Here is a 62,323-nt window from a genome sequence, read left to right on the forward strand (position 1 = left end):
GGGTTCACTTTCAGTTTAGCATTATGTATTTGCACCAAACAAAAATATTTTAAAGGCAAACATTTAACATTTTTATTTGATACTTTGATTTTTTTTTGTTTTTTAAAAATACATTTTCTTTGCAATTGAGGACATTTTCATCACAAACTGAAATTTTTGCTCCCAATGTGGTGACACAAAATATTATTATAATTTTTGAGCTTTCTAAAGTGACCAAATAAAATACGTACAATTAATTAAAAAAGATTAACATATGCTGAGGAAACCAATTTCTGCAAGAATCGACAGAAATTTTCATCTCAAGCTGTGACAATGTGGTGGCAAAAATATCACTTTGTAAAAAATATTAGTCTCAATATAGTTTGAGTTAATCAGAGTTAAGTTGTTTTCTTGAGCTGAAAATTTTTGCTTGCAAACAAAAAAGAGTGAATTCATGACCTAAAGTGACGTAGATCAGCACCTAACCGTTAAACAATTGCAAGATTTGCTCAATCATTTGTATAAAAAAAAAAAAAAAAAAAAGAACCTCTCTGATCTCTGGTCAACATGTGTGATAGAAATTGTGCAACAAAGTGAGTTTAAACTTTATCAAAATGAACAAAACTATAACTACCTATTATTACATAACTTCATTATTTTGTTAAGTCATTGTGCCCTCACAGGGAGCACCGTCATCGCACCACACTGTAAATTAATAACTCTATTATAAAATCTTCTAGATATGGTGAGAAAGTTCATGAAAAAGGTCACACAGCATGCACGTACCTTGTTCTGCAGCATCAGCTAACAACTAGAATCTCTAACTTATCAGGCTGTGTTTATAGTGAGCAGTAATCCAATTTTGTGTCCCACATTCTTGCACAAGGCCGTGTTTCACATGCCCTTAACACCACTATCCAATTTGACTTTTTTCTTTCAAACTCGTTTCATAGTCTATTCTTAACTCCAACATAAAAAAGGATTTTAATATTCCACCGTGTAAAATACAAAATGCTACTTTTTAGAAGTATGGCCTCTCATCATAACATTTTTTTTATCACAAATTATGTCAGATTGCCTCAATATAGATTGATTTTGACATAAGAATCAGAAAATTAGGAGTTTTCCTATCAAATTTTGCTTAAATGTCGTTCTTTTCTTTATTTATTTCCTCTCAGATGCTAAAGTAAATATGTGCATTGTAAAACAGAAAAAAATAACCTTAGCATTTATTTTAATGTACTTTTTTTGGTTAATCTATGTCAGAAGTTTACAGCCTGAGGCTCTGGAGCCCCTCTGCTGTGGCTTTTTGGTTAAAGAAAAAGACAAAAGTTTTAACTTTAAAAAGTAATTGTGAAGTATATAGAATGCAGTAAAAGAAAAAAAGAAAAAAGGAAACAAATTTAAACTTTATTCATCTCATTCAGACAGTTTGCATTTGAGATTTCTGACTACGGCGTAATTCTCTAACAATCCAACAAGTGGTGTGGCTTCATAGTTTACCAAAGTCACACTAAAACACTTTGACACATTTTTAGGTACATGTGCCACATAAAATCAACTGGAGGTCAGTCAGCACCAGAATTCCTACTTCCCACTCTGGCGTTCCAGATTATTAAAGTGGATTTAATATTTTTGAACAAATTCTAGGATTCTAATTCGTTCATGTGACAGGGATAATGTGCAAAAATATTAAAGATGCCTTACATCTGATTATAGCCCAAACTATTTATATCTGTCATTCCCAAACAACTGAATATACAATATAAATATAAATAGTCATTCACATACCCACTCTCACATTAAACATTTCCACAAACTACTGAATACATAATAAAAACTCAAACCAGATCACTGCTTACAGACCACAAATAGTCATTCAAATACACACTCACACACTAAACTTTACAAATGAGGCAAATGTCCAATGAGGCAATAGTTTTGTGATATTAGTATATATAAATAAAATTGAATTAAATTGAAGTGAAATGACTACTGGTTCCACAAAATAAAATTAAACAATTAATTTCACTCAGACGATAACAAGCTATTTACAAGAATTAATGTTGACATTGTTGCGTTTTCCAATAGTAATTGCTTAAGATTATGGTAAATGGTAAATGGTAAATGGCGTATACTTGTATAGCGCTTTCTACCCTCCTTCAAGGGCCCAAAGCGCTTCACAGTCACAGACCCATTCACCCATTCACACACACATTCACACACTGGTGGTGTGTGAATGTGTTATACGGGAAATGCTGCATTTCTGATGAAAGTTTCAGACTCTCTGGGAGTTTGTTCTATTCTTTGATGTCTTTGTAAATAAAGGCTGTCTACCCAAAGGCCGAGCTACATTTAGGCTCTCATTGTGACTAGTGGACCCAAAAGTCCTGGTTGTCAGGACAGAGCTGGACATGGAGTGCCTTCTGGTTTGAAAAAGTTACTTATTTCACTCTGGTTTAATTTAAGTTTGTCAGATCAATGAATTTCTAGCTTTTACAAACTGTAAAAATATTTTTGCTATCTCACTACTTACAATATACTGTGTTCAGATGGTCGTACATGGTAAAGACTGTCTTTTATTTTGAAAGGGAGCCATCTGTCAAAAGTTATACTATTTTATATTTAGAAAAAAAATATTTTATCTTTATATTTATCCATTGTTCATGCAAAAAAAAGTTTATTCAGATTTAACATAATATTAATAACATAAATACAAATCAGTGTCTCACTTTTCTAAAGGGTGGAATAAGACTTTTGGCTCCTTCTTGGTTGAGAAATCAACTGGAGTGACTCTTTAAGGTTTGAAGGTTGCAGACCTGATCTTTGTGCACAAACTTTGCATCAATCTTTGCACTGTCTGCTTTAAATAAACAATGTTTAAAGACCTAAGAGTTTTTGTGACATCCATCTCTATATTTTATAACATCTAAAACCAGAATCAAAGTCAATCTGACCGTGCTTTGACCTCGTTTACAGCTGTCTTTCTTAATCTTATCTATCACTCTTTCATGCAATGTTACCCAACGATCGATGTCCTGCATTGCCTATGTGATGAGTCTTCAACAAGTTTTACCAGAACGATTTTGCAAGTCAGGACACAAACAGACAGTTTATGTTTTTTTTTCCTTCTGGGTCTGTAAATGTCTGCAGGGTAAAATCCACTCCTCCTGTTTTGCTAATTGCTTTAATTTGACTGTCAGATTTCATTAAAGTGAAGATGTTTTTCTTCTATGAACAGTGAGGGTCTTTGAGTTTATCAAGCTGTGTTTTTGTGAACTTTTCAGAAACAGTCTGGACCGCGTCCAACTCCCCCGGCCAACCCCTTCCCTTTTTTGTCTTTTTCACTTCTTCTCCCCGGGAAGAAAAGAAGAAACAGAATTGCAAAATCTTCTGCTGCATTCCTTTTAATCAACATGCACCTAAAAACACCAAAAAATGTCCAACAAACAAGAAAAACAAAAGCTTCCACTTTCTCAAGAGCAGAAAGTCTTTTATTCTCTTAAAAAAAGTTGTCATGTTTTCTTGTTAGAATCTCCACTGACAATGCTTCCCTTTGTCCTGCCAGAGAGCGGATTTAATGCACTGTGACTTTCCTGACCTAAAAAAGTGTGGACATCAGCACACAGGCGGGTGTGAACTTTGTGCTCCGTCCATGCAGGACAACAACAGGCAGAGTATAAAAGGGGGGAGGCGGAGGAAGAGGCTTGTTTTTGTTCAAGGAGCTGCATCGAAGCAGAGCTGCAACAAGAGAGGGAAACTTTTTAAGCGAACGGTAAGTTTTCTAAATCCTTTTAATTATTCAAAGCTACAGAAAGTTTGTTCACTACTATTATGTGCAAACTGGTAAACAACAAAATAAATGGTTGCTGTTCAAGCTGAGAAATCTTTGTAAATGAAACTGTTTGTAGCTTGATCATCTTGCTATTATTCTGAAATATTACAATACAGTCAAAAAATAAGATTTTTTGGATAACATATTTTCTTTAAAATACATCTATTCAAACGATTTATTTTAAAAGTCTAAACTGTCACCAGCAGTTAGACTAGCAACAAGTTTATTTTTATTTTTTTGGCAATCCCTCCACTCCCATTACCTCTAGCTCTCCTTTTCTCCCTGTAAGGAGCGAGGAGGTGCCCCAGAAATGTGGGCGGGCCTCAGTCTGCTCCTCGCCCTCTGCCTGCTCCATGGGGGCCGTGCAGAGAGCGAGGGTGGCGGACCTCGCTGCCAGCCGGCGGCGGCCTGGAAGATAGGGGAGGTGGACCCGATGAAGGAGTCGACGGGTCGGGTGACTGTGGTGGCTCTCCTGCAGGCCAGCTGACTGTTCTGCCTGGTGCAGGCCTCCAAGTAATTAGAAGTTTGCTTCATCATTTGCAAAGAAAGATCTTTTAAATGCGGCATATTTATTGATTTATTGATTTGATTGCAGATTGGATGGTCTGCACAAGAAGCTGCAGGGTCAGGGGCTGACGGATGTGGTGTTCATGGTGGTCAACCACCAGGGGGAGCAAGCACAGCGTCTGCACCCTTTGCTGCAAGAGCGACTTTCCCAGGACATTGCATTGTACAAACAGCACAAACATCAACCGGATGTCTGGCAAATTCTGAACGGAGAGAAAGACGACTTTTTCATCTATGACAGGTTTGTTATCGGCTTTTTTAAATTGAGTTTGTAGAAATTTTTCTTCATCTTTCACATGGACGCTGTTCCTCTTCATCCTCAGATGTGGCAGACTCACTCACCACCTTTCACTTCCATACAACATCATTGGACACGGCCACGTCGAGCGAGCAATCAGAGAGGCCTACTGCAATCGCATGTGTGGAGAGTGCGCTTTTGAGGTACACAACACACTCTCTTATTTGTTAAAAAAACAACTTTTTTTTCACAAGTGTTTTCTGTTTCTCTGCAGAGTGCTGACGTTCCACCTGAGTGTCAAAGAAAAGAGGAGACACAACCTGAAACAGATGTTGCTGAAGCTGGCGGGGAGGAGCATCAACATCAGCATCCTCATCACGGCCATCGTGGTCACCACGGCGATAACCATGGTCTTCGTCCTCGTGGCTTCGGCCACGACCACGACCGCAGACATGGTCATCACCATAGACACCACCACCACCATGGTGGAGGTCAAACCCAGCAGGACATCAGCCTGCAGGAACACCAGCATCACTTGCAGCAACCGGTGCAGTTAGAGCAGATTGGACAGGAGGTCGTTGGGGCGCCGGTCAGACCCTGAGTCCAAGAAACGGCCAGGTGAAAATCAAAGTTCAGCTGACAGGTGACCTCTGAAAACGAGGCCAGCTGATGCTGACACTGACGCAAGCTGTTTGGCGACACAGGAAGCGAGCAGTCGCTCGGTCTCTGACACTGTAACGAGGCGCTGCCCGCCTCCTGACAGTGACAGGGACTGACAGGCGAGCCGGCCAATATTGTCATTGAGAGCTGACAGTGACGCTCGCCTCCCGCTGCCTGACAGCCAGCCCCATGAGCCTGAGCCCCCGGAGCTGCGAGCTGAGGGTGAGAGCTGTAAGCTGGGACTCACATCAGCAGCAGCGCCGAGGCTCACAGCTCTCTTTACCAACAAGTATTACCCGGGAGACAGGCGGCGTTCCTGACAGACAAACCAGAACGGGAGGAGTCTGACCATCTTTTCAACCTTTTGATGGTTTGTCTGCAGGTTGCTCTGCTTCTCTCAGGAGTGGATATGATCATCATGTTCAGAAATGACCTTCTCCGCTCCAATCTCTTCCTTCCTTTATGAAACCAGATGCAGAAACTATGCAGTAGTGGCGTCTGTATGATGTCAGGCAGGAGAGACAGGAGGAGGTCATTTGGGAACATGAGGACATTTTTTCTTTAAATTGAGAGTGAAACACCTTTAACTTCTCAAAAAAAATGAAAGAAAAAGTAAATGCTTTTTTATTGTAACATCAATTTTTGGCGAAAACCTAAAAACACCAGAACATCACTGAGAAAACAAACACTTTATGTTTTTATCTTTAAGCTGTTCTTTTTTTTTTATTATTTTAGTTCTTAAAAACTTTTTTTTTACATCACCAGCTTTGAAATGTATCAGCTTCATTTTTCCACATGCAAAATCTTTCTAGGTTGCAATAAAAACCACTTTTAATCAGATTTTGTTTTATAAAAGGGTTGAAATGCTGTGAAGGAATGGAGAGAAAAGCTGAAGTGCTGGAATGGATTCTGTACTTTATGATGGTTTCTGTGGAAAGATGATCCCGCCCTGAAAACCTGATGTTTGTACGGAATATTGTATTGAGGACGAAGGTCATGGAAAGTGGAATAAAGACGGATTCATTTCTCTTAATTTGTGTGTGAGCTCACATGTCATCACATGTTTAGTCAGGTTGTGTGAGAGGATTAATATTTGGGTTTGTCACAAAATAACTGAATCACTTTAGTAGAAACTGGAGTTGCTCAAACACCACATAAGTTCAGGTTTATTTAACAGTTTCACAATTTGATTTGATTTAAATAAACATCGTTATTGCTCAATTTTTCTAAAAACCTCACATATTAAAAAAACAGAACTACTTGATATCTCAATAAAACAATATTCATATTTCTAAAAACCAAATGATATGAACTAGTGACTCCAACTGAAGTAAGTGGAGTTTTTATTAATACATTTATGAATTTGTACTTAATAAAACTTAAGAAGAAATATGTTTTTTCTGCCTAAAAAAAAAAAAAAAATGTCTTTAGCTGATTTTGTACTTTAAAAAATAATTACAAAAATTTTCATTTTTTAGCAAAATAATAAATTGTTTTCACTTTTTACTAAAAATAATAGTTTTCATAAAGCTAGGGACTCCAATAGAGCAAAATGGGTTTTAATTAAGTAATTAATTAATTTTTACTGAAAGAAACTAGCACTTGCAAGTGATTTTTGTGGCCAAAAAGTGCACAATATTACTTTAGCCGATTTCGTATTTTTATATAATGATCAAAATCAATATTTCTATGTGAAATAATGTATATTTTTTCAAATATTTATCTATGAAACTAGTGACTCCAATTGAACAAAGCAGGGCTTTAATTAATGCAATTATATATTTTTATTTATTAAAACTAACAAAACTGTTCTTTTTTTTAGCTAAAAATGTAAAATATTACATCAGCTGATATTATATATTTTTTAATAATAATTCAAATTTCTCACTAGAATAATATACTTTTTTCTCATTTTAATTTAAAAACAACAGTTTTCATGAAAGTAGTGACTCCAAATAAATAAAGTGGAGCTTTAATTAATACTTTTATTAATTTATACGTAATAAAACTAACAAGTTTTTGCTCAAGAAATGCAAAAATAATACTTTAGCGGATTTTGTACTCTTTATATAATAATCAATAATATATTATGTATTTTTCCACATTTTTTTTTTTTAAAAAACAACAGTTTTAATGAAACTAGTGACTCCAATTGAACAAAGTGGAGCTTTGAATAAGACTTTTATGAGGTTTTTACTGAATAAAAATAGCAAAAAGTGATTTTTTTAATGGCTGAAAACATGCAAAATCTTCCTTTAGCTGATATTGTGCTTTTATATAAAGATAAAAATAAAAAAATTCTCAGTAGTACAATACATATTTATATTATATTACATTTCTTTTAACTTAGCCCTAATGGAAACTACACATTGACTGTAAAAACATACTATATACAGTCAATAAAACTACACTGCATCTTGAAATAACATGATTTAAACAAAACAGCACCTATGGACCGTCAGCAGATGGCATCAAAGATCTACACATCAGACCTCCATCATCTAACTTTTCTGGTTACAATTCTCAAAAAATGAAATACATTATTTTTTAATGAATATACTAAAATATTTATTTTAACAATATATATTTGTATTTTAATGGATGTGCACTTTTTAAAATCTTAATTTTTAATTGCAAACATCCTAAGTTCAGCTTGTAGGATTACCAGCAGTATGATCGGAATAAAAATGTTATTTTTTTATGAATTAAATATTAATAAAAATAAATTAAAATTATTTTAAAAAGGTATTTTACATTTATGCTGCTAATGCTAAGTTAATAAATCTTTAAGCTGTTAACTTTCACACTAGTAACAGTGTCTTCAGCTCTGAGTGTCTTTAAATCTCAAGGTGCAACATTTTCTCCCCGGCGTTCTACAGCCGGCACACTCGATGCTCTGTGTCTGAAAAGGTCAACAAGCAGCCAGAGTTAATAAATGAGGCCGAAGTGGACAGCTTGTGTGGGCGTAATTGGACTGAAGATCCAATACAGGGGAACAGAGACTTATGGGTAATTACCAGCAATGTCCTGAAACAAAGAGCTGTGAGTGGATGTCTCTCTGATTCAATCAGCCCCACACAGTGCAGCTCAGTACACAGCCTGTGTCTTAATTGTCCAATACGCTTTCCTCTCGATGCACAACTGTTTCTGCAGCCGGATCCCTCGCTCCTCTTCCTCCAGCAGCTGAGGGGGAGAATCACCAGCCTGTGAACTCATTCACACAAAGTTCCTCTGTGCTGCTCGCAAACAAGTGTGCATTCTCCGTCCGGCAATCACGGCACACACATGGACGCAACCCGTGCTTTCCGTCCACACGCACAAAACCTGCACTTATCTGTTTGCATTCGGGCACTCAGGCCGCAGCAGACTGTCGGTTTTCACGACAAACATCATTTTCTGATGCTGTGGGCAGATTTGTGCCGACCTTTGAGCCGTGCGTGCGCACGTGCACGTGTGTGCTTACAGGCTTCCATAAACTGCACCTTCCAATTGATTAAGCTGTCAATAATCAGTAAAAAGCTCTTGATAAATACTTAGATCTTATTTATTTCTGCTTGTGTTTGCATTCCCAACACTAACATTAGATTAGGTAAAAATTTTTTAAGAAGTGAGTGTTCAGATAGGAAAAATCTGTGTTTTTTTCACTGATGAGACACAAGACACAAACAATATGCTGGATATTTATTGTGTAACTTGTCGAGAGCTTATCGATCGCACATATAACAACAGAAAGGCTTAATGCTAAGAGAACAATAACAAATCATCAGGGATCAACCATATTTTTGGCCAGAGTAAAGAAGCAGCCATGAGACTTGCAAGGGCAGTGGCTCTGAGGATAAGAGTGAGAGTACCAAAAAAAAGCCATATTTACGACTGAAGCCGATAAAAGCAGATAAATTATGGTATATTCTACACTTGAGGCTGCACTGCAGATGCTTCCCAATCCGGCTTGTGGGATATTTTACAGTTTTATGAGCCTGGATGACATACGGCAGCGAACACATCGCACTCAGGAAGAAAGATAGCAAAGATCATCAGCAAAAAAAAAAAAATCACAAGCTGTTTACAGCTGTACTTGAGTCGAGAATTAAACAATTTCCCAAACAAGCTCAAATATGTGTGGTTTTGACTTCTTCCTTCGATAAACAGCAATAAGCAGCACAAATTCCAGCAAGATCATTCCCAAAAAAACATTTAAAAAACACAGCTGCGTGCCAAAACACATTGTGACAAGACACTCCATCAAGATGCAAATTCCTATAAAGAAACACAAAAGTCACACATAGTGGAAAGCAATAACTACATTGAGTGTAAACACAACTATTTTATACCTTAATTAGACTTCATAAATGATCTATTTGCGCTAAAATATCCATAAATCCAATAGAAACATAAAATACTCTATTACAGTACAACATTTTAGCATTTGGTTAGTGAAAAATATGAACTATAAACATAAACTGTTTATCTTGAAGCTTATTCAGGTTGAAAAATCCTCACGATTACTGTGCAGACTACAAATATAATGTTTCATAGTAACTTGTATCACATACTTGATTTAGCCAAAGATATAAAATAAAATCTGACGTCAGACATATACTGGATGAGTACAAAGTGCTTCCTCTAAAGTGACTTTAAGCTTCAAACACTTGCAGTTTTTGACACTACATTATACATGAGCACAAAACAGTATAAATGAGGCAAGAAAAAATATAGTAAACATTTGTGTATTAAGCTAAAAAAGAAAAAGCACCTGTCGGTCTTACTGCCTTCATTTGAACACTGTTAGAAGGTTTGATTACAGTGGCCGAGACCCGCCATCGCAGAAAACAAAAGTGTCAGAGCAAATACAAAAAATGTTGTAAACGCTGGTGCAAATATAAAGAAATTATGCTGCAAAAAAAAAAAATAAAAAAAAATAATAAAAGCTGCAAATAAAATAAATGATACACATAAAAAAGCTGCTGCAAATAAAAAATAAAAACTGCAAATAACAAGAAATACTGTTGAAAATAAAAATAAAAAATGCTGCAAAAATATAAAGATGCCGCAAAAAAGGCTACAAAAGTAAAAAATTATGCTGCATATAAAAGAAATGCTACACATAAAAATAAATGCTGCTACCAATTACAAAAAAAGCTTAAAATAAAAGAAACGCTGCTGCAAGTAAAAAATAAAAGCTGAAAATAAAAAGAAACACTGCAGCTAATAAAAAGAGAATAATAAAATAAAAAATAGAAATAGAAAATAAAAGAAACTTTACCACAAATAAAATATAAACGCTACAAATAACAGTCATAACCGAAGTGGATTATAGGAAACTGTTTTTGCCGATTCACTACTAGGACAAGCAGAAAAAGAACAGGAAACAAACAAGAAACTTCTTCCTCACTGAGTCTTTGTGAAGGCATTTTTTTTGTCATAAATGACGTGTTTCTGTACTTTCAAAGTTATACTTTAAAGTTTTATCCGTGGTGTTAACGTGCATTATCACGTGGGCACATCACCTTAAAAATAAAACTACATTTTTACTTTGAAAGTACAAAGAAAGCTTTTATTTTGAAACTGTTTCATGTTTCTCTGGCTTTTTGCAGCAACACTGACAGATTAACGGACTGGAAATAGAACTCTTTTGCCTGTACTTTTGAATATTTTATCCCCGATAATCCACTTCTGTTATAGCTTTTTATTTGCAGCAGTGTTTCTTGTTATTTGCAGCATTTCTTTTTATTTAAAGAGTTTGTTTTATATCTTGCGTAGTTACTTTTTTTTTTTGCTGTGATGGCGGGTCAGGGCCACCGTATTTGCTTGTGTAGTTATATTCCAGTTAGCCAGTTCATCCTCCATTCTTCTGATTTCCTTTATAAACAAATCTTTGGATGGATGTGAAGTCTCACTCTGAGATAAATCTTCCCTTCTAATCAAAACTATAAACTTTTCTCGTATTTAAGTCACTTTTTAGATCATTTGCATCCTTTTTATACAAAACCAACACTAACACAATACAGTTATCGTTCAAAAAAAAGTTTTTCCCATCAAACTTTGCCTTGATTTACAGAAAAAAACGGCACAAACCAAGCAGCAAAACATCATGATTTGTAACACTGAAAATATATACTTGTATCTTTACATCTGTGAATATATTAAGACATTTATGCAACAGCATTAACTTGCTGGTTTCATCCTGATTAGGCAGCAGCAACAGAGCAGAGGATTTTTTTTCCTTTTGTCCTTTCAGTAAAAAGAGAGAAATGGCACATATTTATCAGGTTCACATTACATAGCTGTCTTGTTATAGCTCTTCCTTTGTGTCTTTATTTTCATGAGATTATCTACTTAAAAAAACAACAAGTCACCATAATGATTCCAAAAATTCACAGGATGGATCAGTTTGCATTTAGTGTGTTTTGTTCACATGAGAATGAACCAGCTGTTTGGAAACATGCCTCTGAAGTAAAAACGTTTTTGTGGTTGAATTACTAGAAATGGATATAACACAAACGCCACTGGCTCAACATACAAAACATGCCACGCTGCCCTCTTTGTGACAGACATATTGTCAACACTAATTTCTTTTTTTTCTTTTTTTCCTTAAAAATATTACAGAAACACTTCATAAATGACCCAAAACAAGATTTTTTTTCAAGGCAAAAAATTGATCAGGCAACTGATTTTGCATAACATGTCCTAAATTTGTTAATAAAAATCTTCCACACTAGAAGTGAACATTTTACTACTAACAAGTGCTAACACTAACTTAAAAACACTTTTGTTTCATTTTCCAAATATCTAGCTAGCAATATTTTCCAAAAGGCGATGTTTAGCATGTTTAAGGCATTTCTGATGTGTCCATGCAAGTTTCCGTTTTTGGATTTGTGCAGATTTTAAGTGTTGATTTGTCCACAGGGAGCTTTAAAACCGGTTGATCTATACAAAGCAGCAGCACTTGCATGAAAGTTATTCAGTAACGGAAAAATGCACCAAACAAAACGACTGTAAGCATAGTATCATTATGCGAGCCTGTAGCATCATAATAGGCACATGTTTTTAAATGCAAATGTGGCAAAAGTAGAGTTGTGTAATTACATCTATTGTACACTTTCACAGTCATTCATCTTGTTCCAGTTGACATTCCTGTAATGAAGGAGAAAAAAAACTCTTAACTATTGACTTTATATGAAAAATGGACGAGTAGCCCCTCCCCCCCTAAACAGGATGTACTTGCAGGTTTCAAGAAGCCAAAATCCCATAGGCTTCTGTCAGAATAACTTTTCCTACCTTTTTCTTAAAAATTTTTTCTTGCAAATCCAATTTCTTCATATTTTCTGTAGCAAGAGTTATTCAACTTGTAAAGTGACCAACTAGACGCCTCCATAAACGCATGTGGTCGCACGTCGATTGCCTGATTCTCTTGAGACCACTTTCAAATGGTAGGGGTGTGGACTCTAGACTAGAATCGATGACTCAGACCACCTTGGACCAATCACTGCTTACTGACAAATGCTACGGTCACAAATACAATTGCCACTGCAGATCTTCAAGATTTCATGCTGCTTTTTTGAGGATGGTTGGCGTGGTCATGAATGTAGACCACGACAGTCAGGCAGCTGTCAGGCGTGCGGAATAGTCCACTTTTTATATACTGTTTTGGGTGTCCGTAACTCGTGGTTTTTTGACGTGCTGGCTGTTCCCGTTAAATCACGGGTCCCCAACTCTTGGGATGCAGTAGCGGACGTGGAACCGGTACTGGGTTAGGGTACTGGTCCGCATCCCAGTACTGGAGAGATTGGAATGCATCCTGAGGGTTGGTGACCCCTGATTAGTGTATGCACTTTTTTAATGTCTATTGCCAAGTTGCACTTGGACTCTTACCGGTTTGTGATCTGGCGGTTAATGGGAACAGCCAGCACAGCACAAAACGACGAGTTGGCGACATCCAAAACGTCAAAAATTGACCCAAACCACACGTCCATATATGACAAGTTTGGCGACATTTACTCATCATCCCAGCAGAGCTGCTGCCTGCCTGCAATTCCACGGACCTGTTGCTGCCCAGCTGTCACTGGACTGCTACTACCATCTCAAAATGTGCCCGGGTGGCCACTGACTGATGTCAACTTTTAGAGAAAAATCGTTCTGTCAAATTTGAACTTTTTCTTAAAATCTCTGGATGTCAAAATGTATCTATCTACAAATGCTAACAAGCAACCACCTATCGAATTTGCTGAATGACTTGCATTTAGTTCACCATGTGGTGGTATTTTTGGATATGTGACCGTAGCCAAAGTCTGGTTCCAACATGGCGGCACCCCTTTCACAAAAACATTGACTCCAAAAGTTGGAACCGAAAATAGGTCATTGTCTATGGGTGACGTCACACTCACTCGGTCCCATTCTCATATACAGTCAATGCTTCCAAACTGGGAGTTTCACCAATACGGTTGCAGTTTAAAGTATAAATGAGCAGGTACGTTTGATTTATCTATCCCTTCACCCAACCATGAAGGCACCACGCTCGATCAAGAGCAAGCCTGTTGGTGGCGCTACATGTTGTCCAGCACAGCTTACATTACCCTGCATGAAGCCTCCCTCATATGGAGGAGCTTCACCACAGTGGCATACATTCAGATGGTGTGACAATAAAAATGAAATCTCACAATGAGAAATGTAAAAACTGATTGTGGTATTTAACTGATTCCAGGGATTTGCTGATAAAAGTGTTTTTTCTTATCTTTCTGTTCTGGAGACAGACAATAAACATCCCTAAGAAGACAAAAAAATTGATTTGTCTGTTGTTTTGCTGGTATTTTTCTCAAATACTTGTTTATAAGTTGTTCACATATTTTGTTGCTTTTGATTTTCTAGTTACTGATTAACAGCTTTGAGAAAATAAAGCTGGAAATATGAGCCTGCATAGGTGTCAACCTAGAACTACCTCCCTGTTTGTCTTGTTCTGGGTTGCACTGAAAACAATGATTTTTCAATGAAGTATAATTGAATTGAATTACAGTGTTTTGTTTACATGTTTTTTTAATATAAAAATATATAGCTCTCATGAGGTACTTTTATGATGACATCAAACTAGAAAACTAAAATGTGAGTGGCTAAACGTCTCCACGGGACAAACTCTCACAATGTCAGTTTATTTTCTATGCACTATTGGTATCTGTACTATTAAGACTTCACCAAAGTCATTGCTTTTGATTAACTACCATCATGCATCGATGAAAAGCGTAACCTTTCTATTTGGTTTGTGGCTGTTCCTGTAAGAGTTGAGGGAATAGTGTGCAGCTTTTCCAGTCCTCCTCTGACTATGAAAGCGGACGGCTCCTCCACGTGCACGCTCCTTCAGGTTCTTTTGGTATCCAGCAGAGGTCAGTGACAGCGGAGGTCTCAAAGCGGTGTCATTTCACGGTAGGAGGTTTCCCAGCAGGTCTGGTGTTATGTACTCCACAGGTATTTGGGGTTTGAGGGGCAGCTGGGATGGGCAGGGAGGGGGGGACTGGATGGGAGTGGGGTCTAGGAGTAAGCTGTGATGGGTGTCCAACTCCTGAACTACTGTGTAGTCTGCGACAGGAGCAACCAACTGAGGAGAGTCAGGAAGAATGTAGGGTAACTGATTAGCATCTGCCGAAGCTGCTGGTTTAGTCTCCACCGGTGGAGGGGGGATGGTTTGGTACCCCGCCCCGGGGTTGGCAGAGTTGGAGGGAGTGCTGATTTGCCAGCGATTGCTCTCGGTGGTGTAGCCACTTCCTTCTGGATCCACCACCAGCAGCTGAAACTGAGGCTCTTTTTGCCTTTGTCCATTTGCGTCCTCGCTCTCGTCCCTCTGCTTTCCCTTTGTTTGTGCTTCAAGTTCAGAGTCTGACGGGCTCTCCTGGGATCTGAGCTGCTGGCCAGGGGACAGCACGACTCCCCCCGAAGGCATAACATTGCTGACCTGCGCGTAGAAGTCTGTGTTCACCCACGTTTGGGGAGTTCCAGTTTGGGTTTGGACAGGAGGAGCTTGACCTCTGTCGAAGGCTGGGGCTCTCTCGGGGAAATCCGCAGAGGATTCCTTGTCCCCTGTATGGCCCGGCAGAGGAGCGTCCATCGGCACTTTTGTGTCAGGCAGATCTGCATCGTAACAGCCGGCACGACTGAAGTCGTCATTAGGGTGGCTGGATGATACAAAAAATGGACAATATTTAGTCAAGTACAACAAAACGGTGGGCTGGGTTGATAAAATCAATGAATCAATTTGAATTGATTTAAGCTTAACAGATCAATAATTGATTCATTAAAATATAAATCGATTTAGCACATAAAGCTAAAGTCCACTAGCTTGATGCTAATGCTAACGCTTGCTCGACCAACCTAAACATACATTTTTATAGACTCACAGGTATGAACTTTCCAAATTCTATTAAGGAAATATTTTTAAAGACAGATTTTTGCACATACTGTCTTCTTCTGGAATAAGATAATTCTATAGCACGATCGCCAACTAGTGGCCAAACTGAAACGTCCTCCAGGAGAGGCAGAACAATGTTTACAATATTAATGATCTGAACATTTTTGTTAGAACTTCTCCTTTAGAGAATCTATGTAACACTTTATGATATTAACAAACTCACTATTTCACTAATAAATTTTACAGTATGTGAACTCTATCAGATTAATATAAATATATTCAAAACATGTAGTAGATTATTAATGTATTTCTAAGAAAATGTGTCTAAATGTGTAAGCTCAAAACTGAATTGAATTGAAGAATAAAAGAAAATCAGAATCAAATCGATCCAGGCTTTTCTCTAACTTTCCGAGTTCCTGTTGCCTACCGGACAGTTTCGGAGCTTCTGATTGTCCTGTGGTCGCTGATGGGCTGGGGGGGGCCGAGCAGCTTCTGTGTGTCTGAGGCTTGGTCGTCCTCCTTCTCTCCACTATCTGCATCCTCTTCATCCACTTCGATGAACTCCACCCACGGCTCATCTTGGAAAAAATCTGAAGAAAACGTTTGGAGGCCACCAATACTTCCACCATTTAGGATGAAATTCAGCTCCTCCAGTTTCCCCTTCTGTATTTGCACAAAACATGAAGATGAGCTTCAAAACATGATTAAATATTATCAATCAGATTTAGATGTCTCAGCACTCAGTCTTTCCTCGTAGAGACCCACTCCGATCATCCCAGTGTTCTTTTAATTATGATCATGGTGTTTTTAGACAAAATTTGGTGCAAATCGAAACTATATCCCCACGTCTTTGCAATTACATGCTCTCCTGCTAGCTTACATCCCCTCACAACATTACGGGTGCAACAAAAATGGGCAAAAATATTGGCGCTTTCTAGCCGTACAGTTCTGATCCAGATTCCAGCTCAGACAAGTAAAACAAAGACACACATGGATCTAGTCGTCTAATAGGCGATGTATCAGAATAGAGTGGAGCAGGGAACTTATGACTTGACCAGCAAATTTCAGAAAAACAGAAATTCAAAACTCCAGCTGCATGTTTGCTTCTGATTCACAACAATTCGATTATAGAAATAATCAGAAATGCCATTTTAAGATGAATTTTCTTCATATATGTCCAGCATAATCAGAAAAACACCTCAAGAACATGCTAAAAACACCAAATCTTAACCTTAATTTGAAAGTATGTGTGTTGAGCAGCCACATACATTAACCAGATTGCCATAAATTATAATTATAGAAGCAAGATTATGCTTCATTTCAAAGAGGCACACCATAGTTTTTTTTTATTTTTTTGTTAATACCTCAATTTTGGCCCCATGACATGAAAGGGATTAAGTGGGTTTGGAAAACAGATAAATGGATGGATTTAAATATTGGCAGGAATCTTGAGATGACAGTGAGATTATCCTTTCGATTGATGGACTCTGTAGATGCTGTTGGCCTGCATAACGCAGTTTAATGGAGAGCTATATAAAAGGAACATCCAATATAGCAAAATGATGACCTGGCACAGACCTTTTCCACATTAGATCTGGATTTGGGAAGCAGGCACCAGTGTCTTCTGGCACAACTGGCCAGGGTTGGCACAGCTCTGTTTTTCTCAAATGTAGTGGAGACACTGGATCTGATGCTGACTCCTTAATAATAACTCAAGAGTTCAAATTTGGTTCTGCTTTGTTTGCTTGTGAAAAAAATCAGCTGAAAATAGAACGTGTGGGTATTTGATTTGTCCTGTGGGATTTACAGAAATCTATTTGACTTGTGAGGCTTCGGTTATTTAATAAACATCCCTCCAGTTTGTTTGATACCTTTTACATAATACCTGGAATCTTAATTTCTATGATTATCCTGAGAACGTCCAGGTCTCCCTTAAAAAAAAATTTAATCTCAATGGGATTTCCTGTTAAAATGAAGGTTAAATAAAATAAAATGAAATAAATGTTTATTGCAGACTGTAATTTAACAGACCTTTTGTGGGTTAAGTACATATTTACCATCATATTTCTTCCCATTAAAAATGTTCTGCTCATTTTTATAATATAATGCAATTATTTAATTTTTTTTAATTTATAAAATTCTTGGAAAATGATGGCTAAGAACATATGACTTTGTAGAAAAGCTGCAGATATACTGTAGTAAGCAATCTTTGATTTAATAAGATGACATACGTGAAATAATTAATCAAGAAATACATTAGTATTTGCAGCACCTACAGTTTAATACCAAAGCACTATTTGTAAGTTTGGAAATTAAGCCATTATTAAAAAAAAGAATGTACTCTCTGTAGGGTTAATAAAGGCATCTTTCTTTTGGCAGTATAGACTTTGAGAAGTTTAAAGGTGATATTTACTAGTTTTCACAAAGAAAGTGAGGTAATGATTAAAAAAAATAATCTTACTGGGTATATTCTGACAACTGTCTGGCTTTTTGTCCAACTTGTTTCCTAGTGAAGAAGATATAATGGCAGGATGAATTTTTATTTAAATTGCCACATAAAGTGTCCATTTTCTGTTTCCATCAATCCCAAACAAGATCGCTGTCATTTTAGACATTAACACTACAGTTTTTTGTATCTCTTATATGTGTTTCTTTTTAATAACAAACACAAAAACTGCAATATTTACTGATGAAGTATTATAATTGGAGCAGAGAGCCAAGCTGCCACATTCTCACTGTTCTCAAATACATCAAAAATGTAAAGAACATCTTTGGTATCTTCATTACTGCACAGCCTTACCCTGTAATAGATATGTGTACATAAGTGTGATGAGCAGTTTAAAGTGTACGTATGTAAAATCCCTGCTGGGGTCTATAAAAAGTAAAACATTAACCAAACATATCATCTATACTTTCATTTACCTTTAACAAGTCAGAATCGATGCCTTTGATTTTGGGTGCAGGAACTGGTGGCAACAGAATCATCATCAATCTGCAATAAGAGGAGAATTTTTGTCATTTTCAAAGGGAAAAAATAAAAAATACAAACAGATTTTTTAACTTTTCAAAGTTTTATCCTTTTCGGGACTATGAGTTAAGAAGTATTTCAGGTTGCAGTGGCTGAGAATGATACCTTCACATAACTCACACGTCATACTTCAATATTACCTTACAAACTCATCCTGATTTGTAACCAGTTGTTAAACGTTTTGGATGGGTTACATTTCTTGTTGTAGTTAATGTTTTTCCTTTTTGAGACACCTCTCTTTTATGGTAAACAACATTTTTAACAATGTGAATTCTACTCTCACTTTGCCAATCGTAAAAAAAAAAAAGGATCACATCTGAAACTGTCACAGCAAAATCAAGGCCCACGGGAAATACTATAAGTCAAAAATCCTAACATTTTCTTTAAAATATGCAAAAAAAATGATGGCACGATGGGAAGAAATAAAGTCTAATTAAGATTTTTTTTTTTAACAAAAATAATTCCAGTCACGCAGACTATAGTCAGATATCCCAAAATGCCACAGCGCAGCGACCTAAATACAGATTTTTCAGCAAATTGATGTCAGCATTTGCATTTTTACACACCTTGCCGAGGTTGCAGAGGTTTTAAAAAAAGTAACAATTTTACAGCGACCAGACGATCTAGATGTCGACATCAATCAGTGGACATTACAAAATCTGTTACAAAATCGGGCAACAGCTGGGCGGCCACAGGGCAGTAACAGACAGAATTGCCGGCCGGCAGCAGTTCTGACTGGACGAAGGGTGAATGTCTCCGGATGGCGGCCGTCCATTTCAAGTGAAACCGGCCGCCAGTTGCACATAAGGCCGCCTGACGGCCGCCATCTACATTCATGACCACGTCAATGATCCTCAAATTAATCTGGCAGCAGCGTTAAACCTTGAAGATTCTGACGATACATCGCGTGGTTGTATGTTTGACCATAGCATATGAACGGTTTTGTCTATAGAAGAACATTTTTTCTTGAAACAAGGGTCTTTTTACCTTCTAAAGATTCAGTTTCTGCAGTGCTAAGCAAGCTTTTCCTCACAAACTGCATTATAAGTGAAATGACAAAGTTTTTACCTCTGTTGCTGAGAAATCACTATCAGCATGATGACAATGAGAATTCCCACAGTTCCAAAAACGAGAATCAGAGTCAGAGGGACGGTAGACTCTAGAAAAAAAACAAAAAAAAAAACCAATCATGTTGATTGAAACTGCAGTCCTTCAAGGGGCAATAGATCTGTCACACAACGACGTCCTTTAAAGTCAAACCAGCTTAAATATCTTACCTTTGCTGGGAATCTCTGTCACCTGCATAAAGATGGAGTCACTGAACTCGCCAAACTTGGTGAAGGCTTGCATCCTGCAGCGGATGTGTACTTCGTATTCTTTTCCGATTTGCAAGCCGTAGATCGTCTGCTGAGTGTGCGGCTGCATCTCCAGCTGAAAATAGATTCAGATCAAAGTAAATACCAAAAAGGAAGGCATTTTACAGATTTTACATGTAACAGAAGCAACTACAAATAAAGAGCTCCATTTTTACTTCCAAAGTAGTTTTGGTTCCCTGTGAGTGCATGTCCCTTCCAAATGTACTAAAGTCTGCATACACACAAGATATGGGACACAGTGTTGCACAGAGAGATCCAAATTAGCTCACAAGGCTGCATCTGTCCAGCTGGCTGACTAGTAATGAATATAAGTCTGTATGAGGTCCCGTGACCTCTGACCTACAGATCCCTCCCCTCTCTTGCTTCTGTGAGGCTCTGTTTCTGAGTGTTCTGGCCCCAGAGCTCCACTGATTTCAGACACACGTTCAGGGAGAAATATGAAACTTCAGGGCTGTACTTTCCTACTACTTTTGTGTGTAGGAGGTTTGTATTTGTGCAACATAACATATGTTATGGAGATTAAAAGCCCTTTTTTATGGCGAGGAGAGAGTATTGCAGGACGGACTCACGGCTTCCCAGTTCGTGGCGTTTCTCTCTCTGTACTGGACTTCATACTCGATGCGCATCCAGCCTGCTTGGACATCTGCAGAGGGCGGGGGCTCCCAGCTGACCATGACATCGTAACTCAGCCCAGAGGGACTTACATTCAGCAGGGTCCAGTTTAGAGACACTGGTGGGTCAGGGCGCACTGCGAGCAAAAGGGCAGGAGTTCAGAAATGCAGCTATTTGCACACTTTGACTCAGTCCAGTTCTTCACAAAGTACAATGGTTTTCCAGCAGGAAACATTTGACCAACTTCCTGCAGCTAACATTTAAATATTTAGTAAATCAAATAAAAAAGCATTAATAAATATAATAGGTATTGTCACAAACATTGGAAGAAAAAAAGGCAAGTAGACTTTAGCACAATCAACTTATTTGAGTTGCCGGAATGTTTGAAATGAGGAAGTTAGACAATCAGAGTACAGTTTATGTTGGAGTTCTATAGGTGTCCTATGGGCACTTACGTATCACCAGCACACCCTATTAGTGCATCTCATTAAGAACTACCATTCAGCACCCTTGTTAGGAACCTATAGTGTAGTTCACACAAGATGCAAAGCATCATGGTCCTTTGTGGACAGCTCAGGCTGGCTGGTTTCGACATCTGGTCTATTTTTTGCGTGAGCCATAAGTGATCTGCGTCAATTCGGGCAGGAAATCACTCCAAGACACACGAAAAAAATCAGGTCAAATTTCAAAATATAACCAATTTTTCACAATAAAATACCACGATTGACATATGCAGTTATATTTTTGTATCTAAACATCAGATTATGGTAAAAAAAAGGATCTAAATTGCCTGTTGATCGTCACGGAAAACTGGTGTGAAGTGGAGGTTAAGCGCATGAACCTCGAGGAAACTGCAAGACGCACCTTTGTCATATGACAGCATCTCGTGCTTTTCCACCGTTAGACGAGGTCAAAACAACATGTCGAAGTTCAAACAAGCATAAGGAAAAGAAAGGTAAACGAAGTGACCCCTAATGCATGGCTGATATTACATAACAGGATGCATTTAGGCTCAGAGCAGCTCCTCTGGCACTAACGCTGAAACTCCTCCCCTTTCACACTTGACTGGCTGTGACAGTGAAAAAAAGTTGTAAAATATTTGCTTCAGGTCTTCTACCTGGCCATCCGTTCATGATCTGCTAAAAAAATTGTACTGACTTTGCAAAAAAACGATAAACAAAACACTCAACTGGAACAAGAAGTAAAAAACAAGATAGAGGGAAAATGTATTTTAGACAAACTAAAGGACAAAGATTAACCGTTATCTGTCAGCTGTCATTTTTAGTGCATGTTATTAAGATTCTTCTGCTATTTCAGAGTCAAAATCCACTCAGAAATGGCCTGATCAGTTTGGATTAAACTGAATATATTCATGTAAAAGTAAAAAGACTCCAAACTTATGATGTGGTTTGTTATTCTAACTACTTAGACTTGGTTAACTTTATTTTTTTCCCAATAAAAGAACATTTTTTGCATTCATTTTCAATTTTCGCTAACCCAGTAATGCAGTTTTTAAAATTCAACAGATACGGCTGCTCTTCTCCTCCTCTACAGTTTGTGTTTTGTCTAATTGAAAGTTTAAGTGCATGTTTATCTTAAAACATGTAATAAAGTTTCTCTAATTTTTCAAAGCTATGTCTAAATGCATCATAAAAAACTTTTTTATGAGTAGATAAGTAATAAGGGGCTTGGAAAACAAGCCCACTACATTGTTAACATTTTCTGGGGAATAAAGATTTAGGATAATTTCATAATTACATGTAGTTTTGGTGATCAACCCCAAATGGTTTTATGTATTTGTCCTTTTGTCCTTCCATTTATGGCGAACATTCTCTGACATTAAAACTGGAAAATGTTTTTAAGGGTCGGGAGCCTGATTGGCAGCAGCAACAGTAACAACAATCCACACATTGGGCGCTTAAAATTTTACATATAACTTTTTGTATTATGTTTGTTTAGACTATGAGGGCTAAAAAACACCACAATGCCTTATTTTCCCAGAATTATTGAGATTTTAAAAAAGCAGTGTCTTACCTTTTTGGAAAAGCTTTTAACTAGAGTTTACATTTTAATTATTATTATAGAATTTTACAGTCTTAATACTAAATATATTAAATCCTGATATTGTCTAATGTATTATATTTCAAAGTTCTATTCTATTCTTTTTTTATGCGTTCATTAGAAATATTGTTTTTTCAAATTCACCTCTGTTTTTAGGATTTTTCTTTTTTTATAAATTAATTAATTAATTTAATGTATATTCTTTTTTTTTAATCTCAGGTGTTCCCTGGAACATGAAACATTTTCCTGGTTCTTTTTTTAGTCCCCTTGTAACAGCAAAATGTTGTCAAGCACAACAAACACAAACTAAAACACAATGCTAAAGTGTCCAAAAATACAAGATAAATTTATAAAATACAACAGCAAACACAAACTCCCATAATGCACCTCACTCACTGATTGGCTCATAGTGGGTTAGGGCAGGGGTGGGCAGCCTTTTTTATATCATATTAATGAAAAAAAGTACTGTTTTTTAGTATAAAAGTCAATATAAATTCCTGGTCCTGACAGCCTAGGGAAGTGGTTCCAAGACTGATCCCTGAGGAACACTTTCAATAACTGAAAACAGCTTAAACGTGTTGCATTTTCATTCAGCATCTCTCAGAGTGATAACTGACAGCATATGAGCTGCTTTTTAAACACAAGCTGAAACCCGTTACTCACCAATATTCTCCACTGTGAAACAGTCTTCCTCGTTGAAATAGGTGATGTTGTTTTGGCTCCGAAGCTGCACGCAGTAGGGAAGCCAAACTGATGTGTGGTTTGCGTCAAAGAAGCACTCCCTGTTTAAATGGTTATACTCAGGACATTCCTTCCATTCACTTAAGGGAGGGCTGAAAAGATATACAGAGAAACCGTCAGAAGGAAGCACCTCAGCATTGGAATCACGCAGGCCTGGGTCGACTCTCACTCTTTCTTAAGGTAGAAGACTCTCAGGGCTCCAGGTGAGGACAGGTTGTGGAACGAACCCGGACTCCACCAACATCGGAATGTCTCCAGGTCCCTCGATACACATTCAGTAAAATGAGGCTCAAGGGGCGCTGGGAGAAAAAGAGGGGAAAAAATTACACGACCAGAAAAAGTGCAAGGAGATAATTACTGTCACTCTTAGTGATTTCTACAAACTCCCTAAAGAGTTTTTTTTAATTATCAATAGGAATTAACTCATCCAATTTACAAGATAGTTGAACTCGTTGAGTCTACAGAGCAAATTTATCTTTACAAATACGTCACAATATCCTTAAAACAGGCACAACAATGGTACGTTTCATTTTCCAACATCCCCTTAAGGTGGTCAAACAAGCCACAAGGGGGACACACCTGCACTCCCTTTATGATGCAGTCAAAAACGCCATAACCATAATTAAAACACTGGGAACACTTTTAAAATAGCTTAAAGAGTAACACAGCAGGACAGTTGGAGACTGACTCAACTCAGCCCAGATTTTAAAAATACAAAAAAAGGGGCAGGCTAGGAGGGGTAGGTGTGGTTTGGATCTGTGATTGATAGGCTAGCTCAGGGGTCTGCAAGCTGCGGCATCAGAGCCACATGTGGCTCTTTTATCCCTCCTTGGTGGCTCTCTGGCTGAAGAAAAATGAAATAGTAATTTTAAAAATTTTGGAAATAAGCAATTATTTCAGGAACATGCTAACATTTTTGGCTAATTTGTTATCCACTGGTGTTTTTAAAATTTTGCTTCTATTTTAGCAGCAGGCTAACTTTTCTGACAAGTTTAGTTTACAGAGGAATTTTAGGCCATTTAGGAGTTCAGCTAGTAATTAATCAACAAGCTAGCCTTGTTTTATTTTAGCTACTTTGGCCTCTAATTAAATTTTTTATACTAATTTAGAGCTTAGCTTTTATTTTAGCAACATGCTAACATTTTTGGCTGATTTAATTTACTGAGGAATTTTATGCTAATTTTGAGTTCTGCTAGTAATTAGGAAACAAGCTAGCTTTTTCGCTAATTTGGCCTCTACTAAAGGTAAATGGTAAAAATGTTTAAAAAATCAAACTTTGAGAAGTGCTAGGTTTTAATATATATATATTTGTTTTTTTTGTTTTTTTGTCCCAAAAAATAGATATAATTCGTATATATATTAACAAAAAAGAAAAGATGGTCATGAATGCAAATCCAAATTTCTTAAAGGCTAAAGTAAGACTATGCGGCTCCTTTTAGGTTTTGATCAGTAGAAAAAGAGCCCAAATGGCTCTTTTACTGTTAAAGGTTGCCGGCCCCTGGGCTAGCTAGTACTCACTGTGGGTCTTCAACATGGAGAGTGGTACAGAGCAAAGTGATGCCAGTATCTCTACAGAACTTTCTGTAGAGGTTGAGGATTTTTCTCCTTCACCTTCACTCGAGACAGGCACTCAGGGACCCGTAAAATGAAGCTTGCATCATCGCTAATAAAGGCTAACGTTCAAGCAGACAATCCCGAGTGAGATGTTCATTGAAAATCCATCACCAGGATTGAATTTTCTTTATACTGGAGCTGCAGAGCATGATGACGTGGAACTTACACCAGTTGACCAATCACAAAATTCAACTGTAATACCTCGTTTCAACCTGTAGGGGGCAGCACACAGACTTTAATTTCAGGAATTACGTTTATTTTAAATCATCAAAAATGTGGCAATGACCAACAGACAGCACTTTTAAAGCCCCATCTATAGAGATAAACAGCCAAAAATTTGACTTAGTGTTTTGTAACTCTTAATAATAATGAAGATATATAATTAAGCAATAATTTTTATTAAACTTGTTTACACATCTCATGGGTTATGGAATCAGTGAAAACGGTTTATGATGAATGGCACAAATAGGCACCCACAGTGCTAAAATGAAATAAAGTTGCCTAATATGCTAATTTGTTCTTAAACAAAAAGAAAGATGAATAATTTGCTGATTTATGTGTTGCATTAAATATCTGCCATCAACTTTGATCTATAAATATAGACCTTGAGGTCCTGAGTCAGCCCTTTGCACTGCTCTCCTGGCACACTATCATTTCTCATCAACAATTTCCCACCCGAAGTCCTGTAACAGACCTGTTCCTCATCCAAAATGCTGTTCCAGAGTTTGTTGCAGCCATACATAATCAACTAAGGGGTGTCATTGATTTAAGCTGCATTCGCACTCCCCTTGCTGTTTCATTTTCTTTCTGCCTGTGGGATAAATTCTAAGACAGATTGCTGCAGAGCTTTAGCTTAAAATTGTCTTTGTTTTATTTACACAAAAAACATTTTTACAGATTCAATGAATGGTAAATCTCACTTTAAAACAAAAAAAATTACCACATTCACACACACCTGCTCAGTATAAACACCTTTGTAAAACACTTGTTTCCACAGCTACTTCAACCAAATGCTGTTATCTACTGTCCACACTCACGAATTATTCACACAGAATATACACCATCACTTTGATTACTTTTCGCCCTTTAAACTTGACGTCAATGTAACCTCATTATTCACCCAACATCTACACAGTTGTGCTTTTCCCACCTTGCCTCCCCTGCACACTGTCATGGTTCCCAGAGAGTTGCTATTTCAACTCAGCCCTTCACCCTCCTGCCAGAAAATTCCAGTTGGCACTATCAAAGGATTCTGAAGGCAGTGCAAGCAAAGAGGAGCTTAGAGCTACAGCAGGACAGGTCACATTGAAAAAAAGGGTCAGTTTTGTGTTTACATGGCTCAGGGTTGTGTTACCTGGTGACCAAAAGACACGTTTTTCAGCAACTCTAGTATGAATTGTAATAAAAAGATCTAATCCGATGAAAATGTGTTTTTTTGTGTGTTTTTAACATGTTTTTGTGGCATCTTCCTGATAATGGAGTACATAATAAGAAATAAAACTAACCTTAAAGTTGCATTTCTGAGTGTTTCTTTATTTACATAATTGAGAATCAGAAGCAGATGAAAAATAGCAATTTGAAAAAGATTTTATGTATTAAATAGAAAATACGATGGTCGACTACAAGCTCCCACCACTGCAGCAACTTGTAGATGACTAAATCCATCGACGTCTTCATTTTACTCATCCAAGCTGACATTAAGCTCAAAATTGTTCAACTGGATAACTCTAATATTGCTTGCCATGTTTGTTGCGCCCGTATTGTTAGGTTGGGGCTGTTAGGGGAAGTAAACTAGAGAGAGAGAGTTGTATAGGAGGGGAAGAGGGGGTGGGGTTGCTCCATGTCAATGGTTTTACTACAATTCAGAGGAAAATTTCTCATGAACTACTGCCACTCTGCAGAAACTATGTCCTAGAAAATGAGACAGGGTTTATAATTTTGGCTAAAAAAGGGCATAATCGTATAATAATCAAAAGATGATCAAAGTGGGACAGAAACAGAAACAGAAGAAGCCTAAAATGATTACTTTATGACCTGAATCAAGCTAATTTTTTTGTTTTTTAGATGACCTTCAACCCGGAAGTCAGAAAATTCCCCCCTTAGTAGAACCTACACTTTGAACCTTTACAAAAATACTCAAAACGTTTTAAATGTTAGCTCAAAAGCTGCCAAATAGACGCAAAAAAACTTTGGAAATCAGTGAGGCTCTGACAGAAACCCATTTTTAAATGTCTTTGACAGCAAAATAACTGGTTCAGGTTGAATCCAACTCATAAGACTTATGTTTGGCAGATACAAATAAACTGTGAAACTGTTAATTCTGCCAGCCTTTATTTTATCTTAGGGGGAAAAAATAAGAATGTTTTTGCGGTTTGAAGGTGGAAAATGATGCTTCATCCTGTCAGCTACCACTTAAAAAAATATACACCACATTGCCTACAACCAGAGTTGGAAAACTAATCTTGTGCATTAGTAAGCATCTGCGTCATTCTGGCTGTTTATATGTACCTAGCCTGTTCTAGTGGAAAGCGTGTCGCCGTGCATCTGCACTGGTGTCAGCTTTAGGCCGTAATGTTCAAAACCCACTAAATAAAGCTCCAGCCTTTGCACCAGCTGGCTATCAGCGCTAAAAAGATGTTGAGAAAGGGGTGACTGGGGCTTATCAGCTCCCTGTTGTGAAATGCTTAACTGTAATGAGGAGAGGAAACAAGGCTATGACATTTTGAATTAACTGCTTTTCCAGCTCATTTGCAGAATGGAGTTAATGTTGATGGTTTGTCACGCTTCGAGAAGCTGCTAAGAGGAAGAAGAGAGATCAGAGAGAAAACCAATGAGGAAGACATGGGGAGGAAATCTGGGGACAGGCAAAAAATAAATAAATTAAATTCAAGATACTATTCAAAGCACCGAGGCAATTATTTTAACAAGTAATGAATAGAATTGTAATCTACTGATGGTGAAAAGGGGGGTCAAAAGATCACAACCTGAACATAAAAAATTCGCATTTCATACTTAAATACAATTTTTAAAATGTTATCAGTTTCAACTTTAGTCATTCAAGGTAATTTATTTTCATTATTTGCACCTCAAGGTTGAGGTTTCATTTATTTCCTCTTTTATGGAAAATGGCTAAAAAACTTAAATGTGTGAGTCTTGAGCACAATGAAACAAAAATTCTGGAGATTTTTGGAAGCCCTCCACAACAAAACAAAGAAAAAAGCTATGAAAACAAATGACTAGTGTGGGTTGTTATTAAGAGCTGTGATTTCAAGTGTTTTTCCAGTCCTTTTCTGGGCAGGAAGATGTCAATAGATTTCCTAATATCTGAATTCAGTGTTTTGGGCCAGCACGTGTTAGCATATCATGAATTCAGCTGTTGTTTAGTGTCCAGTCTTTCGAAAAGACACCAGATCCTGCAAGCAAACACTGAAAAAAAGAATTATATATCATGCAAAATTAACTTTTTTTTTATAATGTTCATTCCTAAAAAAAAAATACCCAAAAGCAGTATTGTGATCCATTCACGCATCTCTGAGCATTCCTCTAAAACGCTGCTCTCTGAGCTCCAGCCCTTCCCAAACCACAAAACAAGAGTGTCCTCCTACTGTAATGTACAAAAGTGGGGAACAGCCCCTTCTAGGAAGAGTCTGTGCTGCCAGCACCGCCCCTGGGCAACACAAACACCCAATTTATCCGCGGAGCTAGCGGTGATCAGCAAATCGCTTTCATTTTATAAACAATATACACATCTATCTTTGCAGAAGTTCAGATGTTCTTTGTTTTTGTGGGTGACACGCTGACATGAAAGTGAGGCCGGCTCTTGGTTGATGTCATGAAATGAACGGCACCTACAAGGAGCGAAAGGTGGTGTCTCAGAGACTGAAAATAACTAATATTTCATAAATAATTTGTTCTTTGGTGTGCTAAAGGTAATATACAATTATACAAATGGATATAGTTTACTCTGAAAGGCTCAAAATAGCACGATATGGTCCTTTAAGACTAACACAGTGCTAACGGCTATGGGAAATGTCTGAAATTATCAAAAGACTAACTTCCGTACAAACATTCCTGCCTGCTGCACCTAGATCTGTTATCCCTTCTGCTACAGAGTTTTGGAATGTTTATAACAATAAAAACCTGTTGAAATGTTAATAAAGTGAAAATGTTATGATAAATAAAAAGTTTACTTAAAAACAACTTGGACAGACGTAAAGAAGGCAGAGCTGTCGGAAAATGCTAATAGGAGCAGATCTTTTAGAAATATTTATATTTAAACTTTTTGATAATTAGTTACAAGGTTTGTAGACTTGAAACAACAAACGTACAAAAAATATACAAGTCACAGGAGTAAATAAAATCAAATCACTTAACTGTCGCACTGTTGGCCACAAAGAGAAAGTGACGTAATACTGATTGGGTAGCGGTTACAGATCGGGCTGCAACACCACCCACAACTTTTAATGAGCTGCTCTACAGAAAATATATCTTTAAAAAAAGGACACAGGCTTTTTGTTTTTTTGCTAAAAACTGCAAAATCATAATTTAAAGACCATTGTGAATGATTTTACAGAAGAAAAAAAAGCTACAAGCTGATAGGTTAGCATACAACGGTAAAAATGACGCTAGCTAGCATTATAGCTTTGGATTTGGCAGCAAGTTTGTGTTTTTTGTCCTTCATTGCTTCATATCCAACAATTTAATTGCTTCATTTGTCCATGAAGCAGGCACAGATTCAAACTATTATGTAAACGTGGAGCTTTAGTTCAGTAGTTTGGCCTGCCACATCACCATCCCCAGATATTTGCATACTGCTGCAACCTCAGTGTTTGTTTGTGTGTCTTTTTGTACGTCTATTTAGTTAACCAGTCTTGCAACACAAACTGAGCCTGACACTTGTGTCTGCCATGTCCTACATAGTGCTCCTGCACCGCAGACATGCTCAAAATTCCCACACGTGCTTTTCTCTGTGAAATACATGCGAAGAAATGCAAAGTGTGTGGAGCAAATGGCATAATTTGCATCCCACTTATTTGTAGATGCACTGAAAGTTAGTTAGTTTATTTAACTGTATTGTGTTTTTTAACTAAAGTGTGGGAAAAAAAAGAAAAAGCAAGAGAAAACATAGAGCGGGTCACAGATGATTGCAGGAGAAAGGTGAGATTCTGCAACATGACACAAACAACGGAACATAAACAGGTGTTATAAATAACTGCCTCATGCACACGGAGCTTTACACGATTGCTCGGACCCAGCCATCCACTCCAGATATAGTAAACATGCACCTTTCAAAACAAAAACAGAGCCTGAAAGCCCTATTGTTCAGCTCCATGAATGCATCCTGCCTTCTAGTGCCAGTGAGACCAGAGAACAAGACGTTTGGATGAAGAGACGTGGCTACATCTGCTCCTCCTGACTCCATGCAGAGCTCACGGCTTTGAAGTCACGCTCGGTCCAGCAAACAATGACCCAGAAGGCTCGTTCTGCTCCCAGGAACTTTTCAGCTCCAACTAATGATACTAATCGCTCATGATCCAGGGAGAGTCAACAGAATCGGAAACTCGGTTATATTAGACCCAAATAGCAATAAATTTATGAATGGAGCTGCTTGTCTTAATGAACAGAGCTTTTTTTTTCATCTTTTTCTTCTTCATGAAAATAGTTAATTGAGTTATCAATTGTAATAAAAATTAAATGGGTGTTAAAAGCCTTTCTACCTTTTTTCTTAATTCAGTTGAATTAAAAAATAATGTATTACGTTCTAAGCTGACTCATATTAAACGACTCATCAACTCTAACCTCATTTTAAACAAGACAGTGATGAGAGCGAAAGAGCTGCAACTGACTGTGGGAAAGGACATGTGTAATATAGAAAAATATCATTCAACCAACCATAAAAGTGAAAGTGGAAAACTTTAAACTGAAAGAGTGAAACTTCAAATAAAATTTGCATTAACTGCATACACACCTGTGTTTAGTTAAATAAAAAATGCTTTAACAAAGTATTTGTCTCCATGTGTAGATTTATTATGTAGTGACAAAAAAAATGGATCCAGTGCTCATGTTGTAATGATCGCTATTTGCAAAGCTGGTGGGTTCAGTCTTGTCCTTGGACAGCATATCAGTCATGTCATGTCGGGCATTCTAGATCTGATTGATTGACTATTTCTATGGACAGCTGTCTTTTATACAGGGATGCAAGATAGCTCCTACTGTAAGATGACTCGTAAATGAGTCGTAAATATTGCTGATTGATAAAGGATCCAAATGAAAATAAAATAATAAAATGTAAATCGATAAAATGTTCTTGTGGAATATATTTTTGGTCTGTTTTTGTTGATAATCTGTCTCTTAATGTTAAAATAATCCAATCAATAAAATAATACTAACAAAGTTCAATCAGAGCTAAAGAACTGGCTTAGAACAGTCTCAGCATTAGCTAATGGGTCACTTCAGACCTGAAAGGTGGAGAATCCAACACAAAATGATATTTGAATATGAATACAATTGTCACAAACAGGCAGACAGCTGGTTCCACGTGCAGGTTTATTAGTTCAGACAGGAAATAAGCACAGCTAAAAGACCACAAAGCTTAATCAGGGTCAGACAGGCAGAGGTCAATCACGGAAGAGGAGAGTAGAGGTGTCAGTGTCCAGGCTAGGGTCAGGGCAAGCGGCAAGCAATCAGAGATGAAGCAGGGTCAGAAATAGAATATCAGGTCCAGATAGAAACGCTCAGTAATGCAGGCAGGATGGCACAAACAATACTTCGCAATGAGTGTCAGCTGATAGCCACGGACTGTGCGCTGGGGCAGCTGGGAAATGTAGTATGTTAATATTATGGAGATGGCTCCTGCCGGGGACCAGAACGGGAGGCAGAGCTCTGACTGGAAAACAATACGTTTATGGAGTTTTAATTTAATAACCATGAAACTCTTTAAAGCTAAACTTTGGCAAAGTTACAACCAGTTTAGTTTTGATAGCTAAGTCTTGAAATAAATGACTTTAGACTTTTTCATGACTCAATATTTCCCAATATTCTCCCTGTTGGTCAGGTGTTTTACATGATAACCAATGGACACTTTGAGATTCTGAAAGCATTGATTTTTCTAATCTTAATTTTAAAGTCATCAAAGATGATAGTGTTCAACATGCTCAACATGGCTGTCAAAAACATAAAACAGAAACAAAACAATAGCTGTGTTGCACTATGAAATTGTGATAGTAAATTTGCTTAATGGAAACACAACATTTTCGGGGGAAAACGACTAGAATAAGACGCGGACGTTTCCTTTGATAGAAGATGATGATGAGCTCCAGTGCCGAGGTAGAAATTTGAATGTATCTGTTTTTGAATGACTTATCACGTGAGTTGCTTTGTGTTTATTCACATAATTATGTTTTAATTAAACAGTGTAATCTCAAAATTGGATTCTTTTTTCAACATTTCTAGAATTTTGATCAAGTTTGCGCATATGTCTACAGGAAAAGCAGCAAATGATAGACAAGACACAAAATGGTTGTTATGATTTCTTTTAGAAGGGAAATGGAGAGAAGTGTCTAGGATTTCCTGTGAGTGTTCTGCTCTAAGGACAATGGTTGAAACAGAAACAGCTTTGCAGAATTTCAACAAAAAAACAACATGAACAAAGACAATCAACGCAATGTGTATGTATTCCTTCCCTAAGGCTGTTTATTCAACAGAAAAACCAGATCAGTTATGGTCAGATAAATGGAAAAGAAAGCTCATCTAGAGAAATACCTTCTCTCTTCTACTCTGTCCATCACCTTCTATCAACACCAAACATATCTGTCCACTGCTTTGAAAGATTCCAACTTTGTTTTCAACTTCAGAAACCAAAACCCGCACAAGGCCCCAACTTTGCTGCACACACCCACAGCTCTTCTTTGAAGTCTGTGTAATTGCAGATTGTATGTACAAGCTAGACACACCAAATCTCTGCACAGCTACCACAGGTTACCCTGTCTGTGGCCATGAATACAGTCTGTCTCTGCAGGATCAGTGCAAGAACTTCACGAGAGAATAGACAGTGAATGTGTATGGGTGAATGGGACTAAATGGAAGTAGTATGTAAGTATACACCATTTACCATAGATCTAAACACTGCCAAACCTTTAACTATACAGAAGCGTTTCCAAACATTCACATTTGACCTGTTGTTTCAAAAGGAGAATTCCAGGAAATATCTTCTAGGTTAAACACATTGTTTTTTTGTTTGGTTTTCCAAAATTAAAATCTCAGATGCACAATATTTTAAGTAGGAAGGAGAGCAAGGCAACGTCAAGGTTGGAGCTTGTACGGCGTTGGATCATCACCTTCTGCTATGTGTTTACACAGCTTTAACAGTTGCTGACGAAGAGCAGGGCCGCCTCACCACAGTCTTCACAGGAAACCATTTGGAGATTGGAAGGAGAGAGACCAGTCAAAATGTTTAATGACTTGACCTCACCCAGTTGTCTCTGGTTTGCCACAGAGCTTTTCAGAGGGACAAGAGGGATTTGCAGGGATGAGGAGGTTTTTCTCTATCATGTTATTTCAAATTAGTGGAAATATTTGCTTTTTTTTCTCTTTGCTTTTTAGTTGGAAATGCCAACAGCAACTTTGTTTTTATGCATCCTGCTTACAGAGATTAGAATTGAAGTTTTAGAACAATTATTGTAATATGTCAGCACAAGTGACGTAAAAACCAGAACTGCAAAGTAAGGTAAGGAAAGGAACAGCAGCCAAAAGATACAAAACGCAAGATATTACAACACAATATTATCTTTTCAGCACAACTAAGCAGAAAAATAGATTCTGCTATTGAAACTCTAATGCCACATTCACACAAAAACACTAAATGCATATTCTTGAACACACTTTCAGCATATGGTGTTCACATTGGACTGTTGTTACGCAATACTAGCACATGCACCTGCTTGTGAAAGTGGTGCAAATCTCACAAATCTTGCTCCAGACTTTTTCTTCCACAGCTCTATCCCGATATATGAAAGAGTTGGTGTCATATGATTCAGTCCTTTCTCTTTCATGATCAATTGTCAAACAGTTGGCACTTCTGTGAATTAAAAGGGATGACATCCATACATCACCAGCAAATCTGAGTACCTGATAGGTCAAAGTTCAACAGGTTTCACTTTCAAAATGTGTTCAATGTTTTGTACCGAAAACAGACTTTAAAATTTGGGAGCACGAGTGTTTTAAACGCGGAAACCAGAAATGTGTTTTTCACGCACTGCCAAAGTCAGTTACAATACTACAATTATGAAGCATCCACTCGCAGAAAAATAGATCAGTTCACATCTTTCTTTTCTGAGCTGCCATCTGGGTCAGAACTGTACAGCTGGAAAGCTCTGATATTGTTTTTTAGCTACGCTAATATTAGCATGGGCTTGTGAGGTGCTATAAGCTAAGTGTAAACAAAGAGCTGATGGGAAATTAGCGGCGCTAGCTTCTGCCTCAACAGTCCCACCTTCAACCCAGAGGCCAATTTCTAATGAACCTCTGCTGCTCTGCAGAAAATATGTCTTAAATAACTACACAGCTAAAAACGACAATCATATTTAAGACCATTTGGAACGATTTTACAAAAGAATATAGTTGGTGTGTTTTATTTATTTATTTATACTAAATACCCTGAGTCACACTTAAGCATTCTCATCCTAAAGCAAAATCAGCAAACCAGAGGTGAAACTTGGGAGTCCTTCAAACAGATCATAGATCACTTTATCTCACAAAAGCAGATGTTGCACTGCTCACTCCTTAGAAGCAGAGAATAACTTTGGTCTTCACTTCTTGGCAGAGAAAGAGGAGAAGTGTTGGCATTCTTCAGTGGATTCCAGTTCTATGTCTGCAGCTGTTTTTCACTAAACTCACACACAAAAAAAGAGGTGCCCTTTAAAAATGTTTGGGTCTTCTGAACATATTGACTGTGGAGTCTTTATTGGCTCAGTTTAATCTACTTGAATGCTAAAAAAATATTAAAATGAACTGTTATTACATGCAGATTGTTTTTTTTTGTTTTTTTAATTGGGGCATGCTGGCAACATTTTTCTTCTTAAAACAAGCTTTAGAGGTTCAAATAAAAATACTGCCATATTGAAAAGCATTACTTTTACCTAAGTTAATTTCGAACTATTGGAATTTAAAAGTAATCTTTTACTTCACAGTCCTGCCTTAAATGTTTAATGTGACTCCTGTGAGGCTTTAAAGCAACTTTTGTTGTGTTACCTGCAGAAAAATATAAAATATAACCTAAGGTAATGTACATTTTGCATTTAAATAATCATGACAACTGTATAAAAAAAGTTAAGTAAAACATAGTACGGTTGAGATAATAAGTTAGCTTCTTCCCTCTCCTTTTCAAGCCATTTGACAATCATTATATATAATGGATTGTCATGTTTGTGTACTGTATGTATAAGTGAAAATAAGTCTATTTATAATTAGAGGTAGTTATAACCTTTAATCTCAAGAGGAAAGCTTTATTTATTTTATATAATCAAACTAATACCTTAAATAGAAATTAAAATATCTGTATTTCTTATTCTTATGATCCTTTTATTTGTTTTTATTGCAGAAATTTGCTTGAAATAAACAAATCAGTCAAACAATCAATCAAACAGAGGAGCCATATGCTTCAATGATGACTACTAGATTAGTATTTGTAATAAAATGTCATGGTAAGCATAAATCATCTGGGTTTTTTCAGTTTTGTTCATAAAAATTAACAAAAAATATTGTTTTAGTCAAAAAAGGGAGTTTATCATTCTTTTCAATATCTACTTTTCTTTTTTTCTCTGTATGTGGCATCATTGACAGTATATGAGAACTGGACTGAGTGAATGTGACATCATCCATAGAAAATGGTTTACTTCCAGCAACAACAAAATTTAGTCCATTCAAACGTCTAGTTTTTTATTTCGCAGCCATGTTGGATCCAGATGACATCAGTAAGCAGTGATTGGTCCGAGTCGGGCTGAGTCAGCGTTTCTATGGCAACCACTCTCATCAACCAGAAGTGAGGCAATTGGAACTCCAGATCCTTGCCACTTGAAAATTATCTTAGGAGAATCTGTCACTCAAATGCTTTACGTGAGACCACCTACTTTTACTGAGGTATCTGATTGGCCAGTTTAATAACATACTTTAGGAAATACGTCAATAAAAAATTGTATTGAGAACACGTTAAAAACAAGAAAAGTATTTCTGACAAACATAATGGCTGAGTTATAGCAGTTTATTTCTCTATAGAAGTCAATAGGATTTTGGCTTTTTGGAATCAGCAGGTACTTCCTGTTTGGAACGTCAGGGGGGGAGGAGTCACTCAGTCCAGTTCTTCTGTACAGTCAATGTGTGGGATGAAGTGTGATTTAAGTTGATGAATTTATGAACCAATAGGAATGTAAATATATTTGAATTTTTCAAACTTCCCAACATTTTGATCAAATAAAGTTTGAGTTGCTTTAATTGCAAGATGAAGCTGCAAATGTATTTGTAATTAATTTATCATTTCAAAGGGGTGGGCTAAAATAAGTTTGACTTTTGCCTATTCTCTTTCCAGCTTTGATAGAAATTACTAACATGGTTTATTGTTATTGTCATTTAAACTCTGTCCTTGAGATTTTTTTCTTCTTTTCACTTTTGTGCATAAAATGTTGAAAATGAATTTGGAAATAAATGTGTGCATGTTGGAAATAAATACAATAAAAATATCTGTATGTTTTGTAAGAATAAGAAAACGCTACAGAGAGGGTGTGGTGTAAATTCTTAATGGCCTCGCCTCCACACAGAAGTCTGGTTTGTATCCTCGGCCGCAGCATTCTTTCACCTAATTATTTCAAATGGTTCGGTAACAGCTGGACTCGCTGGCTGAGCATCCTGCATCCCTCCGTCCCTGGACTTTGACAGCGAAGTCCCGGCCGTGTGTTTACTCTGACTCTATTGATCACCGAGCAGCCTGACAGGCCAAATCAGGAAAGTGCAGCGTTTGCTCAACACTGAACCTTTCCACATGCATCCCAGCAAACACAGATTTCTGCAACTGATGTCTGGCGTGAGGATGTGATAACAAGTGTCAACATCATGTGGAGTCAAAACCTAAATCACATTTGTTAATATTTGATGGAGAACATCAAATCTGCACTGTTTTAGCAAAAGGTGCATATTTTTGTTCTTCACTTAGTCAAAAGTTAAGATTAATAACTCACCAGACTTTGTGCGATCCTGGTCAAAGAGAAAGGCAGATCCTGGAGTGGACAGCCAATCTAGTGAAGACATCATGAGCACGAGCAGGAGACTGGGGTAGAATACGTCAGCCATGATCCTGGAGGAACACAGGGGTGAATGAGAGAGAGGCCGAGACTCTGATTCCGTCGAACTGCATAAGTCCATTTTAAATACCCCCCTCCTCCCTGACTCCCTCCCTCTTTTACTCCTTTTCTTTCTAGCTGTCATTCAAGCACATATTGTGACTGCCATTTATTTTCAGCTTTGCAATATGAAACCCAACACGAGACGGGGAGATAATTAACTACCATGTCAGCTTTACTGTGCAGAATAAGACCACTGCCATGCAGCACTTCATTTAAACAGATATAAAATAATCAGATTCACACAATTTTGAACATTTCTTTTTGTTTTACAAAATAATTTTGAACATTTTTCAGATTTTTTTGAAAACTTAAACTTCAGATTCTTAGAATGTCAAGTGACTATAAGCACTTGGAAAAAACAAACTTGAACAAAAGAGTGAATTAGTCTGGATATATTTACATTAAATTAGAGCTTGTATAAAAACATAATAAAACTGAGACTGCTAGATTCTAAATAGCGACACAAATTAGTAACACTCAACACCTACTGCTGCTCTGGGCTGCAGCAGCAAATGAAAAATATATCAAATCAACAAATTTGCATCAGCATTTACACAAGACTGTTTGAGCACAAATGCATTGCAATGGCAGACACACATTTCAAATACACCTGGGATGCTCAAATGAGTGATATTTACCTGTTGAATAATTAGATTCTTGTTTTTGTCTCCATGAAATCACATTTTAAAGACACACCCCAATGAAAATGATTTTAGATAAAGAAAATTAAGCACAAAATTGCATTTATATGTAATTCTTTGTTCAAATCATTGTGAATAAGTGGCAAGCATTTTTATTTTATTTTAAAACGACTGGGCCACAAGCTGCCTGCTTTACTCCATTCTGATGCATCCACTTGTAGACGACTAGATCCATGTACATCTTTGTTTTCCTCATCTGAACTGTCATCAGGTTCAAAACTGTACAGCTGGATTGCTCCAATATTTCTCGCCATTTTTCTTACACCAGTAATATTAGATTGGGACTGTGAGGGGCAATAAACTAGGGGGAGAGCATGAAAACAGAGCTCTCAGCAATAAAAAGGGGGCGGGGTTGCTTCACGCCAGCGATCCCGCCTACAATACAGTAGTGAATTTGCTGCTCTGCAGAAAGTATGTTCTAGACAACAACATATTTTTCTATTCTTTGTCTAAAAATTACACAATCATAATTAAAAGACCACCGGGAACGCTTTTACGACAGATCAAAAGATGTTTGAAGTGGGACTTTAAGTTAATCCTTCTCAAATTTTCAATTCAACTCACAAACATTTTGAAACTTTTCTGCATCTTCTTCCAGCTGTTTGCAGTTTGTCATGACTAGTTACAGCTTGGATGGATCCCCTCGTTAAATTCACAAGATGCCACAACAATTAGATAGACACATCCAACAACTCTGTAAATATATTGCAAAAACAATGGAGCTTTTTTAGCAAATGTTCAGTGTTTCTCTCACACAGTCACCGCTCCAAAACAATTCAACTGCAAGCCCTGGTATTTAGGACTCTGGAATATTCTAAACCAAATGGTCTCTCCTGAGATTTGTTAAACAGCTTGTTAAGCAACCAAGATTGACTGAGTTCAAACACAAAACCAAAGACGTTGAAACATTTAAAAGAGCAAGAACCTCAATAAAAAAAAGAAAAGTTATTTTTACTAATGTTCTCAAAATGTGTTTGTCTGCAGGGATAATCTGGGAGGCATTGGTGTCTGTGTAAAATAAAAAAAAAGTAAAAGGCACATGAGAACCAGCTGGAAAAAGCCACAATTTCCACACTACAGTAGTATCGCCATGGTGGAAAAAGGTTGAAGGTGGCAAAGTTCTAGAAAACTGTTCAGTACAAATGAAAAGGAAAAAAGGCTGACAAAAAGTGATGGAAATTCACGTTAGCCACACGTCATTTTTCAAGCCAAAATGGACATTGCTGCATTGCCCACACGTATTTTAAGCACGTCCAAGGCTGGATTGTTTCCAGGACCCATTTGCTTATTTCTCCCAAACCGTATCCATAATCCTAACCTTAACCCTTCCTCTGGCTCTGTGTGGCCAAGGAAAAAGTTTAGTCCTTTTGAAAATTATGCAAGAATAGAATGTTTTACTGACATTTTCCAGGTCATTTTAGGAAGTGCAAAAATTTACAGTTGGGTTACATTTTTTGAACAAAAACAGCTGCCAAGAAAACATAGTCAGCATTGTCAATGCTCTGTAGAAACCCATTCTGTCTGTTTGCAGCATGGGTAGCTAACAATCCTGCATGCAGCTCCCAAAAGTAGACTATTGGTTGAAAAAGTCTGAGTCTAAAGCTTATTTCTTCAATCTGGTTTAGTTAGAACCCTAATTCAGGGAGTATTCAGACTGGAATAGTTTGTCGGTCCGGACCAAGTCCACTTAATGTGTTCAGACTATATTCAGACTGGCATCTCCCGGAGATTTCTGTTTCAAACTAAAGTTTGTAAACAAAAGCATGTGACTAAAGATCTCTTCAGACATTAGCCAGGAGTTATGAGGGCGGGGCAAAGCAACGGGAAAAGGAAAAATGGAAACTGGGACAGTTCACGTATTCAAATTTTATACTTCGCTGACCAGTTTTGAACATTTTTGCTTTGTGGTAAGGTGGAGGCATGCTGCGAGGCGGTTACTGAGGAGACCACGCCCATGAAGGTACAGTGATAAGTGTTAATATCAGGAAAACGGTGTGAGAAGCAATGTGTACCCAGTAAAACTTGTTTAGTGAGTTTGCACCCAAATGTGTCCGGTGTGAATACACCCCTAGTGTTTACGTTATTAGTGTTATTTTTGAAAAATCCATTCTAATATCAAGGATTCATGTAACCTAGCTAACTATAATGTTCTTCTTCCACGTTTTCTTGATCTGTACCTCAGCTGCGCATCCATTTTCTACGTATGCGTCATCATCTTTAGAATGATGGAGCTGCTGCAGTCTAATCTTTCTTTCTGTGGAGATGAAAGGCAGGGTACATCCTGAACAGGTCACTGGTCCGTGGCAGGGCCACACACACAGAAAAAGAAAAAAAAAAAAAAAAACACCACACACACACTGAACAGTTATGTGGATCCACATGTACTCCAAGGAGAACGAAATTACACCAGTCTGTGCCGGGTATCTGATCCTCGGGTCGTCTGTGACGGCAGGTTTTTAATTATCCCCAAAGTGAGAGTGGAAACCATATGGTGAGGCCTCTGTATGGCTAATGTCTGCGAGGGCTTACACTGAGACACGAGGGCAGCTGATTCAGGCTATTTTACACAAGGCTTCAGTCAAGTCAAAGGATTTTGTTCAAATATCAACAAAGTAAGGAAAATAGTGTACATTCACACAGTCCATGATGTCATGATGCAGCTCATCCTCCACCTCTGTGGAGTCCTTCCACTGACAGTCATGACAGCTGGGTGGGTCTGAGCAATGAAAGATGCAGAACAGAGTGTCCTGAGGACCAGGGTTGGGAAGCACTGCATTATGGGAAAGATTTTGTACATACCCTTTAATGTATTATGACCACATAAAACTTGAATTTTAAATTTCAACATAAAATTTTGGGTTAAATCTATTGTCACTAAAAACATAATCAAAAAGAAGCCTTCAGTCTTATATTTGAACACATTAACAAAAAATAGTGAAAAAAGGGTTCTAAACTTAATTTTATTATCAAATTCTTGACAAATATGTATATGAATTTAAGTTAAATTTTATGTTAATAATCAAGCGTGTTTCTCTATATATAAGAAGCTTCTGAATAATAGCAAAAAAAATAGATTGCTGTTTACTTTGCTCTATATTTGAGTGAAGTTAATCAAATCCTTAAAACGGCAATGTTAGATTTAAAGTTTGCCATTTTCAAAACGGGAAATGTTGGCAGGTTTTTGATTATTGAAAAAAGAAAAACACTTTTCTTAGCATATTTTCAGCCATTTAAAAAAATGTTTGCTGCTTTAACTGTTTCACACATATTTTAACTTGTTAACCTCTAGTTTGTCCACACAGAATATCCCAGTCTCCTCAGTCTCTATGGAAATGTATCTAAGTAAGTTTTTTTATATAGCACCTTTCACAAGCAAAGGTCACAAGGTGTCTCTATTTTAGATGTATGAATAAAAAAAAACAAAAAACTGCAATCTATATGTTTTCATTACTAAACAGGATTGTGTGTAAAGCAATATTAACCAACTTCCATAAGGTCCTCGTAGAAACACGTGCAAACTCTCACTGGTCAATAAGATGGTGCCAGTGGATGAGTTCTACAAGTCCAACTTCTAAATATAGGCCCAACCTTGAGTCCACACCCTTAGCTATTTACAGCTGTCTCCACAAGTTTGCTCAGCAGCTAACAATCCTGCATGCAGCTTTCATTTATCCCTACATTTTTCCTCTTCTGAGAATCTTTTCTGAACTTTCGCTAATCAAACTCTCCGTTTCCCACTCCGTTATATATCGTTCTATCCAACCGGAATTCCTAAGATCATTTCTTTTTATAATTTTAATGTGTTCAAATTGTCTTTTTAGCTTAAGACGAACAAGAAACATAACAATTCAAACAAGAAAGAGGCTGTTTTGAAAGATTTATGGTACAGATGAAACAGGATTCTTTTTTTGTTAAACGTTTGGCCTGATAAAAATATGTGCCCAGATGTCATTCAACTCCAGATCACACAAAGCAGAGAATGCTGGTTAAAGCTGTGCATCAGATCGCTCATAAAAGCTCTATTCTCTAGTCGTCAGCTCCCCGTCGTCTTCAGATCCCATCAAACCCTTTCAGTGTCTCTCAGTCTTTAGCCTCAAAACCTGTAATAAATCAATTTTCTCCTGTGGCTGAGGCACTGCTATCACAGTGATTAGCACATTTTTTCCATCAGTTAGGAAACCAAAGCGAAGGAGGACAAAGCAGCTCCTTCTCTCTACCTTGGCCTGGTTTTAATCCTGGAATGTCATCCCGATTTTGTCCACATTTGTCCCCCATCCTCTCTTGACCAATGACGGTTTTCTGAGAATCACAGGAAGGAGCGCCAAGTCCCAATCAGAATAGAGGGAGGCTCACTCCAGGCCTCATGGGGTCTCCTTTGGCAAAAATGTGCGGTCACCCCTCCTCCCCGGCCTCTACCTCTGGCCTACAGGGCTCGCTCGCATGCATGCAGCACACATTCACATGTTGACTTGCCACCTCGCTGCCTGCAACATGCCTCTCCCATGTTTTCTCAAATATCTATTAATCTTGTGTGTTTGGGAGGAAGCTGACAATGACAGGGAGGGAGCGGGGATTACAGGGAAAGGTTGGCAAGAGGGAAAGAAATGGAAAAGGTTAGAGAGTGAGAGGTCATCCTACACAGTCGCAGCTTCTGCAGAGGCAACACGTGCGCACACGCAGGCGTGCACAAAGCCATAGTGCAGGCCCAAGTTTAGCTTGAGGTTCCACAAAAAAATGTAGGAAACATATAAAGAGAGTGAGGAATGTCAGCTGGTATTCCCCGTTTCCACATTTACCAGCGTTTTTCACAATTACATAAAGACTATTAGCTTTATTTGATTTATTGATTTATTGATTAATTTCCCTTTTTTTTTAGAAACATAAACAAAAAAATTCAAAAAGAAGAAATTTGGATGACATGAAGTCAAGATTTTATGAGCAAAAAAATCCCAAGAGGACATCAAAATTCAGTACTGGAAGTACTCACCTGGAGTATTTTAATTGACAATCCTAACAATTAAATTTTTGTTCCTGTTTTCAGCTTTAAAAAGCCTAAATCATGCAATTCTTAAGGTTTTCAGAGTAAGCTATATCCATATATATGATATAGTGCTGCCACAAACGATTATTTTAAGAGTCGACTATCACTGATTATTTTTTTCCGATTAGTCGACTAATTGGGTCATACGCAAACTGGATGCTGAAAAGGCTAGAGCTGATAGCTGAAGATGCTGAAATTGATAACTAAAATCACTGAAGCTGAAAGCCAGTTAAACTATTAGTTTAATTCCAAATTAGCCTAAAAAAACTGAAAAAAGCTTTAATTAGCCAAAACAGCTAACATGCAGCTGAAATATTATCTAAACTCCAAAATAGCCTAAAAAACCTTCATAAATGCCAAAATAGTCCAAAAACTAGCATAATGGCATTATAGCTTTCCACTTTACTACACTCTGACTCCATATAATATAAAGTAACGACTAATTGACACTTAAATTAGCCGTCGACTTTTTTAATAGTCGATCAGTCGTCGATTAGTCGACTAATCGTGGCAGCCCTAATATGATGAAATATTATCTAAAAATTATTTTTTTAGTGCACTATGAGTTATTTTTAAAAACTGGACCCTGGAAATGAAATCACTAACATGCAGCAGTTTTTAATCAATTATTTGTTTTATTTCATTTATTTTTTTGCATATTTTGATTCTCTGACATGTCCGGTGTGTGTAACTTTTGCTTCTTAACCAGGACTACCTTAAAAAAGAGATCAGTCAATCTCAGAGGGATTTGTTTTCCAAGTTAAATAAAGGTTAAATAAATAAATAAACTCCTCTTCGTACCCAGAAAAAGGAAGACTCAGTCTCAAAAGGAACCACCTTTTCCTCCTTGTTGATGTCGTCTATTTCATGACGTCATCCTAGATTCAGCCTCGGCAGCCTGTCTGAGTTGGATGTTAGATGGATGTGCTTATTGTATATAAAAGCAATATGCACATCCATCTTCTTCTTCCTTGAAGAGGCTGTTCTCATTTTCTTACATCCCGATGTGAGGACCTTCTTGATTTTGTCGACTGGGAGGAGCTGGTGCTCAGAGAGCAGGTTTTGTGTTTTTCAATATAAATTGTTGTGCATCGGGAGCAGATGACAAAATTGTGTTTGAAAAGGAGCTTATTTGTGATGTAGAAAATACACTTGGTTATCCTGGGGTTTGGCTCGTCCACGCTCTAAGCAACAGGAAGGAGAAGGGTGGGGTTGCTCTGCACCACTAGTCCCGCCCACAAATCAGAGGCGATCTTCTAATGAACTAGTGTCGCTCTGCAGAAACTTTGTCCTAAGAAACAATTATTTTTTACTAAAAGCGGCATAATCCTAACTAAAAGAACACTGGAAACACTTTTATAATAGATAAAATGATGATCGGAGCGGTGCATTAAAATATGAAAATGTAGCAGTGAATCCAATAGAAGTGGTTGAAAACCCTTGGACATGAACCCTGGTTTGGCCGGGCGTACGACCGCCAGCCCTCTGATTGGCAGGCGACCGCTCTCCCTCCTGAGCTGCAGCCAGCCTCAGTTATTACACAAGAATCGTGTAAACAGATGCAATGGCTTCAACTTTTCCCCTTTCCTGCCAGTCTCTGTCTTTAAATAAGCAACACTAGAATAAATGGACCACTTTAGAATGAGTCCTCGTGTTCAGTCAGATGCAGTTGAGGCGAAGGACTCGCTGACTGAATCACTCGAGTCTCGACTCCACAGCTGCTTCTAACGGGACCGTCGCATGCTTTTGCTGCATGCGTGCGTGCGATCGGGCGGCCGCCTGCAGGCATGCATGTATTGCACTCGTGTGTTTGTGCGCACTCTTGGGCATGCAGATACGGCTACTGAATGGCTCTTATGTCTCCTTCTCTTATTTCATAAGAGAGTGTGGAAAAGTCCGAGTCAGCACACTGGCATAAGAGGAGCCTCTGCTGGAAGTGGATCAGGTCACACATCTGCAAACACTGCTCCTGTCTGTGTGTATGCAAGCCCGGAGAGGGAAAGAGTGCATGCAAGCTGCTGCATCTACGTGCATGTGCAGGACCAAATGCAAAGAATCGTAAAGCAGGAGTGTGAGTCCAGCAAAAACGGAGAAGCAGCATCTGGAAACTGGTGGATTTGCAGAACCCTATGATTTTAGACACCCAAATGCAATCTATCAGTGATGCTAAAAGAAAAAAGATCCACATACAAAACTTTTAAATTATTTAAAGCAGAGGGTACAGGCAGAAAAAATACATCAAATTTCCTCCTAAGTTAAATGAAGTCATCTGGATTTAAACTGCTCGGCGTTTAAATGATTTTAAAGAAGGAAAAAAAAAATTCCAATCCACCCACTTTTTCTTCTGGACTGAAAATATATTTCATTTCTCTTCTCCGGAGCTGCACACATCCTGACAACTTTACAGCGATTGTTTGTAAAACCTAATGGGTTACAGAGAGCTGTTGAGCTGTCACACAACACAGAACAGATGGATTTGGTGGAGTAACACCGATGGAGTTCCAAAAACACAACATTCATAACAAACAAACACCACCCACCTTTATAGCTGCAAGTTTTTTTGTATAAAACTACAAAAAAATACAACTTTTTAAACATCTTCTCCTATAATAAGACAGTTAACCCAAAAGTTTCAGCACAATTGTTTATGTATTTAAACTGTCTTCAAGTTTGGCTCCACGGGCTGTAAAATGCTTAAAATATGTAGAAAATCAATCCAATAGTTCTAAAGTTGGCATGTAACCAATTTATCTTTAATTGTGAAGATTAAAACAAAGTTCAGGCGCTTGGACATGATGATCCTGATTCTCGTGAAGCATCTTCTCAATCCCATATCAGACTTTTTAACTATTTAAAAGAATGTTTACGCAAAAAGATGAGGAGGAATGCAGTCAGCATGTTCAAGAAAAACACAGCTGAGTTCAGAATCTCTGTTTTAGGGTGAAAATCGGGGGAGATATGCCATGTTTGGAGCGCATGGAGCTTGAGAAAAGTCTGCAGTAAGCAGCCTGGATGTGTGGGCTGGAAAAAAAGCGCAGAAGTTTCGACACGATCGTGTGCGCTTTCCCAAATGAAAAGTACGCACCAAAGTTTTGGAAAACACGTCGGGACTTACTGCTCTAGAAGTCTGGAGGAGTACTTTTTCACAAGTTGGTCATCCACTGGTCCAGCGCCAGCCCCCGGCGGTCCCGCGGCTTCGCTCAGGCCCGAACAGGAGCTCCGCGCTCGAGCCGTTCACATCCCAAAGTCTCCCGGAGAGCCGTGCGCGTTCCCGGTCAGGACTTTGGGGGCTTCTTATCCGCTCATCGCTTTCGCCTTGTTTAAAGAGACACGCGTTCGACGAAGCAGAGAAAGTACCTGCTTTTGAGGCGGCGGTGAAGCGCCCTCATCCGCCGACAATCCGGGTCTGCTCCGTGAGGAGCGCGCAGGGGGACAGCCAGCGAGGGAGTGAGGGGCCAGCACTCCAAAATAAAATCCCCCCTGCTGCTGCAAGCTGCGAGGAAAAACGTATACATACACCCTCGAAATAGACTCTTTGGTGGGTCTTGACAAAACAAAGCAAAAAATTCAACTAATGCAATTTTTAAAGAATGTTTGTACTATACTCTGCAAAAACAAACACCTTAGAAATGGAAATAAGTCCAAAAATTATTTCCCCTTTGACATATTTTCTTCAAATAAGCCAATTAAAAAAATCTCCCAATGGGGTAAGAAAAATGATCTTACCAAGAATTCTAATTTCTTAGAGAAGAAAGTATTGTTTTCTTAAATACCCTGTAATAAGATTATTTTTCTTGCAATCAGAAGATTCCATTTTTACAGTGAAATCATGTACAGTGGTGGACTTACCAGTTTGGGGGCCCTGGCGAACAATAAGTCGGGTCCTCTGCAGTGGCATTAATCATGTCTTCTTTATAACCCTTATCCTGGGTAAAATGTATGTAACATATGTTTTCATTTGTTTGTTTGTTTGTTTTCATTTGTCAGGTTTTTACTTAAAAAAATACCATCCATCCATCTTCTTCCGGGTCACAGGGGCAGGAGTCTAAGCAAAGATACCCAGACTTCCCTCTCCCAGGCCACTTCTTCCAGCTCCTCTGGGGGGGACCCCGAGGTGTTCCCAGGGTTAGCCGAAAGACGTAGTTTCTCCAGCGTGTCCAGGGTCTTCCCCAGTGGGACATGCAGAGAACACCTCTCCAGGGAGGCGTCCTTGAGGCATCTAGACCATAGGATCAACCAGCTAAACTGGTTCCTCTCAATCTGGAGGAGAAGCGGCTCTACTCCGAGCACAAATCTACTTGAATAATGGATCAAAACAATATGAAGTGGCATCAACAACACAATTTCTCTCTTTTCTCTTCTCATTCTTGACTTTCTTTATTTTCTTTTTGAGCTCTTTTGATTCTATTCTTTTCCTTTTTCTTTGTCTTTCTTCCTGCATGTTTGGAAGCTCAGCATCACATTTTTGCTTTCTTTTTGATTGCTGCTTTTTTCTTTGTTTCTTTCTAAACTCTTGGAATTGTCTCTCTCTGCTAGCTAACTTGCTGTTCATGGAATATTGCATTGCTGCCGATTTACAGGGGAGGATAAAACACTTTCATATGAGTAGTCTTATACCATCTCTGTTTTTTTTTCTTTTACTACAGTATGACAAAGTCAAATTATGATGGCCATTAAAATTATTTAGAAATATTTCAATTGGAGCTCAAGGCCCCAAAAGTATTGGGGGGCCTAGGCAATCGCCTACCATTGGTGATTGGTAAGTCTTCCCCTGCGCATTCACTCTATATTTTGTATTTTTTCTGTGTGTACACCTACAAGTTTATGTGAGTTTTCAGTTCATCTTTGTCTCTATTTTATATTTATTTTGTGTCTATGTGTGAGTTTTATTTCTATTGTGGTGCAACTTTGATTTACTATTCACAACTAAATCAATGAAAAACAAATCAAAAGTAAATCAAGCAATTATTTGGTTCAGTTTTTACAAGTCCTTTTCTTTTCAAAGTAATGTGTCAAACATGCTAATGATTGTACGATACGATACAAATCTAACAACAACAGTAGCAATTAAAACAATGAAATAAGTTTATTCAAACCTGTCTCTTAAGGAAAACTGTAATTTCACTTAATTGAAATTAATAATTTAACAAAGATAATCATGTTCTTCATCATCATCAATATAGAATAACAATAATATAATTATTATATGTTTAAATATATGACAATGCATGTTTATCAAAATGTCACTAATGTCCCCAAAATTTTCTTTACATATTTAAGTGTAATTTTTTTAAACGTACTAGTCTGAAAAACTATCTAGGATATTCGTAAATTGTTTATCCTCCAACCCCAACCTTTTTTTTTTTTTTTTGGAGACAAAAAAAGATAATTTTTTTGTTCAAAATGTATTTTCAGTTGATCAATCCCCATAGAAATCCCCTGAATTGCCAAAGCTTCCTCTCCTCCTGCTGATCAAATGCATTGAGTTTTGGAGTTTCCCCTTCAGAATACTCCCGCCTGTGAGGCCTCACGTGGAGGGTCCAGGTGTGACAACATGAGAGCTTCGCCCACAGTTGCAGCCTTACCCCTGACCCAAGAGCCTTCAGTTCAGATGGACGTCCCTCCCAAACACGTGATGAAAACACACATACCCCCCACCCACACGCATCTGTGTGCACTTTTTCAGCACAACATCTGCGCATAAACAATTGTTTATCTGGTGCATATTTGACTTGTAGTCAATCAATTCAAGGCAGAACCTCCATCAAAGTGAACAGAATCAATGTTCTTATTAAGGGCTGAGGTAGTCTATCATTTTTCAGACTGTATCCTGCACTCATTTAGAGTGCTCCGGCTCCGTGAGAACTGATGTCATGTGTTACACCAATTGAGCTGCTCAGCCTCGAATATTTCAAACATGTCTAATGGCACTTAGCCTTGCATATATGCTGGTAATGAAGGTCAAGAAAACAGATTGAATCAAGTGAAAACATCTGAAAAAAAAAGAAAAGAAAATAAAAACAGGCTAATTTAAAGGCACAAATAGAAGAACTGGAGGTGATTAGTGGAGGTTTGTTTCCTACAGCACAGATGAAGTGTTGACTTTATTTAAACAGGAAAAGCGCTCTCCTATCTGCCGTCGTCTCTGCTTAACAAACTTCATAAGTAACATTTCACCCACCTGCAGAAGTGTGTCCATCAACATTCAAGAAGACGTAGACCTCTTGACGGAGACAAACGTTTTTCAGTCATCTCAATTTATTTATTTTCTCTTAATGGAGCCACTTTTTCAATTAAAATAAAAACAAAAAGAAACTTGAGAAACAAGCAGCTCCAACCCTCCGAGGGTCTTATTTGTTATTGACTTCCTGGCATATGCTGATATGTGATAGCTGAGCTATGCCTGTGGCCCACACTAAAGTCTTTGTGAATGCTCTGGAAGACTGGAGCTGCATTTCTTTCAGTTGTGTTCACATGGGATGTGGGTTCACGATGTTCTGGTGTTAGTCAATATCACCTATCAAATTTATATTGACTTTTAATACTTCAAGTGGTTTTAGGACTCATTTTTATTCCATCTGGACATTCAGAAGTGAAGTTCCACATTATGCTGGTCTTCTTTTGTCACACCAATTCTTTTGTTTGCGTACGCATAGCAAAAAGTATTCACTCATCACCCAGATCAATGATTAAGCTGTTCCAATCCCTTTCACAAGTGTGTCACATCACACAGACTGTTCTACAAGCAGTCAGTTTGTTGGATTCTCGTGAAAGAATGAGCTGCTCTCAGGAGCTGAGAAAATTCCAGCATGAAACCCTGATAGGATATCATCTGTATTGAAATTCCAGTCGTAAAATGTTAATTCTGCTCGGTGTTCTGCAGGTGGGTTGTGCTTTGAGGCATTCTCGGTTGGCACTTCATCAATAAACTGGATTGAATTGTCATTAGTATTGTAAAAAAGTAAAAGGATTTGAGTCAAAAGTAGTAGAAACAAAACAATAAAGCCAGGTCAGAGGGTCCTAGAGATACATACAAGTCCTGTTTTACAAGTCAAGTCTGAAGTCTTTGACTGTAATGTCAAGTCACTAGTCTTAAAACCATCTTGGGAACACAATACCAGACAGTTAATATTTCCATATTCATATTATAAAAACTTTATAAAAAGAGCTTTTATTTTCAGAACAGACTTCAATGTACTGAAGATGAAAATAAGAATAAACTAATGTACTTTGTACAGATGTCTTTGAGGTTGAGTCTCAACTCCAAGTCCTTACGTCTGGTAGATGTCAAGGCACATGCGGCCCAGAACTCAATGACTTTCTGAAGAGTAAAGCACTACAGACCTTCAAACTTTTTTATCTTAGATTAAGAACAGGTTCAGGGAATGGATGTCCATGAGCTGCATTCAAGCTTCCATACATCATCCAGTGCGATGTAAAGCATTGTGATGTGAGGTCTAAGTGATGTAAACCACACTACCACTGGGAGCAGTGGGAACATTCTCTTGAGGGACATATCGCAAACTTCTAAATCTGGTAATCTCTGAGATGACTGGGGTTGACAGTTGTCAAAAGAACAGTGTTTTCTGACTGCATGGTGCAAAGAGTTGAGCTTGGTGGAGTGGGTATTATGGTGCTGCATTTGGCCTCTAGGGGTGTAAAGATTAACATGGAGAATTCCTTTCTTGCATCTTTGTGGTAAGTGTTTGGGCTGGTCTTCACCTGGTCCAACATCACTCCACACCAGCGCTCAACGAATGTCCATGAAGACAGATCACTGGGTCTGGTGTGAAAGAACTTGACTGGCCAACAACCAGTTAATCTGAAAGAGTATCTGTGATGAAACTGAGATCCAAGCCCTCCTGTGCAACCTGTCCTGCCTGCTATGCAGCTGGTGTGCCACAGCAAAGGCCCCTAAACTCAATAGTGGCGCTGTGAGCATGAGCCATTACAGGTAGTTCAGCCAATGGGACACCACCCTGTGTGTGTGTTAGCCCTGCCTTGGTACAAACAGTACGAAGAGTTTATGAGTGAAGCCAAAGGTGGCGAGCAATCGACCCCCTGAGATGCTGTCGGCATGGCACTGCTCTGGTGTGCTGTGAATAGGTCCTTGAACTAACTATTGCTAAATGGGGGGATTTTAGGGACATATTAGCTGTGACTTATTAGTCCTTACTATCTTTTCTGAAAGACTTTTTGAACTTGCACCAAGGATTCATGTGTTCAATTTTCTCAATAGTCCAGTAAAAAATTTTGGACTCAATGAAATGTTACTTCAATTTCACCACACTAATCTATTACAAATCTACTGTAAAACTTCTTTTTTTCCCCAATTAGGATAAAAGATGTTGAGGATAATAGATTGAAATCCCTAGAAGTTTTTTATTTTGTAATTCTTTGTAAAATTCAAGATGTTTGCCTCTTCCAGAGGTTTAAAGGTCAGTCAAACTTTGGTTGTGGTTGTAGACTTAACCTGGTGCTGTGTGAAAATTTTTGAAGATTTGCATATACAAAAATATTCCATGTTTTGTTGAAAATGTGAAAATTGTCAAATTTTTCAACAAAATCACATTTTTTTTTAATTTATTGTGTTTATTTTATTGGTGGTGGTTGGGAGGGTATCTTTCACTTTACGCAAAATAAATGTATGTCCTATATGGAGGACACTAAATTTTGATTGAAAATCACATTAACAAGTAGGAATTTCCAAAATAATATTGGCTAAGCTCTTGTAGTCCAGGGCTGAAAAAGCAAAACACTATTTATTGTTATTGTGCAAATGTATAGAAGTAATAGAATCCAGAATACAGAAGCATAATAGTTGTAGCAATAGTTTTTTTATGATTTTTTTCAGTCTTATCTTTTGTTGGCTAAAGCCATTCCTGCTGAACTCGGTCATATTTACCTTCTCAGTGTTCAGTGTAACAAGCCCACTTTCTATTCAAAAGACAAAAACATTTTTCAAATATTATGAAATAAATTGGTTTGCAACACAGCTGAAATGTCTAAATTAAACAAAAATAACTGACCAGATTAAACAATTATTTAAAATGTCTTGGATCAGGAGCAGATGTAAACCGAATGTTTGATAAACTTCGGGTTTGTGACGCAGCAACTGCCATGGAAGGCCAAACTCTCTTTTCTCCTCAACAATATTGATGCATCCACTTGCAATCAAATAGATTCGTGAACGTCTCAGTCGCCCTCATCTGACATGTCATCTGTATCGAAACTGTGCGGCTGGATATCGCTCGCAGTTCGTTTTTGTTTTTTTAACTACGCTAAAGTTAGCTTGGGCTTATGAAGTGCTATAAGCTAGCAGGAGAGAGTGTAAACAAAGGGCTGATGGGAAATGACTCAGAGGCAAATTTCTACCTAGCTCCCAATGCTCTGCAGGAAATATGTCTTAAAAACAACACAGGTTTTTGATTTTGGCTAAAAATTGTGTTAGCATCATTAAAACACCACTGGGAACAATTTTACAATGGAAAAAAATATAGTTGGAGTGGAAATTGAAGATTGATTTGCCTTTTAAGGCCATATTTGGCTTTTTTTTTTGCCAAAGCATCTCTTTTGAGCAGTTTTTCTCAACCGTTCTTTTCTTTTTTCCACATAACGAAGGAGTGCCCTTTGTATCAACCCCTCCAGCTCACCTGTAATGTGTTTAGTGTCGTTTCAAATTGACATTTCCAACAGCCTTTCCTCGCCTCTTTGATTTAAAGAAAAAAGAGAGGATGACCACAACACTTAGATCTGACCTTTAACCTTTGAATGAATTGATTTATGCTGCAAGGAAATCCTTCAATCAATACAATGTGTTCCAGTATTGTAAATTGTATTGTAAAGGCCTCTCGACATATCTGGATCAGGGAAATGAGAGCTAATAAACAACAGGCCACAGTGTCTTTAAGTCCATTTCATCAGAGATGTGCTGATAAGCTCAGAGGGATTCACATACATTTGAACACTTATCCCTAACCGGCCATATGTAGGACAGCAGGAGGTAAGAGCACAGACAAAGTGAAGTGGGGAGGAAATTGAAGTGAATTAGCAAGATTGCATGGAGTGAACAGGATTTACAGAGTATCAGCGTGAAAGCCCCACCATGTGCAAAACAACACAATTAGGAGGAACGCTTAGCTTAATCAGTGAATGCATCATGCAAATGAAGGTGTTTTTTTCCCTCCCAAACCTTCTCTCATCCTGTCTGTTATCATGGAATACAAATCAGGGATTTAACTTTAATGAAAGGAGAGCAACAGAGAAGCGGCGTGCAGCGTGGAGAGAGAGGTGTGAAAAGGAAACGGCGGGCTGTGCTTGGAGACCAGCTCATCAGATTAATAACAACCGCTTTCCTCTGTCATCTGTTCCAATTCTGCAGCATGTTTGCACAAACAGAAAACAGTAATACGTTCTAATCAGTAAAGAATATAATAGTTAGAAAGGCAGCAACAAATTAGATGCACGATGAGTGACGCTTTTAGGGTTTCCACTTCAGTTTTATTTAGAAGCAAACTGAAATCATTTTTAAAAAGATTATTTTATTTTTTGAGCAAAGTATAAGTAGGCAGGGTAATTATTAGTTTTGAAGATCAACAGATATCTAATTGCATGATTAACTCACAAAGCTGGAATTGAATCTAAAGAGTTCTTGTGTTTTATCTGGGCAGAAAAGACAAAAATATAAAGACAATAAGGGTGGGATTATATAAATTTGCTTCCTCCCACTCCCTAACAACCAATCAATACTAGTTATATGTCTTCTTTCATTTGATTTACTTTGATTTCTTAAAATGAATCAAATGTAAACATATTTTTTCAATCTTTTTTTACAAAGGTTTTCATAAATGTTTATTCTGCTCTCATCGACACTTTGATTAAACACCCCAAAGTGCAGCACAGCTGTTCATTCTTTATCGAGCTGTTGTATTCCAACCACTACACACGTTTTACGAGCTTCCTTCAAGAGGGTGTCATAAAGTAGCTACAAAAATCATAATTTATGAAACATTTAAGTCAAAGCTTTTATTGTCACCCGTGCAGAGATAGAACATGTGCTTTGACAATAGGCAAAGAGTTTTAGTTATCTCAAAAATGCTGCATTTGAGACACCTTTAATTAAAAGTTTGGTCATTTCGCTTTTCCCTGCATGGCACTTCTGGCTGCAAACACTCATGAGGGTGAAAGCTAAATGCCAAACAAGAGGCTTTTAAATGTCTAAGAACCAGTGAGATGACATCAGTGTGGCCACAACCCTCGTTTGTGTACAGTTTATATGACTTCAGGCAGTTCAACATGCAAGTTAAGCCCTTTTAAAACAAGGGTTTCTTGCAAAAATTCATACTGAAATCTCTTTATGGCATCTTTAATTAAAAAAAAGAAACAATGATGGCAGAAATATAAGCATACTTTGGTTTCCAGATTAAAAAAACAAACATTTGTCAAAAGTAATTAGAATTAAAAAAAAAACCCTATTTGGTTTTGAATCCCATTTAAGTTGAAATCTCAAAAATTTAACCAATCTTTCAGGTGTTTTTAACATGCAAATATTGCATGCTTCAATGAATTTGGTTGCATTTGCAGCCTTGATTCTTCTCTTGGCCGTTCTAGGCCAAGTAAACAGCGGTTTCTTCTCAGTATCTAATCGCAGAGCGACTGCAGAAGACAAGAGGCAGCTGGAGGTCTGGTACTCATTCACCCTTCCAAACACAGCCGGAGCACCTCCCCCACTAAATACCAGGCCCCATTATGCTGAGTCGCTTGCTAATGTTTCAGAGAGGAATTTTAAGGAAAAAGATTCAGGAAATATGCTTTACTTATTATTTTGTTTTAAAAGTACAGTTAAAAAAATGGTCACTTCTATGAATATTTGTGATTGTTCAAGAAATCTCACTTAAAAAGTACATTTAAGAAAAGTGATAAAATCACAGCCTTTAAAGAATAATCAAACTAGTTTTTGTTGGTTAGTTTGGCTTTGAAAACTGCATGCACACACATGCACACACATGCACACACATGCATGCACACATGCACTCTCTGAATGTGGGTAAATAACCATCTGCAGCAAGAACCAAAGACAAGACATCCTGTTTACAAAGAACAGAAACAATTTAGGCTCTTTCTGTCTGAGAGACCATCACAGACTGATGCTCACGGTGAAACTTAACTTTTCCAGATTTCCTCCAAAAACCACTTTAGGTAAAAATTAAAAAGTCTGATTTTATTAGTTATAAAGGAAAAAGTTAGGATCTTTTTCAATTAGTGCATGCGTATAAAGTGACTCCTGAAATGAAGAGACCTGTTAATTGACTGGTTGGTTAAGGGGCATACTTTTACCTGAGCAGCTTGGTTACCTAGGTGACTAGAATAAAAGAAAATTGCTTAACTCATTATCTTGTCATATTTTAAATACTAAATCGATTCAATTATGGCGTAAGAATCTGAAGGCCACATTAAGAAAGCTGCAAAATTAAGGAAGTGGTAATTTTCAAGAGATTAAAAAAATATCAGTTTAAACTTTATGTAAGATGTGGGAAAAGTGTTATTATGGTGCTGGAATATATTTTTAAAAAATCCTCATATTTTACTGTAGTAAATGGATTTAATTGATGAAAATAAACAGATACAATTGTTATAAACAGATTTACATTGTGCAGGTGGAGTTTGTAAACAAATAATTACAACAAAACACAAGTTAGCATTTTCTAGTTTGTGCAAAAAAACTAAAAGAACTTAAAAAATCTAAGATAATTTATCTAAAACTGTTTTAAAACCCTAGAAACAGAACTGTAACACATGAGTGTGGACAGCGCCTCTTGGTGGCTAAAAGATGAACGACTTGACGTTTTACTAATGAGTCCTTTTTTTTTTTTAACCCCGCGTGAACAAACCGGAAATAGGCTTTGATTATCAAAATAAACTTCCGCCACACTTTAATATAAAAATTATTCAAACACAAAAATCTGAGAATTTAAGTGAATTTTGCAGCCCAGAAAGGACGAGAAGTTAATCCAAGGCTTTGTTTACAACAACAAAAATAAACAATTTGATAACATAAACAATATGAAAAATGAAGTCATTAAAACATGTGGAAGTCCAGTGGGAAATGACTCTCTTGAACATACACTAGAAAAAAAGCCTTGAGGCAGCAATGCAAATTGGTTTTTAATAACAACAAAAAAAGGCTTTTTTTCTTGCCTTCATGAGATTAACTTGAAATCATACTTTTTTAATATTCAGATGGAGACCACTGAAAGCAAAACTTGTAGATTCTGTTTTGGAAGTTTTTAAGTGCAGATTTTTTTCACAGATTATTGTTAGCCTAGAGTCTAACAAAACAGCATTCTAATATGTACTTCAATTACGATACAAAAAAAAAAATGACTTAAAAATATATATTTTTTTCAAATTATCATCCCATATTACAAATAATGTGGCTAATCGTTTAAGATGCAGCTGATAATGCCACCTTTTAGTTATTGCTACCCCTTTAAACATGTCTAAATCGTTTTTTTTTTAATAAATAATTGTAGACTTCCAATACCTTCTTCAGTGTTTTTAGTTATTTTTCCTGAGTTTCAGTAGTGTTTGTTTTAATGGATCTCAGGGTGAACTGTCATGAAGTTTGACACCAGAGCTTCTCAGCAGCCATGAAATGCCATCCAAAAAACCCGACAGGGATTCAACCACTGTATCCTGCACCTGAATATGAAGAAGAGGCTCAAGTTAGAAAATAATAATAACAATTTCTGAACTGACAATGCATAGGTCTTTAAATTTGATTTTTGTTCTTACCATCCAGGGGTTAGAGAGCTGTGGAAGGTTGAGCCTCTTTGCCACGTAAACACAGGGAGTTCGGTGTTTGGTGGTATTTATGGTTTCTGACTGTTCTCTGGAAACACAGGAAAGCACCAGCAGAGGCCTGGATGTGGGGTCCGCCGCACAGTTTAGCAAAACTCTGATCTGGGAAATCTCCGCCTTCCAGTCAACTGCTAAACAGATTTATTTGGTTTAGGAATATGTTGAGTGGATAATCAATAGGCTTAAAAAAAGTTCAAATAAAGGACGTTTTCTCTCACCTCTGTCAGACTCTGCATTGGCTACATAAATAAACCCATCCACCACCTGGCTCACCAGCTGGACGTGAGGAGTGGGGCTATACACTGGATAGCCCGAGTCATTGGTTCCTTCAACAGTAAAGAGCTTGCTCCTGATGCTCTGCTGCTCCACTCTGGCTCTCTCCCGTTCTGCTCTGCACACAGCACGATACAAAGCCTAAAAACTGCTGCTGGGCTCCTGTGATATGGACCAAAACAGCCCCAGAAACCTAAACCTGTTAGACGAGATTCCTGTAAGATGAAAAATGCTCACCTGTTGGTTGAATATAGAGTCAAGATGTTAAATTTGTTCTGGTTTTTGAACATGAAGCTGATCCCTGAGCCAATGGCTGGAACAGAAAAAGAATTGTCATTTTTGTTCTGGTAACTTTTCTGACAACTAGTAAAATAATGAAACACTACTGCCATCTGTTGGTGGACTACTGTACAATTTTTTGGATTTTGCAAAGATGTCACAAATTGAGAAAACTTTTTGGCTTAAATAAAGAGAGAAATAGAAAGAGAAACAAGCATTTTCTAATAATGTGAAATTGCTTTTTACTCTTGACAGAAGCTCAAATGACTCCCTTTCAAAATAAAAGATGCCCTGTACCAAACAGGATCATACCAGTGCAGCTAACGTTCTCCTACGAGGTCAGAAGTCTTACTTAGTGTTTGAAATCTGTGCATTAGTGCAGAAGTGACTTCCTAAAAGATTAGTGAAACTGTACCGTTTATCTGCTGCCGGGATGGAGTGGTTGCTAAAGGCAGCATATCGTGGGCGTGCACGAGCCTGGTGACCAGCGACACATCCAGCTGCTCCATGCCAGGACCAAACATGGCGTAACGAGGTTCAGATGGACGCACGATGTACTGGAGAAAGGAGGTCATGACGGCATAGGTTGGCCGTGAGGGGAGCCACTTCTGTCTGCAGGAGGGGCATCCTTTCAGGTATCTGACGAAACACAAAAACACACTCAAGCTTTTGCTGCAAACCTTTATCGACTAACCTCAAAAGAACTCACTCAGACATGTAGTCGAATTTGATTTCCCTCTCCTTTTCGTCTCCTTCTTCTCTGTCGTCGAGGCTCTCATCCTCAGAAATGAGCGGAGCATCCAGCATGTCCAGGTTGGGCATGCTCACGTGATCAATAGAGGACCAACCGGGCATGTCCCGCAACAGGAAGTATCTCCACAGTAATGAATCTCTCACCATTGCTCTCCAGTACTGACTGGTGGCCCCAAGGCGGCAGATGTCAGACGGAGAAAGGAAGGTCATGATCTGGAACTGTACGCCCACCTTAAAAAAAACATTGGTTTACTCTTTGTATATGGTTAACACAAATAATAATAATAATGTTAAAAAAAAAACTCTGTATAGCAATAACGGACACACTTTTAGTAAAATATCAAATAAATTAAGAGGTTTCTTTACTAAATGAGATATATTATTATAAGACTTAAATAACTGTTAGTGACGGTTTCTTTTCTTTGATTCTGTAGTTGGTTTGTTTATGTGTGAAGTCACACGTTGAGGTACAGCTTTAACGTATAAGGTCTTTATACGCTACAAAATAATAATAATAATAATAATAATAATAATAATAATAAAATATGTTACTAAATAGAATGATTCATACTTACCGGTAAACTTTCCAAAAATCCCGACTCTTTCTCCTCATTGTCTTGTTCCGCGGCTGTTTTCATAAAGTCTTCTTTGCCATCTTTGTTCGAAAAATATCGATCTCTAAAAAGCCGGAGGCTTCTGATAATCACAGACTCGAACTGCTGGTGTTTCTCTGCCATGACTTCAGGAAATGTATGAGCGTTACGGACAACGACGCAACTGCAAATACTTCCCAACTCTCAAATTTCCTCATCGGTGGCAGGAGAGGTGCATTGTGGGTAGTGTGGTTTATCTACTCCAAAGTTTTTTCTTAAGGCAAACTTTATTAACAAAATTTAATATCCATGTAAAGTACCAAATGCATGAACATGGGGCTAAAAAGAAAAAAAAATAGAAAAGTTTAGTATATGATGATAAAATTATGATTGCAAATCACGTTTGAGTAAATCACAACACAATAGAAATTGGGGAAAGTTTCACCAGTTATTTAGATCATAGTTTTTAAATACATTTAAAGTTTTTTTAACTGTTAAATTATTGTAATTTTTGAGAGGTTCACTGTATTTTTCTTTTTAAATCTCACCAATGAAGAGAGGCAAATACAGTTTTGAATGACGTTATTTACTTTTATGCATATGGAATTTGGCTAAAGAAAAATTAAATTGAGTAAACAGGCTAAATATTTTTTCAATAATTTCATTTTTTTTTAAAAGACGAAAACAAAAAAATAAAATAGATGCTTACGACAAAAAGAAACATAATGAAGAATTTGTCATTCTAAGGTTAGTATTTTTTTTAAAGCAAAATTAGTTCAAATATAATATATATATATATTATTTCATCTAGATTTAATGCACTAAAAACATCCTTTCAAATTCTAACTTACACATAAAAAAAAATATGAATTATCAATTTAAAGTTCAACAAATTAAAGTGAGATCTTGGTGATCGATGTGTTGATCAATCAAAAAATGTAAGAGATTGTGGAAGATCTTTTAAAACATGAAGTCATCTGTATCCTCATTGGGATGTGATGTAAAATACATGACGACTTCAAATAAAACCAAACAGTAATTTTTACCTGAATATTTCTCATGATCATTTAAACACTTCTAAATTGGATGTCATGGCAAATGCAGTAAAGCTAAATCTGTGCTGATAAAAAAAGTTGAAATATTTTACACCTCTTTGAAAATTTTCAAACTGTTTATGAAGTTTGTGCCTTTTTTAGATGTTAAATAATATTCTGGTACAAAAAAATAAAATACACAAGCAGTAAAATGCATGTGTTTATTGTCAACAAAGACATAAAAAACAAAACCAAAATCATTTTGTTCAAACAACACAAATTCTTTAATAGTTACGACATCACTGTAATGAAAGTGGAATACAAGGAAAATGGAATTTATTATCGATGGGAATAGAAGTGCTGCAATACAAAGCTGGTAAAATTACATCTGAACATATTTAAATCAGTTAAGAACACATCAGTCATTTTTTTTACACGTTTTTGCTCCATGTGTTTTTATACACAGAGTATTCGTTTTCAAATCATAAAAGCATAACCAAAAAAAAAAAAAAAAAGAATGGCACAAAAACTTTAAAGAAAACACTGTTGTGCAGTGTGTCATTCCCAGGTGAATTCTTTTAAAACATATAACATATGAGATATTACTTTTTTTGTTTTAAATTAATGTCCTCTTAATACTAATATTATTGTTATTATAAACACATTCTTAGAGCATAACACGCAGCCTAGGCAACAGTCTGAATCGGAACAACAGCACTTGCTGTGTCAGCAGAACAAGTCAAACTGTTGCTCAGCAGCCTCTCTCCTGTAACCTGTTTTATATCTCTACTCTTTAAACTTTTTAGCCTCCCACTTATCTGCTTTAAGCAGGACCTTTGGGCTTAATATTAAGCTACCTAAAGATCAAAAAACATGTCCTTCTTCAACCCCTCTTCACTTCCAACAAAATTTCATAACATTAAAATACTGATCTTTTTTTTTTATTTATGTATTTTTAGCCTGAGGGCAACTTCAACAGAGCTCACTGTAAAATACTAAGGATTTCCTTGGCATTCTCTGTATTCCAGCCCTGACCATGCAAAGGGCCTTCACAAGCAAGCACATATTTGTTGAGGATCTGTGTACCAATGTCCCGAAACTGGAGGTGATCTTCTTTGCGGTCTGTAGTGTCAGAGCTGCAGTCCTCGTACTTCACTGCCCAGAAACACATTTCCCCGATGTACATCATAGTTAAAAGATGTGTGTCTGAAAAGATGCCTGCGCCAAAACGTTTACAAGGGGTGAGGATTGTTAAAACAGACAGAAAAAGAGAGTTTTTGTTAGGAGGGAACCTTTACCTTCAGATAGGATACTAGCTGTAGCACTGTCGTGGAGCACCACGCCATCATTGAGCTTCACAGAGTTCCTCACTTGCAGCATCCGCATCAGGTAGCGCACACCTTCCTGAATACACTGCGTCAAATTGTGCATAAAAACTAATGTCAGCATGTAAATTAACAACACTATGTATATTTATGTACAGTTTAAACTAAATCATGAATGTACATATAATAATCATGCATTAATACGATTATTGAAAAGATTTGACAGATTTCTACAACGTGTGGTACCTTAAGGAATGCATCTTTATTTTTCTTGATCCACTGTTTTCTTTGATGAAGGGTGTAGCAGTACATGTACAGCAGAGCTCCTCTTCTCCAGTAGAGGCACTCAAGCAGCTCGGTTCCCAACACAGACTGCACCTTTTAAAAAATCAACAGAAGTCAGTGTGTATTAAAGAAAAATCATATCTTAGTTTTTAGGGGTGTTGCGGATCACGGATTATCCGTGGTCCGTACGGATCAGAAGCCACGGTTCGGGACACGGTTCGGACACGCGGACCACTCCGACCCCCACCCCCAGCGAGCGCACACACCTTGGGCTCTCATAATTTTAATCATTGTCCGTTCACATCAATGAAATTCTGTCAAATTCCTGTAAATCCTCTTTGTTTTGACCAGCGCTGAAGTAACAGCTTCACGGTTATTTCTTAAAGTCTGTTCCTGAATCTCCCGCTGCGTGTGGGCGGAGCTTTCAGAGCTTTTCCTGCATAGAGAATTTGGTGTCGGCCGCCACCAGCTCCTGGAAAAGGGGGGATGTGGCTGATTCTAGGAGCCCAGACTGAGAGAGAGTCCACGGAGACCCGAATGATGACGAAATGATACAACAGAAAAAATAATTTCAGTAAACCAATAACCAATATATTCGCAAATATTTTGATTTTAATGTCAAGGTAACAATAATTATATATTTTGTTTTGGAAACATCGTCTGTGGACCCCCCTCCTCTAAAT

General features: G+C 37.5%; 4 protein-coding genes across 8 annotated transcripts in view; 1 reads left to right on the top strand and 3 right to left on the bottom strand.

Moving 5' to 3' along the window:
- Window positions 1-3,596: 3,596 nt before the first annotated feature.
- Window positions 3,597-6,312, top strand: LOC112148158 (selenoprotein P). The gene is made up of 5 exons (XM_024274997.2): window positions 3,597-3,754; window positions 4,104-4,327; window positions 4,410-4,622; window positions 4,705-4,822; window positions 4,894-6,312. The coding sequence occupies exons 1-5, from the start codon at window positions 3,635-3,637 to the stop codon at window positions 5,218-5,220; spliced, it is 1,002 nt and encodes a 333-aa protein (XP_024130765.1). The 5' UTR covers window positions 3,597-3,634; the 3' UTR covers window positions 5,221-6,312.
- Window positions 6,313-11,043: 4,731 nt separating this feature from the next.
- Window positions 11,044-46,701, bottom strand: ghra (growth hormone receptor a). The gene is made up of 10 exons (XM_024274996.2): window positions 46,354-46,701; window positions 37,332-37,447; window positions 23,660-23,789; window positions 23,413-23,582; window positions 20,646-20,824; window positions 19,978-20,131; window positions 19,769-19,859; window positions 18,595-18,664; window positions 16,100-16,335; window positions 11,044-15,439 (listed from the first exon to the last, which is right to left on the bottom strand). The coding sequence occupies exons 2-10, from the start codon at window positions 37,441-37,443 to the stop codon at window positions 14,689-14,691; spliced, it is 1,893 nt and encodes a 630-aa protein (XP_024130764.1). The 5' UTR covers window positions 37,444-37,447; window positions 46,354-46,701; the 3' UTR covers window positions 11,044-14,688.
- A 9,680-nt stretch (window positions 46,702-56,381) lies between these two features.
- Window positions 56,382-59,244, bottom strand: fbxo4 (F-box protein 4). 3 transcript variants are annotated; one of them, XM_024274711.2, is made up of 7 exons: window positions 58,979-59,244; window positions 58,360-58,634; window positions 58,066-58,289; window positions 57,609-57,684; window positions 57,317-57,489; window positions 57,033-57,226; window positions 56,382-56,939 (listed from the first exon to the last, which is right to left on the bottom strand). In XM_024274711.2, the coding sequence occupies exons 1-7, from the start codon at window positions 59,138-59,140 to the stop codon at window positions 56,841-56,843; spliced, it is 1,203 nt and encodes a 400-aa protein (XP_024130479.1). In that variant the 5' UTR covers window positions 59,141-59,244; the 3' UTR covers window positions 56,382-56,840. The 3 variants fall into 3 exon arrangements, with proteins under 3 accessions (XP_024130479.1, XP_024130478.1, XP_024130480.1); XM_024274710.2 differs by having other exon boundaries at window positions 57,033-57,229; XM_024274712.1 differs by having other exon boundaries at window positions 57,033-57,229; window positions 58,360-58,630; window positions 58,979-59,110.
- A 993-nt stretch (window positions 59,245-60,237) lies between these two features.
- The window catches only part of lg9h5orf51 (linkage group 9 C5orf51 homolog), a 5,794-nt gene continuing 3,708 nt past the window's right edge, over window positions 60,238-62,323 (bottom strand). For 2 of the 3 annotated variants that reach the window (XM_024274708.2, XM_024274707.2), the window contains 3 exons: window positions 61,602-61,733; window positions 61,329-61,443; window positions 60,291-61,248 (listed from right to left, as the gene is read on the bottom strand). In XM_024274708.2, coding sequence (XP_024130476.1) covers window positions 61,013-61,248; window positions 61,329-61,443; window positions 61,602-61,733 — 483 coding nt within the window. In that variant the 3' untranslated portion in view covers window positions 60,291-61,012. Of the gene's footprint in view, window positions 61,249-61,328; window positions 61,444-61,601; window positions 61,734-62,323 lie in introns of all 3 variants that reach the window. The other variant, XM_024274709.2, reaches the window with a different exon arrangement.

Source organism: Oryzias melastigma, linkage group LG9 (genome assembly GCF_002922805.2).
Source record: "Oryzias melastigma strain HK-1 linkage group LG9, ASM292280v2, whole genome shotgun sequence".
Classification (NCBI taxonomy): Eukaryota; Metazoa; Chordata; class Actinopteri; order Beloniformes; family Adrianichthyidae; genus Oryzias; species Oryzias melastigma.

Coding starts and splice junctions, on each gene's coding strand:
- ghra (XM_024274996.2), bottom strand. CDS start 37,443: ATGGCTGACGTATTCTACCCCAGTCTCCTGCTCGTGCTCATGATGTCT. Junction 23,583..23,659: donor GTCTTCTACCTTAAGAAAGA/GTGAGAGTCGAC, acceptor ATATCTTTTCAG/CCCTCCCTTAAGTGAATGGA. Junction 18,665..19,768: donor GTGATTTCTCAGCAACAGAG/GTAAAAACTTTG, acceptor CTCTTATTGCAG/ATTGATGATGATTCTGTTGC.
- fbxo4 (XM_024274710.2), bottom strand. CDS start 59,140: ATGGCAGAGAAACACCAGCAGTTCGAGTCTGTGATTATCAGAAGCCTC. Junction 57,490..57,608: donor ACTCTATATTCAACCAACAG/GTGAGCATTTTT, acceptor TGCTGTGTGCAG/AGCAGAACGGGAGAGAGCCA. Junction 56,940..57,032: donor AGCTCTCTAACCCCTGGATG/GTAAGAACAAAA, acceptor CTTCATATTCAG/GTGCAGGATACAGTGGTTGA.